This window comes from Euphorbia lathyris, chromosome 2, assembly GCF_963576675.1.
Source record: "Euphorbia lathyris chromosome 2, ddEupLath1.1, whole genome shotgun sequence".
Classification (NCBI taxonomy): Eukaryota; Viridiplantae; Streptophyta; class Magnoliopsida; order Malpighiales; family Euphorbiaceae; genus Euphorbia; species Euphorbia lathyris.
The window spans coordinates 104,806,028-104,878,116 of NC_088911.1; the positions used below are offsets into that span (position 1 = coordinate 104,806,028).

The 72,089-nt window shown below is 39.3% G+C and overlaps 1 protein-coding gene across 1 annotated transcript; it reads left to right on the plus strand.

Annotated features, from left to right (window-relative positions):
• Positions 1-50,325: 50,325 nt before the first annotated feature.
• Positions 50,326-55,411, plus strand: LOC136219282 (WEB family protein At5g55860). The gene is made up of 3 exons (XM_066006634.1): positions 50,326-50,759; positions 52,152-52,368; positions 53,372-55,411. The coding sequence occupies exons 2-3, from the start codon at positions 52,192-52,194 to the stop codon at positions 55,157-55,159; spliced, it is 1,965 nt and encodes a 654-aa protein (XP_065862706.1). The 5' UTR covers positions 50,326-50,759; positions 52,152-52,191; the 3' UTR covers positions 55,160-55,411.
• The last annotated feature ends 16,678 nt before the right edge of the window (positions 55,412-72,089 follow it).

Consider the following 72,089-nt stretch of genomic DNA (forward strand, 5'->3'; position numbering starts at 1 on the left):
GGTCAAATGTGACCAAATAATGGGTCATGGGCCAAACACATAAATTTTGAATAAATCAAGGGCCAAATTGTGTGTTTTGCCCTTTAAAGAATAAGGGAACCTCTCATTTATAGAGCTTTACTTTGAAAAAAAATTGGGAATATTTGAAATACATTTTGTATTTTAAGAACCGATTAGAGTTAAAAAAAAAAAAAAAGGTTTTTAAATACTATTATTTTGACTCAAGCAATTCCTGAATATTCTATATGATAGAAATACTGTACCATATGTGAAATTTTCTTGATAGAATTAAAATTGTCTTGGTATTTTATCAATTTTCAATGTTATTTAGGTCCAAAGATGGTTTTTAATTATTTAAAATGCTTAGAAAAAATCTTGGAAACTCCAGGATGTTTCACGTGAAAGAAATGGCCCTTGGGTAATTTTCTTGAAAAAAAAATAGAGTCCTCTTAGTATTTTTGGTATTTTAAATGATGTTTTGAGTCAAAAAATATGTTTTAATTAGCAAAACTGTTTATTTACATATGAAAAATTCCAAAGATTTTCATATGATATAGATATAAATACCCATTGGAGAAGAAATTAGAGCTTTCTTGGTATTTTTTTATTTTAAATAAGGTTTTTAACTAGTTAAATGATTTTTAATTACTAAAAATCAATATAAAATTCCCATAAATTATGGATATTTCCAATTCATGGAAAACATCTTGAAATATTTTTTTTGGGAGATATCTAAAACTTTATACTATTTTAACTTTAATTTTTTAGTTTTTATAAAGCTTTTTTATCATTTTTTTTTTTTTTGATAGTTAGCTTTTTTTATCATTGAAAATATGAATATTATTAAGTAAAGTCACGCTTACTTCTAAATTTTTTTAGGAATATTCAAATGAATATTCAACACTTGGAAAAATATTTTAGAAATATTTGAGTAGTTATTATAATTTTCTAATTTTTTCTAGTTTTATTTAACTTTTATTCAATAAAATAGAATTTTATTGATAAACGCGGTTTTATTCTCTATAATTTCAATAATACTTAAATCAATGTTATTCAATATATAATTCAATTTGAGAATATCTATAATGATTTTCTAGATTTTAATTAGTTTTATTAGTTTTTCTTTTTAATAAAATAGAATTTTATCGATAAAGGTCTTATTTCCATTCATGGGGATTCTAATAATATCAAACTCGACATTCTTTCCATTGCAATATATTTCGAGAATACTTAGGTAATTATCATAATTTTTCACTAGAATAAGCAGTAGTTTTGTCGATAATTATCCTATAGCATTCTTGAAACGAAGTAACAAATATACAAGGTTCTAGAATATTCCTCGGAACATGAGGATGATTATTACAAATACTTTACATTTTATTACATTAAAAATAGAATGTTATAGGTAAAAGTCTGATAACATTGAGATATTATCTGAGGGATCAAAGGAGATATTTACCCAAACGACCGCGTATTGAACCGGACAAAGAAGGCCATGGCGTATCAAGCAACGGCATCTGATGGGTGGATCACCGAAGCTCCGCCACGCGAGATCCGTAGTCACACCTACGTTAGATTCGCCATCACCCTTCGATTCGCCAGTTGAGCAGCTGAGCCGATTCCTCAAATAAAGGCAATTAATGAGCTATTAATGAGCTAACGGACATACTTAAAGGAAACCAGTAACCGCCATTTATGGAGCATTAATGGAGACTTTCTAGTTACTAAAGGTTACAATTTCATGACTATATATAGCTTGCATCTCAAGCTATCAAGGTACACATTCACACAATCTTAATAACCCTACTTTGTCAATTCAGTTTATTCCTCCTTATTTTATACTGACTTTGGCATCGGAGCTTCCCCCCGTCGAACCCAACGACGCCCCACAAGGACGGAAGCTAATCGGAAATTCTCCACTAGTCATCAATTGGTGCGGTGAATGTGGATCCTTAACCAAATAAAGGGTTTTCGTTCACAGTAAGACATGACGAGTGGAGGTCAGAATCCCTCATCGGGGATTGAAACACCGTTAGTAACACCATCAAGCCAACCTGTAACAAGCGCTGGTCGCGTTGACGTGAATGCTCCTACGACGCATGGTGAGAGGAGTATGTCACCGGATTCATTCATTGAAATATGTGCGGGAGCCATAGGAAGAGAGTTTGGACCTAAGATGGAGAACCGCCTAAGGTCATTCATGTTAATTCCCCCGCTTCGGCGCACGGCACCAACTCCTACAGCATCTCAATGGCCACATGCAGCTATAGGATCGAACGCCCATGATTCTTCATTTTTCCAAACTCAACCTGCGGATTCCATGGTGATTACTACTGTTAGACAAGGTGTCGAACGGCCTCGCCCGGGCGGACCGGGGGTGGACACCTCATGGCGACGTAAGCGGTGATTGGCGCCGAAAGCAACCAATCGTGGAATCAAGCTGCTCGGCAGGACCGGAGCTCGGAGTATGGAAGAGTCGCCACCCACGAATGGGAAAATGAACACCGATCCCTTGCGGAGACCGGTGAGGGTTCGGGAAACTTAGGTACGAGCCGAGAAAGCTAGCTCCTTTCCGAAGAAAGGCTACTAGGCACCCCGACATCGCCCGGTTATGAACCACCGGCCTCCTACTCAGCGTGTTAGGCGATAACGGACTAATCGTATATTTCTTTAAGTTTAAAATTCATTTGAAACCTTTTCTTCCTTGTTTTTGAAAACCGTTTTGAGCATGTTTATTAAAAGCCATTTCAGTAAAGAATCACCCATTTACATGAATTTAAAATACATAGGAGAGAGAAGGGGGAGAAGAAAGAATTGATTTGTTTACAATGTGATTTATGCTTTATATTGTACACTAACTCTAAGCTAATCTCATTCTCCAAAACGAGCTTATTTACATGGTTCGTACCTTAATCGTCGTTGGAACGATTTAGGTACGTTTCAAAACCCCGTTAATTTACATGATATTCACTCGAATCGTCGTTGGAACGACTCGAGCATTTGAAAACGTTTGAACAAGAAATTTTAACCAAAAGCGTGATTAAGCATACAAGTCCATTTATTTTTATACCAAACCATTACGAAAATGATTAAAAACTCCATTATTTACAATCTAAGAAACGATTTTAATTACAAGGTTCGCTTAATCCGTCGTTGGAACGGATTAAGGTTTTAAAACGTGATATTTTAGAAAACAATTTAAAACGGCAAAAACCTTTCATTTACATTGAGAATCAGGAAAACTCTTTAGTTTAAATAACCAAATTGAAGTCTCTTTTTTGTGATTTATTTCCCTTTTTTCACTCAAATGAATCTTTGCTTATCATAATCACAATAAATTAAATCACAATTACCAAACAAAACCCATTTAAAATATACATATCCATAAATGTCAAAAGAATAAGAAAAGGAATATATACATATATATATACATTTTAACCGAAAATGATGATATATCTATAACTAAAAAAAACGAGTAAAAGGTACCATACAATATAGCTAAGTATAGGTAGAATGATGAAAATAATACTAAGTATATTATATTGTAACCAAAACATATGAAAATAATGAACAAAGTTTATAAGTAAGGAAAATCACATTTATACCAAAATAGTTTTTACATAGTATGTACTAAACCAACATTAATAACCCAAAAATCATTTACCCAAAAAGGCAAACAAGTAGAAAAACCATACATATATATGTACAAAGGATTTACAAAGCTAGATTAAGTTTAAAAAAAAGATAAATAATTACATAATACATAATTAATAATTATATAACCCAAAAATGATTTTAATAAAATAATTACATAGTTAAATACATGTATATACAAGTATAAATACCAAAAGGTTGAGAAAAGAGGGTTAAAAGAGGAATTTTTGGATTCCAGCAGATTACCGACGGAAAATCCGTCGCCAATCTGCTGTTAGTGACAGAAAAGACAGAATTACAGAAACAGTCCAGAAGTTTCCAGATTTGTTCAAAAGCTTTAGATTAGATCAATTCTATCGTTTTGGGTCCCCGAACTACCAAAATTGGATCATAGTCTATAACGGAGATTCCTAAAACGACGTTTTATTTTTTAAAACACTATTTAGAAATATTTTCAAAAATTTATAATTACAACGTTTTTAATCCCGAACTACCTTTGAATCGGATCACGGTTCGTGTTGGGATATCAAAACGAGGTTTTTATTTCAAAACAAAACCGAACGTTTATTTAACACGTGACGAAAATTAAATAAATACGGAATAATAAATAAAACGTGATAAATAAATGACTAAATAAATAAAAAACTATAACATAAAAATAAATAAATAAAGAGAAAAAAATTTAAATAAAATAAAACGAGTCTAGTCCTCGGATAATACCTTAAGATCGGTATCTGACAGTCGCAGTCGTTTGATTCCACGAGTTATGATTTTCCGGCATTTTTTGTGTGTTTTCGATAAAATATTCAACTTTGGAAAATTTGGATTTTTTTGGGAAAAAAAATATTTTCCCCAAAAATTTAACTCTCTCTCTAAAAATGTCTAGAGTGAGAAAGCTCCAAAAATTCCTCCCCCTCTTTTGCATGGGGATCCGTGCCTTTTATAGGCACGGATCCCCGGAGTCTTTGGGCGACGCCCGATTAAGATTGGGCGGACGCCCAACCTTAGTTGGGCGGACGCCCAGCTTATGTTGGGCGAACGCCCAACTTGCGTTGGGCGCGCGCCCAACAGTCGTTGGGCGTTCGCCCAACGGGCGTCGGGCGTTCGCCCCACCTACGTTGGGCGCTCGCCCAATGGCCGTCAGGCGCGCGCGCCCAGCGGACGTCAAGCGTGCGCCCCTTGCTGCCGGGCGTGCGTCCAACTGTCGTCGGACGCGCGTCGGCTGCCGCTAGGCGTTCGCACCACGTCGCTGAGCACTCGCGAGCCGTCCACTCGACGAACGCGACTCCCATTAACTTCTTCCTTTTTTATTATATATTTTTGTTTTAAAACTTCCGGAACCAACCGTTTCGACCGTCTTGTTACAGGTTTTCGTCATAGGTCCTCCGACTCGGTGTCTACAGTTGCCCCTACTTTCCTATTTTGACAGTGATGTGTGTGTTTTGAAAACGTTTTTTTGCTAACGCAACACATGCAATGTAAATATATTAAAGTAAAAGACACGTAAAGAGTGGGAGGAAGAATACCTGATCTCTGCGCTGCGCGCTCCCGCTTCGTCTTCGATCCTTTCCGTCCTTGCCTTTGAATCGGCTGCCGGCAGACGTTTTTTTTTCTTAAGGATCCTAGCCTAAATCGACTGCGGGTAAACAGCTCTTTCTAGCGACCCTGGTCTCTAAGTCGATCGCTGGTAAAAATGGCTCAATAGCAACCTCGGTCCACGACCTCGGGTAAAATGGCCCAAAAGCAACCCCGGTCCACGATCACGGGTAAAATGGCTCAGAAGCAACCCTGGTCCACGACCGCGGGTAAAATGGCTCAAAAGCAACCCTGGTCCACGACCGCGGGTAAAATGGCTCAGAAGCAACCCTGGTCCACGACCGCGGGTAAAATGGCTCAAAAGCAACTCTGGTCCACGACCGCGGGTAAAATGGCTTAGAAGCAACCCTGGTCCACGACCGCGGGTAAAATGGCTCAAAAGCAACCCTGGTCCACGACCGCGGGTAAAATGGCTCAAAAGCAAAAAAAGTTCTTTCTAACAATTTTGAATTCTAAAACACTGTCGTTCGTATTTTTTTACTGGAGCTATCATCTCGGGTATTTGAGTTGTTTGATAGGAGCGTCCTTATCTTTTCATCTGGAATGCTTCAGACTAACAATTATTTTTCCGTTGACTATTGTCTGTATTTTGACTGGCGCTACTATTCTATAAAATTTTGGCTGTCGTCTGGGGTCATATCCTCGTGGTATTGGTCACCGTCTAGCAGAAGCGCAGGCTGAAACGGACTGCAAATCGGAGGTTTGTGCACCTGGTAATTAATTATTTACTTTTCACCTTTATGTCACATCGTACCTTTTTCACTATTTACGGAAATACCATTCCCTTTTCCTATATAAGGTGGTGGGGTTTCATTTCAACCCCACACCTTCTCTCTCTTCTTTCTCTCTCTAACTTCTAACTTTGAGCATTCTCGTGATGGATTCGGATAGATATGACGGCACGAAGGGCATGGATGCGGGTTTCGAGAACCTGACTGGAGTGGTCCCCTTTCAGGACCCTGCTTCTCATCTGAGCCGGACCAACATTAACCAGGTAAGTACCCTTCTACTCTTTTATCCTTTGACTAGACTTTTAGGCTTTAGTAGCCCGACTTTGAACATGATTTGCATGCCAACCTCTAAGTCGTTTAGAAGACTTTTAGCTAGAAAACACGAATTTCTACGCCCATAAGCAACGTTTTATTTATCTTTTGAAAGAATGTGAATTATATGCATGTGAATAGTAAAAACACGAACAATGCATGTCAACAGTAGAAACGTGAATAGCACATGAATAGTGCACGTGAATAGTAAAAACGTGAATAGTGCATGTGAATAGTAAAAACGTGAATAGTAAAAAATGTGAATAGTGCACGTGAAAAGTAAAAACATGAATAGTGCACGTGAATAGTAAAAACGTGAATAGTAAAAACGTGAATAGTGCACGTGAATAGTAAAAACATGAATAGTGCACGTGAATAGTAGAAAAAACCTAAACGACCAAATTAAATGTTAAAATTGGATCAATCTCTTTGCCAACACGCGAGAGAGTGGAATACCAAAGAATAATGAACTAGTCAAATCTAATACAAACGACCCTAAGAACAAAATTTCACCAAATGACGGTCCTAATTGACAAAGAGTCTCTAGGTTAAACTTAAGCATGACCGAAAGAACAATTAGGTTAACAAACCTTTATTAGACACAAGCCTAGGAGCGAGATTTAAACTTACCCGTTCTGTTCCTTCCAGGTCATTGGTATTTCCGGGACCACTGGGGAGATTCATGTCTGGTATGCCATACTGAGCCCGGTGGCTAAAGCTCGGGTTCGAGAGTTGGGCTTTGAGCCTTTTATCCTGGCGTTGCCTCACGCCAACAGAGTGTGTGATCGATTCGGCCTTCGCGCCTTATGTGAGAGATGGGTAGACTCGACCCACACCTTCCACCTTTCATTTGGGGAGATGATGATCTCGCCTCGTGACTTCTCCCTGCTGATCGGGTTGCGGGGGAGCGGTATCCCGGTTCCTCTCTTCTTCGACATGGTGCATCCTCGGGTCGACCGCGCCGAGCTATCTACTTTGATTGGACCCGGAGTCTACACGGGTGTCAAGGTCTCTCCGGTGAAGTTTATTGCCACATCCGGACTATTGAGTCGCAGGGACGACACGGATCGGGCCGTCCGCAGCTTTCTTCTATATGCCTTGGGCGAGACGATCTTCCGCACCAAGAGCGGGACGATACACGCAGGTCTTATCCAGGCCTTCCGTGATTTGGACGCGGTGTCGTCTTATGATTGGGCAGGAGCCGGCTTGGCTTTTCTGTACAAGTTTTTGGATTTGACTTGCCGGAAGCGCAAGGACTTCGGTGGTTACACCTTTGCTCTCCTGGTACATCGTTCATCCTTAGCTTGTTTCTTTATTCTTTTCGCGATTTCTGTTAGTAACCTTTGTTTCTATGAGTAGGTTTGGGCTTACGAGAGGCGGATTCTTCCGTGCACGCGTCGGAGCAGGACGCGGGTGGTTAGGCTCCCACTTATGGCTCGGTGGGGTGATTTTGATCTGGGCGCCGAGGAGAGGCGGACAGTGGCGCGATTCCTAGCGTGGATTGACTCGCGAACCTTGGGGCAGGTAAACCTCTTCTAACTATGCTAGATTTTTGTTTGATCAGACCTGACTTTTCTCTCTTTTTTTTAGATTCGATTCAGATGGGACGACCTCGACTTTGGTCCCGACTACGCTTACGTTACCCGCATCCAGGGGCAGTGGTGCGTACTTACAGGCCCCTGCGTGCGGGCATGGTATTTGGGCGATCAGGGCATCACCGGGGTTAGCGCCTCGCATTGGTCGCCTGGCGAGATTCCCGTGTCCATGTTTGCCGTGAGGACCATGCCCCTGTCGGACATTCGTCGCGACTTGACTCGCGAGTTTGCCCCTCGAGATGTGTGGGACCATGCAGGGGGTCGCGCTCACTATTTGTCGATGCTGTTGACTCCGGCGGATGCCCCCGAGGTTACGATGGATGTGGATCCTAGGATGGACGTGTTTTCAGCAGAGGCTGTCGCAGCGGTTTTTGGTCGAGAGGAGCTCCCGGTGAGTGTTCGACCCCTTTTTATTCTTTATTCGCGAGATGGTTAGGGATACTCATTGTGTCTTTATATGCAGGAGGGTTCCTTGAGGAGCACTCGGATGTCCGACTTTTTCGACGGTACTCAGGCTCGAACGCCTGCGGGCGAGCCCTCCTATTATGCGGGTGAGTCCTCAGGCACCGCCCGACCAGAGTGGCCTCCCTTAGGTGTACCTATCCCTGACTTTGGGAGGGACTTCTCGGTAGTTCATTATGACGAGACAGGAGTGGCCTATGCCGGCATTGAGATAGCTCCTCCCGTTTTCACATCGAAGGTGTCGTTTGATCCCCCGGATGCCCTCCGCACTTCGAGGGAGACATGCACGGATTACGTGGGGTTATCTGGTTATCTCAGACAGCGACTCAGCCTGCGTTGCACCAGCCACCTGGTAAGTATCCTTATTTTATTTTAGTGTAGTGGAATGTATGCACATATGTATGTATGACTTCTGTTGTTGTCTGTTCTTCTTCTTTTTTCTTATATCTATATTTTTTACAGAGCGATCTCCATGCAAATGAGCAGAGTCGGAACGAGTCACAGTGGGATGCCGATGCCAGGGACGGCCAGGTCTATCGGGAGAGGAATGCTCATTGGTCGGGGATGATGCGAGCGGAGACCGAGGGGCGTCTTGCTGCCGAAGAGAGGACGCGAGTGGAGACCGTGGGGCGCCTTGCCGTCGAGGAGGGTCGTCGGATCGCTGAGGAGGCCTTATCTGCGGAGCGGGCTTCTCGTCTGAGGGACTTTAAGGACTACTGGGATCTTCTCCCTTATTAGGCTTATTATTTGTAGGTTTTTCATTAGTATTACCCCGATGTATAGCTTGTATATAGGGAGAGGGATGGATAGGACGTAGGCTTTTATGTCAAAAGAGAGGTAAGAAATGTATAACTCATGATTCATATTACCATGCATTCAGTAGATTGTAATGATTCCAATCATCCTCTTCAAATATATTCATGCCTTTATTTATTTACAAACAATAGAAATACTTAGCCGCTTATACATTATTTTTATAATTACTCAAGATACAACTACTGTTACCAGGACCTGCCTTTTTTCGGTTTTCAGATCCCAGCGATTTTTCATCTCTCCTTTTACTATCCCGGAATTTTCAAATGAGTGCCCTTTCGGGTTTTCACCCGTTGGGAGGTCCCTTATTGTTGCACAGGTCGCCCTTTGCGAGTTTTCAACCTATCGGGAATTTTTCTTTTTTTTTATACGAAAAGTATTTCTTAAGCCTATCCAGATTGGTAGGTTCGGAGAACTCCATGCCATCCATAGTTGTAAGCTTCACCGCCCCTTTGCTTAGGATTTTCTTCACGAGGAATGGTCCTTCCCAGTTTGGCTTGAACTTGCCCCTAGGGTCGGTGTGCGTCACTCGGATCTGTTTCAGCACCAGGTCCCCTTCTTTGATAGGGCTGGCCTTGACCTTTTTATTGAAGGCTCGGGCCATCCTTCTCTGATATAACTGCACATGGTAAAGGGCCTCCATTCTTTTCTCGTCTACCAATGCTAACTGTTCATATCGCTTCTTTACCCATTCCGTCTCAGGAATCTCTGCTTCTACTGCGATTCTCAACGATCGCCTTTCAACCTCGATTGGGAGAACGGCTTCCGCACCATATACCAAGGAGAACGGTGTTGCCCCAGTTGACGTTCTAACTGTCGTGCGATAAGCCCATAAAGCGAGCGGAAGCTGTTCGTGCCAGTTCCGGTGTGATTCTACTGTCTTTACGAGAATCCTTTTAAGGTTCTTGTTAACCGACTCTACTGCCCCATTAGCTTGTGGGCGATACGGAGAAGACCTATGATGCTCAATACCGTACTCTTGGAAGAGACTTCTCACCTCTCCCTGAAACTGGACCCCATTATCCGTAATCATGTGATGAGGCACTCCGAACCTGGTGATTAAGTGCTTTTCAATGAACTTCCTCATCTGCTTAGACCCCAACTTGCTAAATGATTCTGCCTCTACCCACTTGGTGAAGTAATCAATGGCGACTGCAATGAATTTGTGCCCGTTTGACGCATTAGGCCTCACCTCCCCGATGATGTCAATGCCCCAAGCCGCAAACGGCCAAATGGGTGCTAACACGTGCAATTCCATAGCTGGTAAGTGAATTATAATCTCCGTGGATTTGACAATCATGGCATTTCTTCGCATACTCATTACAATCTCTTTCCATGGTGAGCCAATAAAAGCCTTGCCTTTTGATTTTCTTTGCCAATACTGCTCCTCCCATATGGGCCCCACAAATTCCCGAGTGTACTGACTCCATTGCCTCACGGGCTTCTCCCGCATCCAAGCACCTCAGTTGTAAACCATCGGTGTGCCTTTTGTAAAGCAAGTCGTTGTGGATGACGAACTGCTGAGCTAACCTTCTAATCACAGCCTGATCCCTAAGTTCTGATTCTGCCGGGTATGTTCCACTCTTCATGAAGTTTACGATATCGAAATACCAAGGCTTTTCATCTGCCCCCAACAGCATTACATCTTCGTAGCATGGTTTGTGAGACCTCTTCAATACGAAAGGCTTCGAGGCAAGGTTCCGAGGGTTATCCCATACTGATACCAAAGTGGCCAAAGCATCCGCTGCCTGGTTCTGCGCTCAAGGAATGTGATAAAAACGACACTCGCTGAATCTCTGCGCCAATCCCTCCAACTGGTCTAGGTATGGACGCAACCTTTCCTCCCTTACTTCCCAGTTTCCCTGCGCTTGTTCGATAATCAGTTTTGAGTCGCCCCAGATTTCAACATATGATGCTCCCAGTGCTGCTAACGACTCTAACCCATAGATGCACGCTTCATATTCGGCCATATTATTGGTGAGAGGGAAGGATAACTTCTTTGCCATTGGGACCCTTTCTCCTTCTGGTGAGATAAGTAGCACTCCTACTCCGGCTCCATTTGAGTTAACCGCTCCATCGAAGAACATTTTCCACGGTATCACTTCGATCGCGTTCAAGTGTTCGTCAGGGAAATCATAATTTATCTCTTCCTCTTCCGCATTTAGAGGCTGATTGGCCAGAAATTCCGCTACGGCTCTTCCCTTAATAACCTTTTTCGTTACATATTCGATGTCAAATTCGGACAAGAGCAACAACCATCGGGCTAGCTTCCCTGTTAGAGACGGAGTTCGGTACAGATACTTCACGGGATCCATCCGAGAAATAATGATCACTTTGTAAGATTGAAAATAGTGCCGTAGCTTCTTTGTTAGCCATACTACTGCCACGCACGTTTTTTCGATCATGTTATACTTAAGCTCGTATTCCATGAAATTTTTACTCAGATAATATACCGCGTGCTCCACACCGGTGTCCCCTTCTTAGGCCAGTATTGCCCCAGTAGATCGCTCCTCGATTGCTACATAGAGGAGAAGTGGTTTTCCAAGTTTAGGCGGTCTTAAAACCGGTGGATTAGACAGATAGTTCCGGACACTTTCCAATGCTTGCTGGCACTTATCATTCCAAACCGTTGGTTGATCTTTCTGTAGCAACTTAAAGATCGGCTCGCAGATTGCAGTGAATCGTGCTATGAACCGACTGATATACTGAACCTGCCCTAGAAATCCTCTCACTTCTTTCTCATTCTTGGGTGCTGGCATTTCCTGTATGGCCTTTACCTTGTCGGGATCCACCTCAATCCCCTTGTTACTGATCACATAGCCTAAGATCTTCCCCGATGAAACGCCAAAGAAGCACTTCTTCGGGTTCAACCTTAGCTTGAACTCCGCAATTCGAGCCAAAAACTTCTCAAGTGCCGCGAAATGCCCCTCTCTCGTCTCCGACTTGACCATCATGTCATCCACATAAACTTCCACCTCTTTATGTATCATATCATGGAACAGTGCCGTAGCCATCCGTTGATAGGTTGCCCCAACATTTTTCAAACCAAACGGCATTACCCTATAGCAGTACGTTCCCCACTCAGTTGTGAACGAGGTCTTTGCCTTGTGCTTTTCTGCCATCTGAACCTGCATGTAGCTCATGATGCCATCCACATTCGTATGCAAGACGCTTGATGCTGCACTGTTGATGAATACATCGATGTGAGGCAATGCGAATTCATCTTCAAGCCTTGTTGAGATCTCTATAGTCGATGCACATTCGCACCTTACCGTCCTTCTTTGCGATTGGCACTACATTTGCCACCTATGGCGGATATTCAATTACTTCGATGAAACCTGCCTCTAACTGTTTCTTCACTTCTTCCCTGATCTTATCTGCCCATTCCGGCCTCATGCATCGGAGCTTCTGTTTCACAGGCTTAGCATCGGGGTATGTTGGAATACGATGAGCTACGATGGATTTATCAATTCCTGGCATGTCTTTATACGTCCAAGCAAACACCATTTCATTGATAGTATTGGTGAGTACATCATCAGATTCAAACAAAGCGGTAATCTAGTTGTCATCAACAGGGTTCTCGAGTTTCTCATAAGTCTTAGAGGTACTGGGCTCATCCACCGCTCCCACAGTGGCCTCAATAGTGATCACCTGCTCCTCAGCATTCAGGTCAAGCATCATGATCCCCTCTATGAAGCAGTTTGCCTTTCCTTTGCCCCAGTCAGTACCATCATTGAAGATCTTAAATCCGGGCAGATTCTTTCCTTCGGTGCTAGTCCATGACTCGGGAGTCCCCGAATAAACCTTTCCGTGCCCCTCATTCACAAAATACTTCTTTAGGCCCACCTTTCCTTCACCACCTGTGTTGGACGGACCTCCCAGCTCATATCCCAAACCCCTCCGGGTTTTCTGACTCTTGAAGTCCGGAAATTCTGGCAACCCTTGATGGTGTGCTCCCAAGCCCATACCAGGGATGAAACCTCCTTTCATCATCTTCACCACATCGGTGGTCATGCTAGACTCGTAGATCCCAGAAACTTGGAATCCGGAGAAGAGCTGAGGCTCAATTCCCAATGCCGCCACTGAACTCAATTTCTCAGCTCTGATCGTCACTATCTCCTCCCCGAAGGGGAATTTGATCATTTGGTGGAGCGTGGAGGGCACACCTCCCAACTTGTGGAACCATGGACTTCCCAACTATACGACAAACGTCACCGGTATATCCAGAATAGTGAATTCAGTCTCCTCTTCATGCGGCCTTACTTTCAGCTTAGCCTTGAAGACTCCTTCGATGTGCCTACGGCTATCATCATAAGCCCTGATCACGGTTTCCGAGGCCGTCAGATCTCCTCTTTCTACTCCCAACTTGGACAAGAGTTTCAGCGGGCAAACATTAATGGCCGATCCATCATCAACCATCACACAGCTAGTCTTCTTCCCGTTAATTTCAGCTCGGATGTACAAAGGCTTGTTGTGAGCCTTACCCTCCTCCGGGAGATCTTCGTCGGTAAAAGTGATTTCAGTCTTCTTCCGGGCCATAATTGCCCCTACTAACGCTGCCGGCTCAGTGTCGGTAGAAATGACCAAATTTTGCAGCTCCTTCATTAGATTCTCACGGTGGTACTTAGAATGGCATAGGACTTCCCACACCGTAGACTTAGCTTGTGTTTTCTTCAACTGCTCGAGGACTTGGTCATCTGGCTTGGGAGCCGATCCTTCCCCTATTTCTGTCTCAACTATAGGCGCCTTCCCTTCGGCCACTCGACCTGATCTTGTCATAACGGCAATTTCCGGCTCATCGTCAGATTCATCCCAAATATTGATAGGAATTCTCCGATTAGCGTCCTCCTCGTTCGAGGAACTTTCCCAAATGTCCACAATCATTAGGTCCATCACGTGAGGGACATTTGGATTTAAATACAAGGGATCTGCTGATCCATACATAGCCCAGCCTATCAATTCATCATAGTTCTGGAGAAACACCCTGTTCATTCTCCTTGCCGCTAACGGAATAGCGCCTCTCTGTATGCACATGAGCTGCACCTTATCGCTCATCGTTTCATGATATAACTCGTAGCGGTACCTCCACCTCCTAACATAATCCACGAATGGTTCCTCGGGGAATTGCCTGATCCTGTCCAGATCCTCCAGGGATCCCGTCCATGGAACGTACATCTCATATCTCGACACAAAAGCATCCCTAAGAGGTATCCAATGACCCATTTCTTCCTCTGATAGGCCTTGGTGCCACAACAAGGCTTCTTCCATGAGAGTTTCTGGGAAATGTTCATGTAATTCACATTGAGGGAACCCAGCGTCATACATATGGTTGCGGAACAACCTTGCGTGCTCGACAGGATCCTGCTATCCACCATACCGGGGCATTGCCAACACCGCTTCGGGTGTTTAATAAGAGGGTGAGTCCGGGGTTTGCTCCGCAAGCATCCATACTGTATATTCCTTAATGAACCTCTTGGTCATCGCGGCCCAATCACACTTAATACGCATCGGGAGAGACATATACCACATCAGCGGCTCCCCCATCAGTAAATTGCAAAACAGACTAGTGATCTCTTCTTCCTTAAAACCCAAAGGCCCCATGGCCGATAAGTAGAAGTGAAGGTGTTCCATTGGATCCTTGTTGCCATTATACTTACTAACCATCGGCAACGGGCGCTTGATAGGCCCAATCTGCAACGCGAAGTGCTCTAACATCCTGTTCTTAGTGTTCTTGTACTTTTCTAGGAATAGATCGGACAATTGTTCCCAATCATTATTGCAAGAGTCGGGTAATGAGTGGAACCACCCTAAGGGCTCGCCTGTCAGCGAATGGTGGAACCACTGAGCAATCTCGTCCACCCCAAAGGATTCAACAAACATATCATGCGCATACTCGCGCAAGTGCACATCGGGATTCTCTCCTCCACTAAATAGGCTCAATTCTGGCACAATAGTTCGAGACAACCCTTCCCCAGTCTCTTCAGCACTATCTTCATCATACGGTGCTCCACCGTCTAACCCTTCATCCATCGGTTCACCCTCCTGCTCCTTGCTAAGGAAGGACACATACAAACCATTTCCCATATTGCTCTTCTCATCGGAGTCCAACAACTCCTCTTCATTTTCCTCGAAGGATTCCATAACCATGCTTTCTTTCAGCCCAAATCCGATCATGCTCACCCTATGATTAGGCAGTGGATTACGCCTAGTGGAAGGGTTCGCTGACGAAGGATCAGCTATCTTCTTCTCCTTAATCAAATCTTGGATCTCGTGCTTCAACCTCTCATAGTTCTCAATAGTGTGCCCATAATTACTGTGAAATTCGCAGTATCCCCTAGCCTGTATCTGCTGAGTGGGCGGAGCTTTGTTATAAGGGGTGAGAGCTTTCAACAATCCCTTTTTCTGCAATCGTTCGAAAACTTTTGTGTAGGTCTGATCAAATTTGGCGAATCACCTCTTTTCGACAGTATTAAGATCACGCACTTTCACTGCGGCAGATTCTGCGTTCGCACATGGCCCTCCGGCATTATATCCAGACTTCTTCCACTTGGTATAAGCTTTCTTCGGCTCTTCGTCTCCTTCAACTGTCAAGGCGCAGCTATACATCTGATTGAAATCGGTAAAAGGCATATACCGCAGCTCATTCTTAATATACGGCAATGTGTTACTCACTACCATTCGGATCTGATCCTGCTCAAGCGGCTTCTGCTTCATAACCACCGCCTTGGCCCTCCATCTCCTCACAAAATCGGAAAAAGATTCCCCAGTCTGTTGTTTAGTGCTCTCCAGCTCCTTCAGAGTAACCTCAAGCATAGTGTTGAAACTATACTGGGCGATAAATGATTTTGCCAACTCCTTCCAATCTCTCTTCGTCACCATCGGCAACTCATGAAACCATATAAGGGCAGCCCCCTCCAGATAAGTATTAAACAGCCCCAGGACTTGATCCTCAGTCAGGATCGTGTGCTTCATTACCGCAACATACTGATTCATGTGGGCCGTAGGATCCCTAGTTCCATCGAACTTCTTCATGTCAGGGAGCCGAAACTTCAAAGGCAAAGCAGTTGCCGACAAGCAATTCTTCAAATTATAAAAGTCTTGACTCCCGGAACTTCCCCCACGCAAATCATACACCTCCTGAGTGATGTGCTGCTTCCACTCCTCTTCATTAGCATTCTCTTTCTCAAGCTGTTTCTGGATATAATCCTGATAGTCATCCTCGTTCCCGAAGCGGGGACCAGTGTTTACCTCATTCTCAGCACGCTTACTACCACTCTTGTTATCCTTCAATGCCAGCTCAGCTAGCTGGGCCAAAATTGCGGCCAACTGATCGTTAATGTTGTTCACAGAGTTTTCCAATTCGGCCACCTTTTCGTCGATCGCAGACATACTGACAGAATGCTGAGTATACTCGGACGAAGATGATTCAGAAGCCACAACTGCCGATTCGGAATTGTCAATTCGTAGCTGATCAAACTGCCTGACTAGCCGGCTACTCTCGCGAAACCACAACCGCTTAATGATGAAGTCTGCGCGAACGGTATCCATTAGTATGTATGCATGATTTTATATGCATGATTCGTGGTGTGTGCGTTTATTATTTACGGATATATAAGACAAGAAGAACAAACGTTAGTCTAATTACACGTATCACAACATCTCTCTTCCACCCTTATTCCTCCACACACTCGATGGTCCAAGTCTCTTTCCTAGGATTTTGGTTTGGGGCTCACATTGCGGTCCAGGGGACGCGTGATGCCGTCGATTATTGCGGAAAAAGTAAATCATCCACCAGACAATACAGTTCGTTTTGACGTATCAACGTTTAGTGACTAAGATATCGACCAACTGGATTTTTCTTCTGAATAACTCGTCCCTCGTTATTTTGCGAGATGCATTAGTTCGGGTTTTGACTCCCTTTGAACGCTTCTCGAATTTTAGACGTGGTATGAGTTATTCTTTCAGTTCAATCGTTCGTTATTGACAATGACTCGTTCCCTTTTATCCGCGTGGGTTCGTGTCTCGATTTTTGGATTACAATGGGATCTTTTCGGATCTATCGAGAGACGTAACCACGTGTTTATTTAGTGATGAAAGCACTTTTTATTTTAAGGAACGGACTCATCGCGTAACGTGTTTGTTTTTAACGTCAAGAATCCGTTTGCTCGTTTTGGCTACATGAGAAGACAGCGAGTCTTATTTGAGCGCACGGTAATCTTTCGGCTAGCAACAATTCTTTATTTCTTCCAATTTACGGGATATATCATCCTAGCGTGGTTATAGAAAGTCAACGTTTCGTTGAATCGCATGCTTATTCGAAGCAGGGATATTACCGTTCTTTTTCATTTAGGCACGAGTCAAGCAAACACGCAGATCGGGCCATACTTCTTGTAGTTTTGGTAATGGTCGAAATGATCGAGCCATTAGTCAAACCCACAGTCTCGTCCATATGGCGCAACTATGCGGTTTTAGCTTAATTCGGCTTTATGAGTTTAAACGGCGTATATACCGGCTCGAGGCACGTATTTAACGGCATTGGTTCATTTTCTTTAACTACCCTCGGGATGGATATACATCGTAGATACAGAATGACTTTGGTCGTTTGTTTATTTTTGCTTTTCTTTTATTTTCTTAGTCACTTTCGCGGACACGTCCATTTCTCTAAAGAACAACATAAGGCATAACGTAAGAGCTCGACTTTTATTCGGAAGGGACGGGCCATGTTTGCGAAACTCTTTACGTTACAACGGGGTCATTCGAAACATAAATGTTCTTTGTTTTCATTTTGTCATAATCTCGTTTTATCTCAACCTATTTAAAGAATGTGAATAACAGCTACTGTTAATATAGTCTTTTGAATCGATATATAACTATCCTTAATACCAAACCAATTCGTATTAATACGTGCTTACATCATAACGTATTTCCTGAACATGTGCCTTCTTCGGGACACGGAAAGGGACCAGGCGGGTCGCATAAGTTCATTCATACGAGATAACTAAGTCGTCTCTAGTTCGAATCGTTTCGACGTTTTGGGGTAGTTTGTATATCGGTTTAAGAGTATATATTAACGTATCCTTTCATTTTCTTTACATATTTTAGGATTAGACACGTATCATGGCAATTTGAAAACACGAACTGATTCATTTATCACATCAAAAATAGTAACGGGTAATCCTATAGCAACTTCTAAGGCTACTATATGCTGACACGACTGATCGCGGGACCTCACAGGACCGCACAAATTTGCCCCTAACGAATGGATGGGGACCCTTTGGCGCCTTACTGTAAGGGGGAACTTACGCTAGCCTCTTTCGAGCGACGAATGGACTCTCGCTAGAGGTTTCGCGAAAATTACCCAAAAGGTTTGCAATAATGCTTATGAATGCATACGAAAAGAAATAATACGATCCGTCCCCATTAAGGGCTTAATACACGCCTTCCGGAATCAAATTTCTCGCTTCCCCAGCAGAGTCGCCACTTGTTAGACAAGGTGCCGAACGGCCTCACCCGGGCGGACCGGGGGGTGGACTCCTCATGGAGATGTAAGCGGTGATTGCCGTTGAAAGCAACCAATCGTGGAATCAAGCTGCTCGGCAGGACTGGAGCTCGGAGTATGGAAGAGTCGCCACCCACGAATGGGAAAATGAACACCGATCCCTTACGGGAGACCGGTGAGGGTTCGGGAAACTTAGGTACGAGCCGAGAAGGCTAGCTCCTTTCCAAAGAAAGGCTACTAGGCACCCCGACATCGCCCGGTTATGAACCACCGGCCTCCTACTCAGCGTGTTAGGCGATAACAGACTAATCGTATATTTCTTTAAGTTTAAAATTCATTTGAAACCTTTTCTTCCTTGTTTTTTAAAACCGTTTTGAGCATGTTTATTAAAAGCCATTTCAGTAAAGAATCACCCATTTACATGAATTTAAAATACATAGGAGAGAGAAGTGGGAGAAGAAAGAATTGATTTGTTTACAATGTGATTTATGCTTTATATTGTACACCAACTCTAAGCTAATCTCATTCCCCAAAACGAGCTTATTTACATGGTTCGTACCTTAATCGCCGTTGGAACGATTTAGGTACGTTTCAAAACCCCGTTAATTTACATGATATTCACTCGAATCGTCGTTGGAACGACTCGAGCATTTGAAAACGTTTGAACAAGAAATTTTAACCAAAAGCGTGATTAAGCATACAAGTCCATTTATTTTTGTACCAAACCATTACGAAAACGATTCAAAACTCCATTATTTACAATCTAAGAAACGATTTTAATTACAAGGTTCGCTTAATCCGTCGTTGGAACGGATTAAGGTTTTAAAACGTGATATTTTAGAAAACAATTTAAAACAGCAAAAACCTTTCATTTACATTGAGAATCAGGAAAACTCTTTAGTTTAAATAACCAAATTGAAGTCTCTTTTTTGTGATTTATTTCCCCTTTTTCACTCCAAATGAATCTTTGCTTATCATAATCACAATAAATTAAATCACAATTACCAAACAAAACCCATTTAAAATATACATATCCATAAATGTCAAAAGAATAAGAAAAGGAATATATACATATATATATACATTTTAACCGAAAACGATGATATATCTATAACTAAAAAAACGAGTAAAAGGTACCATACAATATAGCTAAGTATAGGTAGAATGATGAAAATAATACTAAGTATATTATATTGTAACCAAAACATATGAAAATAATGAACAAAGTTTATAAGTAAGGAAAATCACATTTATACCAAAATAGTTTTTACATAGTATGTACTAAACCAACATTAATAACCCAAAAATCATTTACCCAAAAAGGCAAACAAGTAGAAAAACCATACATATATATGTACAAAGGATTTACAAAGCTAGATTAAGTTTTAAAAAAAAGATAAATAATTACATAATACATAATTAATAATTATATAACCCAAAAATGATTTTAATAAAATAATTACATAGTTAAATACATGTATATACAAGTATAAATACCAAAAGATTGAGAAAAGAGGGTTAAAAGAGGAATTTTCGGATTCCAGCAGATTACCGACGGAAAATCCGTCGCCAATCTGCTGTTAGTGACAGAAAATACAGAATTACAGAAACAGTCTAGAAGTTTCCAGATTTGTTCAAAAGCTTTAGATTAGATCTATTCTATCGTTTTGGGTCCCCGAACTACCAAAATTGGATCATAGTCTATAACGGAGATTCCTAAAACGACGTTTTATTTTTTAAAACACTATTTAGAAATATTTTCAAAAATTTATAATTACAACGTTTTTAATCCCGAACTACCTTTGAATCGGATCACGGTTCGTGTTGGGATATCAAAACGAGGTTTTTATTTCAAAACAAAACTGAACGTTTATTTAACACGTGACGAAAATTAAATAAATACGGAATAATAAATAAAACGTGATAAATAAATGACTAAATAAATAAAAAAACTATAACATAAAAATAAATAAATAAAGAGAAAAAAATTTAAATAAAATAAAACGAGTCTAGTCCTCGGATAATACCTTAAGATCGGTATCTGACAGTCGAAGTCGTTTGATTCCACGAGTTATGATTTTCCGGCGTTTTTTTTGTGTTTTCGATAAAATATTCAACTTTGGAAAATTTGGATTTTTTTGGGAAAAAAAATATTTTCTCCAAAAAATTAACTTTCTCTCTCTAAAAATGTCTAGAGTGAGAAAGCTCCAAAAATTCCTCCCCCTCTTTTGCATGGGGATTCGTGCCTTTTATAGGCACGGATCCCCGGAGACTTTGGGCGACGCCCGATTAAGATTGGGCGTCGCCCAAAGCAGGTTGGGCGGACGCCCAACTCTCGTTGGGCGCGCGCCCAACAGGCGTTGGGCGTTCGCCCAACGGATGTTGGGCGTCCGCCCAACGGGCGTCGGGCGTTCGCCCCACCTACGTTGGGCGCTTGCCCCACGTCGTTGGGCGCTCGCCCAACGGCCGTCGGGCGCGCGCGCCCAGCGGACGTCAAGCGTGCGTCCCGCGCTGCCGGGCGCACGTCCAACTGTCGTCGGACGCGCGTCGGCTGCCGCTAGGCGTTCGCACCACGTCGCTGAGCACTCGCGAGCCGTCCACTCGAAGACCGCGACTCCTATTAACTTCTTCCTTTTTTATTATATATTTTTGTTTTAAAACTTCCGGAACCAACCGCTTCGACCGTCTTGTTACAGGTTTTCGTCACAGGTCCTCCGACTCGGTGTCTACAACTACCGTCGCAGCTGGTAACCCACCACTCAATCGTCAACTATTTTCTGATGGAGCGGAAGGGAGTCGAAGGAATGATCAAACTTTCCCGGAGGGACCAATAAACCCTTGGGTGAATCTGGGCGGATCAGGTGGCCCTAGTCGCCCACGGTCGAATCTCCCAAAAGGCGGATCGGAAGGCCGAAGACACAAAAAGCAAAAGAAGGGAAACGGCAGGCGATCAAAGTCACCTTCACCTCCAAGACAGAGGTCATCCCGACGGGGTAGGTCACCCCCACCCTCAGGTCGGAGACGAAGTAAGAGACCAGTCGAGACACCTCATCCGGATAGGCCACAACCAACACCGAACCAAGGGGAGGTTGGACAGGCCCCTCCTGGCAGACTTGGAGGGGGAGGTGGGCGCTCGCCATCAGATCCGTCATCCGGTTCAAGCTCTTCATCATCTCCGAGTAGATCCCCTAATAGGAGACGTCCCGGAGCGGATCAAGGCAATCTGGCAGATCTAGTTAGAGCTAAGGTGCGCCGCCAGAATGAAGAGAATATCAGGCATAACTCGTTCGCCAATCGTGATTCGCCCTTTACAACGTGGATCGAAGCTGAAGAAACAGATAGGCACTTTAAAATTCCTAATATCCCAGTTTACATGGGCGCAGACAACCCCGAGGCACATGCCAGAAAGTATCGAATGCTGCTTAGCCTTAATCGAGCCAGTGAAGCGGTATTATGCCGGATGTTTATCACCATGCTAGGAGGACCTACTTATGATTGGTTCCAATCTTTACCTCCCGGATCGATAGACAGCTGGGATCAGTTGAGTAGAGAGTTTTGTGCCAAATTCACCGGATGTATTCCTCCAATGGTCAAATCACGGAAGCTTTTTGAGTTGAAACAGAAAGCAAGTGAACCCCTCCGAGAATATGTAGACAATTTCAACAAATTGTGTATACGAATTGTCGATGTGGATGTCTCCATGGCGGTGGAAGCTCTAGTGAAAAACACCACGTGTAAAAGCTTACAGGAGGATCTGATCAGAAAGAAGCCCAGACATATGGCAGAGTTAATAAAACGGTGCAAGGACTTCATGGAAGTGGATGATATCCGCCGGGAGTCAGTTTCTCCACCTAGAAAGGACAAGGGCGAATCTCGACGACGGGATAAAGAGAAAGACAAGAATCCTGATTCGTCATCCAGAGGCAGGCGTAGAGGCTCTAAGAACAAATCGGCATACATGTCGTCGTTTAAACCATTAAACGCCTCCAAAAGCGAAGTGCTGATGTGGATAGAGAACAGCCAGCACAAGCGGAGCATTTCATACCCCGAACCAAAAGGGGGGGAGTACACCAACACCGGAAAAAATCCCAAAAATTATTGCAAATACCATAGGAGGAATGGTCATGATACGGACGCATGCTGGGAGTTGGCCAGAGAGATAGAAAGGCTTATCGAAAGGGGAAATCTAGACAGGTTCGTCCAAAATGATAACAAGAAATGAGATGGTGATAGATCAAGAGACGATTAGAAAAAGAAGGTGAAAGGCACCATCAATGTCATAGCGGGCGGACCAGGATATCAACCTGTACTGAAAAAAGCAAAAACCACTACTCTGGATAGGGCATCACTTAATCGCCCTTTTGCGGGCGTAGGCCCGGAGATTCCTCCTCATACAGATGCACTGGTCATTACCATGATGATAGAAGGATGGGAAATGAAAAGAGTGATGATTGACACCGGAAGTTCGTGCAATGTCATCACAAGAGGGGCATTCGCCAAGCTTATGGTCGATCCCATACAAGTGGAAACAACCATAGTGGACATCTTGGGGGTAACAGGGCACACCATCCAAACAAAAGGCCAGGTAACACTAGATTGTGAATTGGCAGATGAAGATCAAATCTGGAAGGGAGATCTGGAATTCTCCATCCTAGATGGCCAGTTAGCTTACAATATCATCCTTGGGCGCCCCTTCATCTCCAAAGCCGCAGCTCTCATCTCCATACGCCACTTAACAATTTACATCCCCACGGCCAAGGGAGGTGTAATGATCAGAGGAAACCAAAAAGTTGCTCAGGAGACGTATTTGGCATCCTTAATGATTCGCCCGCAGTCTAAAGATGAGGACGAGGAGGAACTTGTCACAATGGCCTTGGGTGAAACAGAGATGTACCTTATGGCGGATGAAAAATAGGTACGAATGGCTAAAGGGCTAAAGGGAGAGATTAAGGAAGCTATTACCAAGGTTCTCCATGAGTCAGAGGATGTTTTTGCGTGGAAAGATGAGATTCTTCCAGGGATTAGTCCGGATGTGATCACTCACAAACTCAACATTGACAAGGACGCGGTCCCGGTGGCGCAAAAACGGAGAAACCATGGTCCTGAGAGGCAGAAGGTGATAGAAGAGGAGATCACCAAGCTCAAATGGGCGGACGCCATTGAAGAGGTGCTTTATACACAGTGGCTGGCGAATGTGGTCCTAGTCAAAAAAGCAGGCGGATCATTGATAGGGGTATTTTACCCCTATCTTTTAGCATGATTTACGGGATGATTTTGGATAAAATAAATAAGTTTAATTGAAAAAATTAAGTATTTTGAATAAATAAAGAAATAAAAATAAATCTCGTACTTTTAGTTTAATTCCCTCGTTTTTTATTAGTTTAGGAAATAAAAACGTCAAGCTAACTCGGCTCTCAAGTGTTGTATTTCAGGTACAAGAAAGGAGCAAAAACCCACTTCATACGCGGGGCGTAGTAACCCTTACGCGGGGCGTGAAACATGATGCCATAAATAATTGCCTTATCTGCAGGCACCATGTGGAACTGACTCAGCATACGCAGGGCGTATTCGATTTTACGCGGGGCGTATGACACATGTCGGCAATAATTGGCCTAATCCTGAAAGTCAGACTGCATTGTCTCCCAGAGTCAACTATCCATACGCGGGGCGTATCATTATGTACGCGGGGCGTAAAAGGCAGTTCTTCAACGTAAAAAGATCAGAGACACATTTATGCGGGGCGTACTTCAGCTACGCACGGCGTAAATACTCCAATTCTAGCAATAAAACTTCAGAGATTCAAACACGCGGGGCGTATTTCAGCTACGCAGGGCGTGTTTGAGACAATTAAACACGGAATTGGTCCACATGCAGGAGATTTCTGACGGAATGGGCACTTACGCGGGGCGTATCATGGGTTTTCTGCACCAAATAATGTTGCTCCATGCTTGTGCTTGTGAATTTACAAACTTGCCCCTGCTTGATGTCTATAAATAGATAGCTTTTGAACTTCATTGGACACCAATTGCATACTAGAGAGCTATACTATACTCTTTTCTTTTCTTGTAATTTAGATTCAGATTTTGTAGTTAAACTCTCCCCCTCGAGAGCTTGTTCGGTTGTTCCGGCGTTCCATCAAAGTTCCGCTCCATCATTCATCACCAAGCTCGAGAGTTCCACCTCCACGACCTAGGAGACGGCTTTGAGTCCGGTTAGCTAGTTCCAAGGGCGGATTCTCCCTTTTTACTTGCTAATTAGCTTGTACTCTTCCTATGTACTAGGCTTGGTTGTATTTCATCTATACACTTTCCATATTTATAATTTATGATTCATAATCTCTATTTCCTTTTACGTGTTAATGTTTATTACTTGTTTTGATATTGATAATTGACTATTGTGTAGGAGCACGCGATTACCGCCGCCATCCGGGCTATCTTTAGGGAATTATATAGGTGTTGCCCTACCGGAAGTGACAAACCGGAAACCGTAGGAATTGACAAGCCACGGAACTTACGGGCCCTAATTTCTAGTTCCCCCGCATTAGACATGCCTTGACTAGGAATCACGTAGTCTAAGTACTTCACGGGTCGGTCTTACTACATTTGGTCGTCTTTGCAAGAATAAATCATTATCCGTATACATTTAGAGTCGTTATCTATCGTGGTTATAACTTATCATACACGCCCCGCTCCATAGAGTTTTAGTTACACGAGTCTGTGTCGCCAATAGTTAGGAATAGTGTGTAATTGTGGTTTACCTTACCCCAAAGTAATCACCGCTTAAATAACATACGAAACTGAGTCGTCTAATACTTGTAATTATAAATCCCGTGGACTCGATACCCGGTCTTAACCGGATTATTACTTGATACGACGGGGTACACTTGCCCCTAAGTAGTGACGTCTAGTGGATATAAAGCACTTAGAAAGACCATATCCATAGTCCCATAGCACACTCATATCACACTACATCCGTAAACACACCGCTAGACGAAACCAGCATCAATCATACCGCATGTGTATTGACTTCACAGATCTCAACAAAGCTTGTCCCAAAGACAACTACCCCCTGTTGTGTATTGATATCCTAGTAGATGGAACCGCAGGACACACCATGTACTCCTTCACTGATGTGAAGTCGAGTTATCACCAGATCCCGATGGAGCCTTCGGATAGAATCAAAACTTCGTTCGTGACACACCAAGCCACCTATTGCTTCAAAGTCATGCCCTTTGGGCTTAAGAACGCGGGGGTAACCTATCAACGGATGATGAACAAAATATTCGAAGGAAGCAAAGGTGATAACTTTTCTGTCTATATGGATGATATGATCATCAAAAGTACCACTGTAGAGAAGCATGCGGATGATATAAAGGAGGTACTGGGCGTACTCCGACATCACAACATTAAATTGAATCCAGAGAAATGTACCTTTGGAGCGACGTATGGCAAATTCTTGGGATTCATGATCAGCCAGAAGGGAGTGAGCCCAAACCCCGACAAGATCAAAGATGTCCTGGAAATGAAAACGCCGCAGAATATTAGAGAAGTGCAACGTCTTAACGGGCGTATCGTGGCCTTGGGCAGGTTTATCTTGTTGAAACACCTTTCCACATGATTTGATTTGACAAAATTATTTAAGTAAAATTAAATATATTCTAAACACACTAAGTTTAAATGCTTTGATTTATTATACTAATGTGTTTGTTCAATGTTGAGTTAAAATTATTTATAAGACATAAAGAATAAAAGGCCGAAGCCCAATACGGAATTCAAAGCCTAAGTCAAACAGATCAAGACAACTCGGCCCGCGTGTGCAAAACGTTGTCGTTATGATCAAAACGCAACTCAACAAGAGAAGGATCTAGAAGACCTTCATTGAACAACTTCGGAGTGAAGCCGCTGAGTTGAATCGACAAAGAGTACAAGACTGCAGCTGAGCTAGAACAACTTCCAGACAAAGTATTTCCACTTTGGGTAAAGTTCAGAAGACACAGAACGCTGTCTAGTTGACCTTACCATAAATGGAGAGACATTCTGACGAGCTGACTAAAAGCTGCTCAACACTGGCCGAAGACAGAAGATACTCAAATCTGATTGGCCGAGAGCTCTGAGCAAAACTGAGTGATAACGACAGGAAGCCGTTTCCCTCCAACAGTTATTTCGAAATTCGAAATGACCGATGTCTCAGACGTCTCTATAAATAGAGCCCTTCAGTTGCTTCATTAAAAACACAGAACTTTTATCAAGCCATTACGCTGACCAAAATTCTACGAAAAGTTATGCAAGAAAAAGTAAAGCAAATTCTTACACCAAGTTCTATATCTTTCGTGTAAAAGTCTAGAGTGATTATTCAATCATCTAAAGTGTCTTAGCAATTGTTGTTTAGGACAAATCGTGATCATTTCTAGAGATTAGAAAGGAGAGGCTGAGTACTCGGTTATAGTACTCAGCGAGAGTTTAGGAGTGAGTAGAGGTATAGAGGAAGGTACTCTTGTTATACTCAGCTTCTAAGTTGTAAAAGGTTTGATGCTCTACCGTTAAAGAGCTCAGTAGAGAATTCAAAATCTCAGAACGTGTTCCGGGGACAGGACGTAGGCTCGGAGGCCGAACCTGGATAAATCTGCTGAGTAATATCTTTCTAACCTTAAACTCCTTAATATATATATTGCTTGCTTAAACAAAACTGACCAAGTAAAGAGGTCACGCTGAGTTGTGTGCATTGAGTATCTAAGTTCAGGAATAGACTCAAATTGCTATCTCCTGACTCAACGAAAGAAGCTGACTTAGTCATCAGTTGACTAAGCTAGTGTCTTATTCACTCAGCGCGCTGTGTAATCCCTTTTTAAAGAAAAGAAGTCAGCCTTAACGTACTTAAATTTTAAATAGTTCCTATCCCCCCCTTGGAACTAACTTGTTACGTTATAAGGGACCAACAAGTGGTATCAGGGCTCTAAAAGCTCGCTGTAAAAGGTTTAACTACCTTGAGCTGATCCCCACTATGGCTGAAAACAGCACTCGGTTTCTCCCAGGAAACCAAACAACTCAGATCTTACCTGAGGGGCTGTCCATTACTCGGCCTCCCCTATTCTTCGGGTCTAACTATACCTTCTGGAAGAATAGGATGAAAAACTTTATTCAGGCAACAAACATGAGTGCATGGCTTTCAATAGTCCAAGGCCCGTTTGTTCCTGTTGAAGTTGTGGCTGGCCAAACAGTTGTCAAAGCTGAGGCCAAATGGACAGAGGATGATCTCAAGAAGCTATAAAATCACGCTTCGGCTATAAATATTCTTCACTGTGCGCTTGATGCTACAGAATATAATAAGATATTAGGTTGTGAGTCAGCGCAAGAGATATAGAAGAAGCTGGAAGTCACCTACGAAGGAACAAACAAAGTAAAGGAGTCCAAAGTGAACTAGCAGATGAGACTATACGAGCTGTTCGAAATGAACGATGATGAAGGAATATCTGACATGAATGCAAGGTTTACAAACATCATCAACGAGCTCAAGAGACTTAGGAAGATCTTCACCGAGGAAGAACAAGTCAAGAAGATTCTTAGGAGTCTTCCTAAAAACTGGCAAGCAAAGAAGACTGCTGTTGAGGAAGCTCAAGACTTAACCACCTATAAATATGATGAACTCATCGGCTCACTGCTGACCCATGAGATCTCGATGAAGAATTTCGAGGTGAAGGAAAAGTCTGAAGACAAGAAGCAAAAGTCTCTTGTCATGAAAGCTGACTCCACTGATGGGAGCTCAACAAATGATGAGGAGATGGCTATGTTCACCAGGAAGATGAAAAGGCTGTTCAAAAAGAATGACAAATATTCTAAGAAGCCCTACAGAAAGTTTGATAAGTATAAAGCTGAGTCCAGCGACAGCAAATACAAGAAGGACAACTCAAAGCCCATTACATGCTTTGAATGTCATCAAACTGGCCATATCAAGTCAAGCTGCCCCATGCCGAGGAAAGAAAGGAAGAACGGCAAAAAGGCAATGGTGGCAACATGGAGCGACAGTGATGAGTCTTCATCATCAGAAGCTGATGCCACTGAGTCAGTAAAGATCTGTTTTATGGCTGATGAACTTGCTGAGTCGTGCGTCTCTGAGCATGCTGACCCCTCCATTGCATCTGACGATGAGGATCAATCAAATGAGGTAATATCACTTCCCCAGCTCAGAAATGAAATGGTTAATGCCCTGAGTGACCTCTACACACTTGTCAAAAAGTGTAATAATAAAATTAGAGCACTCAGCAGGCGATGTGACGAGGTTGAGGAGGTCAAACTGAGTGACCTTCGATATCTTCTTCAGGACAACTCAGATTTGCATAGTAACATTGGAATTATGCAAAAGTTTGTCTCTGAGGTCCAATCAGATTCCAAGAAACTGAAAAAGGATGTCACATCCATTCAGAACCAACTAAAGGTTCCAAACAAAAGAAATATTCCTTTGAATGCTCAGTACCGGAGTACTGGTCAGCAGAGATGGAATCCCCAGCGGAATGTCCAGTGTGACTTCTGTGGGAAGAAAGGACACACCACAAAGGTGTGCTGGCACGCTCAGCACTGGGGTGCTGACCAGTCAGTGAGAAATCCTAAACGGAAGGTCAGCTGTGACTTCTGTGGAAAGAATGGCCATACTGTCCAAGTATGCCGCCATAAAATAAAATATGATGCTTTACCTATTGAACCTAACAAGCAAGGACCCAAAAAGAATTGGGTACCTAAAAGTAACTAGTTACATTGCAGGTAAGCCTGAGATGTGCTGAGAAGTCAAAGATGTGGTATATTGACAGCGCATGCTCAAGGCATATGACTGGTGATGAAACTCAGTTCATCACATTCGAGCGTAAACGAGGAGGAAGTGTAAGTTTTGGAGACAACAAAAAGGGTAAGATAGTAGGGTCAGGAACCATTGGAGGTAATCGTACTATTGAGTCAGTCTCCGTAGTCAGCGGACTCAAATATAACTTACTCAGCATAGCTCAGCTATATGACAATGGGAGAAAGTTATATTTGATGACACTGGATGTAAAATATTCGAGGGTAAAACTAATGAGTTAATTTTAACTGCCCCTCGCATTGATAATGTCTTCATGCTGAGCTTGGAGAAAAAGTTTTCAAAAACTGTATGCTTTTTCAAAGGAAGAAAATTTCTGGCTATGGCACAAGAGACTTGGTCATGTAAGCATGGACCTCCTGGCCAAATTAGCAAGAAAGCAATTGGTTGAGGGACTGCCAGAACTTAAATTTGAAAAAGATCAACTATGCCACGCTTGTTAAGCTGGAAAACAAACCAAACAATCTTTTCATAGTAAAAATGTTGTCTCAACTAAGCGTCCGTTAGAGTTACTACATTTGGATCGCTTCGGTCCAGTCTAGCCGCTGAGTCTGGGTGGAAGAAGATTTTCCTTGGTCATTGTAGATGACTTTTCTCGGTACACTTGGGTCATCTTGCTGAGTAGCAAGGATGAGACCTTTGAGACATTTTCAAATTTGGTTAGAAAACTTGAAAATGATAAAGACCTAAAATTGGCTCACATCCGAAGTGATAATGGTGGAGAATTCAAAAACCAACAGTTTGTTGAATTCTGTGAAGCCACCGGCATTGACCATAATTTCTCTGCTCCTAGGACGCCTCAACAAAATGGGGTTGTTGAAAGGAAGAACAGAACCTTGGTTGAAATAGCCAGGACAATGCTGAGTGAGCATAGGCTTCCAAAGTACTTTTGGGGAGAAGCTGTTAACACAGCGTGCTATATTCTTAATAGGGCTCTTGTTAGACCTATACTAAAGAAAACCCCCTAACATTGGATACTTTCGTGCCTTTGGATGTAAATGTTTTATTTTAAACACCAAATATAGCCTAGCTAAGTTTGACTCAAAAGCTGATGAAGCTATCTTTTTAGGCTACTCAACAAACAGCAAAGCATACAGAGTTTTCAATAAACGAACTCAAGTTTTAGAAGAGTCAGTACATGTTGAGTTCGACGAAACTAACCCTGCAGGAAGATATCTGCAGCTGACCGAGGATGATCCACACTCAGTACCCGCTGATCAAGATACAGCCGCTGAGTCATTCCCTCAAGGGCTGACCAAAGGTAAAAGTGAACCAAATATTGTTTTCACTGACCAGTCTTCACCTGCAGAGATTGTTGAAACACAGACAGCACAAGACATAAATCTACCAAAGGAGATAAGGATACCAAGAGGACACTCAGAGAGTGCTATTCTTGATGCCGCTGAGAATACCCTGATGACAAGAAACCAACTCAGGAGATACCTCAGTAATATAGCCTTCGTCTTAGTTCAGGAACCTAAGAACTTCACTGACGCTGAGGAAGATGAATTCTGGATGAGCACAATGCAAGAGGAACTTGACCAATTCAGAAGAAACGATGTATGGGAGTTAGTGCCACATCCAAGGAGTCAGAAGACCATTGGAACAAGATGGGTCTTTCGCAACAAGCTGGATGAGCAAGGAAACGTAGTCAGGAACAAAGCAAGGCTTGTAGCTCAGGGCTACAGTCAGCAAGAAGGTATTGACTACGGTGAGACCTTTGCCCCAGTGGCAAGGCTAGAGGCTATTAGAATTTTATGCGCTTATGCAAGCTATATGAACTTTAAACTGTTTCAAATGGATGTTAAGAGTGCATTCCTTAATGGAGTTATAAACGAGGAAGTTTATGTTAATCAACCTCCAGGGTTTGAGGATCCTAAATTCCCAAACCACGTTTATAAACTCAAAAAGGCTCTGTACGGCCTCAAGCAAGCACCACGTGCTTGGTATGAGAGGCTGACCAGTTTCCTGCTGACTAGAAACTATGTCAGGGGCAAAGCTGATACAACCTTATTCATTAAGAGAAAGGGTAAAGATACCCTGCTGGCTCAAATATATGTTGATGATATTATTTTCGGTGCTACTAATGAGTCAATGTGCAAGGAATTTAGCAAGCAAATGCAGACTGAGTTTGAAATGTCGATGATGGGAGAACTCAACTTCTTCCTTGGACTTCAAATCAAACAAGGGAAAAATGGCATCTTCATCAGTCAAGCTAAATATGCCAAGGAGATATTGAAGAAATATGATCTTGAAAATTTCAAGCCAATATCCACTCCTATGGGCACTGACATTGTCCTCTGCGCTGACGAGAATGGTAAGTCGGTAGACAGCAAATTGTATCGAGGTATGATAGGCTCTCTACTTTACTTAACAACAAGTAGACCGGACATTCAGTTCTCAGTATGCTACTGTGCTAGATATCAATCTAACCCTAAGGAATCTCATTACATAGCTATAAAAAGAATCCTTAGATATTTGCAAAGCTCAGTGAACACAGGTTTATGGTATCCCAAGACTCATGGCTTTACACTCGTTGGATACATAATAGCGCGACGCCTAGTGGTAGAGTTTCTCTTACGACGATTAAAATGTGTATTGCGGTGAATGTGCTATGTCTATGGATGTGGTCTTTATAAATTGCTCTTGACTCTACTTAGACGCTATGACTACTTAGGGGCAAGTGTACCCCGTCGTATCAAGTAATAATCCGGTTAAGACCGGGTATCGAATCCACGGGATTTATAACTGCAAGTATTAGACGACTCGGTTTCGTATGTTATTTAAGCGGTGATTACTTTGGGGTGGTGTGAGACACAACTACAAACTACTCCTAACCTATTGGTGAGATAGATTTATGTAACGGAAAACTCCAAGGAATGATATGGGTGACGATAAGTTATAAACATAATATGCAATAACTCCGAATATATTCGGTTGACAATTTACTCTTGCAAAGACGACTACGTGTAGTTCGACCGACCCGTGAAGTACTTAGACTACGTGGTTCCTAGTCAAGGCGTGTCTAATGCTGGGGATCAGAAACTAGGGCCCGTAAGTTCCGTGGTGTGTCAATTCCTACGGTTTTCGTTTTGTCACTTCCGGTAAGGCAACACCTATATGAATCCCTAAAGATAGCCCGAATGGCGTCGAAAATCGCGTTCCCCTACACAATAATCAATTACGAGTATCAAAGCAAGCAATAAACATCAACACGTATATAGAAACAGAAATTGCAGATCATGAATTATAAATATGGAGAATAAAAATATAGAATACAACCAAGCCTAGTACATAGGAAGAGTGCAAGCTAGTTAGCAAGTGAAGAGGGAAGAATCGGCCCTCGGGACTAGCCAACCGGACTCAAGGCCGTCTCTTAGGACTTGGAGGTGGAACTCTCGAGCTTGGTGATGAATGATGGAGCGGAACGTTGATGGAACGCCGGAATAACCAAACAAGCTCTCGAGGTGGGAGAGTTTTATTACATAAACCGAATCTAAAACCAAAACTATACAACAACTATAAGGTAGAGGTAGAAGATAGAAGGTAGAAGGTGTCTAAATGAGTGCTAGTCACTCTTATTTATACATCAAGCTAGGGGTAGAATTGTAACTTCATAAGGTACAAGTATGGAGCAACATTATTTGGTGCAGAAATCCCATGATACGCCCCGCGTAAGTGCCCATTCCGTCAGAAATCTCCTGCATGTGGACCAATTCTATGTCTAATTGTCTCAAATACGCCATGCGTAGCTGAAGTACGCCCCGCGTAAATGAGTCTCTGATCTTTTTATGTTGAAGAACTACCTTTTACGCCCCGCGTAAATGGTGATACGCCCCGCGTATGGAGAGTTGACTCCGGGAGACAATGCAGTCTGACTTTCAGGATTAGGCCAATCATTTCCGACATGTGTCATACGCCCCGCGTAAGGTGTCATACGCCCCGCGTATGCTGAGTCATTTCCACATGGTGCCTGCGGATAAGGCAATTATTTCTGACACCATGTTTTATGCCCCGCGTAAATGACGATACGCCCCACGTAAATAATGATACGCCCCGCGTATTTGAGTAGATTTTCACTCCTTCCTCGTACCTGAAATACAAATCTTGAGAGCCGAGTTAGCTTGATGTTTTATTTTCTAATATTTAATCAAAAATAAGGAAAATTAACCAAAAGTAAGGAATTTATTTTTATTTTGTTATTTTATTAAAACACTCTATTTTTGTAATTAAACTTATTTATTTCTTCTAAAATTAAACCGTAAATCACGCTAAAAGATAGGGACGAAACGCCCCTATCAATACACTGACGCTGACTATGGACGAGACAAGCTAGAACGGAAAATCACCTCTGGAGGATGTCATTTCTTAGGAAGTTGTCTTGTATCCTGGTTCAGGAAGAAGCAGGCGTCAGTAGCCCTGTCTACCACTGAAGCTGAGTACATTGCTGCTGGACACTGTGTTGCTCAAGTCCTATGGATTAAGTAACAGCTTGAAGACTATGGTGTTCAAACAAAGACAATTGAGGTCAAATGCGACAACAAAAGTGCAATTGATCTATCAAAGAACCCAATTCAACACAGCATGATGAAGCATGTCAGCATAAGACATCACTTCATTAGAGACCATGTACTCAATGGTGAGATAAAGCTGACCTACGTCCCAACGGATGAGCAGCTTGCGGATATCTTCACAAAGCCACTGGCTCGTGAACAGTTCAGCATACTGAGAGAAGCCATTGGTATGTTTAATCCTCTTCAGTAAATTCCAGCTCCTAATATAGACTCATGCTGAGTGAATTAACATGTTGAATGATCTATTGTTTGCTGAGTGAATAAATGTATGCTGAGTGTTTTAATGCTAAATGAATGAATATCACATACTGAGCAAACATTGGCACCGAGTAGTTATCTCAAACTGAGAAATCATCTGTATGCATAAAACTGACCACTCAGAATATAAAACGCTTAGTATTCTAAACGATGAGTATAAGATCCGTTGCATTTAATGCTAGAGCACGCGAATAGCCACCTAGGATGACGTATGCGCCGAATGTGTCATAAAAGCCAGGATCATTGTCGATTCACAATCCCAAGGCAAAACTGACACATGGATTCGATAAGATCCACTTTTCACCGCTATAAATAATGGGCAAATCCTCATTGTTATCTCTTTACACTTACCGAATTCTCTAGCAAAGCATTCTCTCTCTAAAATTCTCAAACTTCCCAATCTTTCTCTGAAACTATGACTAAGGTTTCCGTTAACATCTCCGGTACCGGTCAACCTAAGACCAGTTCTGATGAACCTTCCAGGCAAAATACTTCACTTGAAACTACAAAGGTCACTACGCCGAGCAAAGGCAAAGCTGGCCAAGCCACCTCCTCTAAGGGAAAGCCGACCAAGGTCAGAACCTACACCAAAGTCTTCGCAGACGTTAGAGAGTGCAAAATAGACTTCTCACGATGGTTCTCTGAGGCCTTCGTAACAACCGAGCAACCATTCTATGAATGGATATCGAAGAATGGCTGGACCGAGCTGTTCTCCATTAGAGATCCCACTTACCCTGACCTAGTAAGGGAATTTTATCACAATCTGCGGGTTGCTGATGACAACCAGGACTATCTGGTAACCGTGGTAAAGGAGAAGACAATCTTTATCAACCCTACCTATCTTGCCAATTTGCTGAAATTGAAGAATGAGGGAACAAAGCTGAGAAGGAAGGGTGATCATGAAGGAACTGGGTACGTTGCCACCTTCTGCAAGCCCGCTGGCCATTCTGGAGAAATCTCAAGTTCATCAATGGGCCAGCACCAAAAGATGGCACACTATCTACTGACCAATTACATCTACCCCAAGATTAATTGCACCAGCTCAGCGACAAATTTCGAGCAATGCTTCATATGGCATATGCTGACCTACAAGCCCATCAACATGCCAGTTTTCTTAATAGCCGGCTTCCAGAGGAGCACTAGAACTTTAAGGCTGGGCTCACTCATAACCAGAATCCTCAAAGACCATCAAATTGATCTCTTCGAGGAAACTGAGGCCCAAGGCTCTGAGATCACAACTGCTTCGCTGCGTGCCTTGAAGTATGACCAACCAATTAAGAAAGGCAAAAATGCTGATGAGGAGACAACTGTCCCAAAGAAGGGCAAAAGGACAAAGGCTCCAGCTGCCCGAAAAAGGAAAGCTGTTGGGACTCCTTCAAAGAAGGCTGAGCCTCAGACCAAGAAGCTAAAGTCAGCTTCTCAAAAAGGTCAGGAGAGACCTAAGTCAGTCGAGAAGAGAAGCAGGCAAGATGAGCCTGAAATAGAGGAAAGAACAGATGCTGATGAGCAACCTCAAAAGAAGCAGAAGTCTTTTGAGCTGACCCCTATTGATGCTATCCCTACTGACATCATTGTTCCTGGTGATTCTCACTTCACACAGTGTCTGGGAACCGAAGCTGAGCATCAAGAAGATGATGTGGAACTGGATGATCACTTCATCACTTAAATGGAAGAGGAACTAGATCACGAAGATCAGGATGCTGAGGAAGAAGAAGAAGAAGACAGTGGTCAAGATGACACTGAAACAGCGAGTGAAGAGGAAGCTGCTGACCCAACTAACACTGAGTTGGCTGCAGATAAAGTACAAGTACAAGCTAATCAGCTTAATGCTGATCAAGAAGAGACTTCTCCTTCTCACTCAGGAGAGTCTATCCAAGCTGACACTCCTCCTCGCAGAAGAAGATTAGTAAAGGCAAGTCAGAAACCTGTCATTGACCTTCCTGTTCAAAAGCCGACTAAAGATCCTTCTTCTCTTAAGTTCAAGTTTTTTATAAGCAAACACCTTCTTCTCAACAAGCTTCTCTTGAAAAGCAAGCCTCTGTTTCTTCACAAAAGGAACAAGCCGACTTAAATGCTTCCGCTAACTCAACGAGCCAAATCGAGCAAGTTCTCGTCAATACTGCTTCTCCAATCACTGTGCTGACTCAGAATATTCCTGCACCAATAATCACTGACAGCATTAGGATTACTACTTCACCGACCATCACTACAGCCGATCAATCCTCTCTTCCAGAAAACTAAGTACAGCCTGAAAACACACTTCCAGTCACTGACCCTGTCATAACTCTGACTCCTCCACAAACTGGTCATACTGAGGAAACTAGGCAACATGATGATGAATCCCTAAACTATCTGCATGCCACCGAGACTGGTAGAAAACTCATCAACTCGGTGCAGTCATTAATTAAGGACATTCATCAATCTACTGAACCTACTGCTGGGTCTAGTAACAATGCATCAACTCAGCTGTCCTAAGTCACTCAGCTCTTAAATGAGGTAAAAGGACTGAAGGATTTGCTAAGTGATATGATCTCAATCCAATCACATCAGCCCAAGCAGGACTCAATAACAAAGCTGGCTGAGCTCCAAATGACAACGGTTCAACATCTTAACACTCTTCAAGGCCAATTCCAGACCTTGTCAGCTGCGAACACTCATTATGCAACTTCTGATGAAGTTAAGATGCTCTTCGCCCAGCTTCACACTGAGCAAATCAAGACCAACAATCAGCTGGCCTCCTACTTTCAATGCTCAGTGGAGCAAATAAGCGAAGCAGTTCGTCTGCTGAACTTAAATAAACAAGAGATGGACACTGACCAAATGAAGCAAAATGAGATATTGGTCAACTCCCAAAGGATCTTCACCCATGTGCTTCACAATAATATCCAGCGTCAATATTATGACACAGCCTTGCTGAAGACCTTTCATCAAGTTTTTGCTGCATTGACAAATTCCATTACTTGGGTAGGTAAGTCACAAGCTTACATACTGAGCCTGCTCAGCGCTGCTGAAATCGGCATATCCAAAGAGGTCTTGAATGAAGGCGTTATTGTCTTTGACGGCATTAATGAAAGTGCCGACAAACTTAAGGAGTTGTCCGCCGTGCTAACCGCCGATGTCTTAACCGACTCTTTTAGAATTCCTGCTCCTCCTGATGCTAACAAAACGGGGGAGAAAGAACAAGCTAGAACTCAGCAGGAGGCTCCTAGAAGCAGTCAGTCCAAGCAAAAGAAAAAGAAGTATAAATAGGCTAGGCTTAGCTTTTGACTTAGTCTGTAGTCCTATTAATCTGTAGTCCTATATTCTTTTATGCTCATCTTTTGCTATGTATGCTGACTACTTTACTTTAATACAATACTTGCATCTTTTATCCTAACTTGAGTTATTTCATATGATGCTGAGTATTATGTTATTATGTATCTTCAATTACATCAACTGTGTTTACTGTCTATAATACTTGTTGATTGTATCCCATGCTGATCATATGTTTGACATTGTCTTGTATGTTTATAAAACACTGTCTCATAAGACCCATTGAACAAAATGATTACTCAGTGCTATCTGAATGTTACACCTTCCGCTTAATATTGAGTAAAATAGAATATGTTCCATGAGCTGACCTATATCTGAAAACTGACCTTAGACTTACTCGATTAAACCTTAAAATGTTTAGAGTTAAAACTAAGTCAGTAGCTCAACCCTGACGGGGGAGTTTGCTAAGTAATAATAGGTCAACTATCATGGGGGAGCTCAACACTGAGTTCCTCGCTGAATAGTTTTGCCAACATCAAAATGGGGGAGTTTGTTGAAACACCTTTCCACATGATTTTGATTTGACAAAATTATTTAAGTAAAATCAAATATATTCTAAACACACTAAGTTTAAATGCTTTGATTTATTATACTAATGTGTTTGTTCAATGTTGAGTTAAAATTATTTATAAGACATAAAGAATAAAAGGCCGAAGCCCAATACGGAAGTTAAAGCCTAAGTCAAACAGATCAAGACAACTCAGCCCGCGTGTGCAAAACGCTGTCGTTATGATCAAAACGCAACTCAGCAAGAGAAGGATCTAGAAGACCTTCGTTGAACAACTTCGGAGTGAATCCGCTGAGTTGAATCGACAAAGAGTACAAGACTGCAGCTGAGCTAGAACAACTTCCAGACAAAGTATTTCCACTTTGGGTAAAGTTCAGAAGACACAGAACGCTGTCTAAAAGCTGCTCAACACTGACCGAAGACAGAAGATACTCAAATCTGATTGGCCGAGAGCTCTGAGCAAAACTGAGTGATAACGACAGGAAGCCGTTTCCCTCCAACGGTTATTTTGAAATTCGAAATGACCGATGTCTCAGATGTCTCTATAAATAGAGCCCTTCAGTTGCTTCATTAAAAACACAGAACTTTTATCAAGCCATTACGCTGACCAAAATTCTACGAAAAGTTCTGCAAGAAAAAGCAAAGCAAATTCTTACACCAAGTTCTATATCTTTCGTGTAAAAGTCTAGAGTGATTATTCAATCATCTAAAGTGTCTTAGCAATTGTTGTTTAGGACAAATCGTGATCATTTCTAAAGATTAGAAAGGAGAGGCTGAGTACTCGGTTATAGTACTCAGCGAGAGTTTAGGAGTGAGTAGAGGTATAGAGGAAGGTACTCTTGTTATACTCAGCTTCTAAGTTGTAAAAGGTTTGATGCTCTACCGTTAAAGAGCTCAGTAGAGAATTCGAAATCTCGGAACGTGTTCCGGGGACAGGACGTATGCTCAGAGGCCGAACCTGGATAAATCTGCTGAGTAATATCTTTCTAACCTTAAACTCCTTAATATATATATTGCTTGCTTAAACAAAACTGACCAAGTAAAGAGGTCACGCTGAGTTGTGTGCATTGAGTATCTGAGTTCAGGAATAGACTCAAAGTGCTATCTCCTGACTCAACGAAAGAAGCTGACTTAGTCATCAGTTGACTAAGCTAGTGTCTTATTCACTCAGTGCGTTGTGTAATCCCTTTTTAAAGAAAAGAAGTCAGCCTTAACGTACTTAAATTTTAAATAGTTCCTATCCCCCCTTGGAACTAACTTGTTACGTTATAAGGGACCAACATATCTCATGTTCAGCTCGTAGATGCCAACCCTTTTATGAAGTGATCAAGAAGCAAAAGGCGTTTGAATGGAACGAAGATTGTAAAAAAGCCTTCGAAGGGATCAAACGGTTTCTCACGAAACCGCCCCTGATGAGTCGACCCTTGAAAGGTGAAAATCTCTACATGTATGTCTCAGTTACAGATAAAGCCATTTGCATGGTCATGATAAGGGAAGAGGATGGCCAGCAGTATCCAATTTATTACGTGAGCAAAGTATTAAAAGATGCCGAAACCCGCTATTCCAAGCTGGATAAAATGGCACTGGCTGTTGTCACCACTTCAATACGCCTCAGGCCCTACTTTCAGGCTCATACTGTCATAGTTCGCACAAGCATACCAATGAGGAAAGTATTGCAAAAGCCAGAAACTTCGGGGAGATTGATGGAATGGGCAATCCACCTAGGAGAATTTGATGTTCGTTATGAAAGTCGATCAGCCCTAAAAAGTCAAGTCTTGGCAGACTTTGTGAATGAATTCACTGAAGAGGGAATGAATCTCCCCAAATCTAAAGTTGAGGAATGGACGATGTATACAGATGGGGCTTCATCGGCAGAAGGCGCAGGTATTGGCATCGTGATCAAAGGTCCCCAATATATAAAACTGCATTACGCTGCAAAATTGGACTTCCTCGCAACCAACAATGCCGCGGAGTACGAAGCCTTGATATTAGGACCGCGCCTGTTAAAGGAAATCACTCCCGAACGGATCGTAATCTACAGTGATTCCAAATTAATGGTCAACCAGGTGATCAAGAATTTTGAGGTAAAAGATGACATTCTAGCCAAATATGTTGAAGAGGTTAAGAAATTGTTGAACCACCTTGAAGCCAAAGCAACCAAGTGGGAACTGATCCATGTGCCCCGAGGATCTAACATAGAGGCCGATCACCTAGCCAAAATGGCTTCAAGCAAGGAGCATTGGGCGGATCTACAGTGCCCGTTTGAGGTCAAGACAGCACTGGCATTCGCCTCAAAGATGGTATCCTTACTCGTGTCTGTGGAAAGTGATTGGAGATCACCAATCCGCCAGTATCTGATAGATGGAACTTTGCCTTTGGACAAGGAAGAAGCTTGGCGGATAGTAAGGAAGGCGGCCTATTTCTCCGTGATAAATGATTGCCTATACAGAAAGTCTTTTAGCCATCCCTAGCTGAAATGCATCGTGCCGGAAGAGGGACAACAGATCCTCAAAGAGTTGCACGAAGGCACATGTGGAGCCCATGAGGCATCTGCCTCCATTTTGAAGAAATCCAGGTTAGCAGGATTTTATTGGCCCACGGCGGAACTTGATGCTCAAAAGTTAGTGGAGTCTTGCCATAATTGTCAGATTCATGCAAATGAATCACACACAGCTAAACACCTCCAAAGGCCCATTATTGAAGGTCGACCCTTTGCAGTCTGGGGAATTGATATCGTTGGACCCTTTCCTCTTACCAAAAGACAGAGGAAGTATGTGGTAGTGGTTGTGGATCATTTTACCAAATGGGTAGAGGCTGAAGCTGTCTCCTCTATCAATGCTGAACGAATGGTGGAGTTCGTCAAGGATAACATCGTAGGAAGGTATGGAGTTCCCCACACGATTATCACTGACAATGGAACGCAATTCAACTGTGGAGAGTTCAAAACTTTATGTGAAAAATTGGGCATTCAGAACAGATTCGCCTCCGTTTATTATCCTCAATCTAACGGCATGACCGAAGTTACAAATCAGACGATCGTTAAAGGAATAAAGAAAAGGTTGGGGGAGCATGACAAAAAGTGGGTGGATCAGTTAATGAGCGTCCTATGGGCGTATCGCACTACTCCTAGAATAGCCACGGGCGAGACACCATTCGCCCTTTCTCACGGTGTGGAAGCTGTAATCCCAGTTGAAATACAGGTCCCAAGTGACAGAGTTGCATTCTATTGCGAGGACGAAAACAGCCAAAGGTTGAAAGAAAGTCTTGATCAAGTGGAGGAAAAGCGGGAAAAGGCATATGTACGCATGGCAGCCTACAAACAGCGGATCACGGCTTATTATGACAAAAATGCAAAGCTCGTCAATCTGAATGTGGGAGATCTTATGCTCCAAAAAGCAGACAAAATCCAATCTACGGAAGGGAAAGGAAAGCTGGGGATCACCTGGACAGGTCCGTACCGAATAGTCACCAAGATTGGATTCGCCACATTTAAAATCCAAGACATGGAGGGAAATACGCTGTCGCGTACATGGAACATCCAAAACCTCCGCAAATATTTCACCGGAAAATAGAATGTAATCACGGTCTTGAGTACTCTTTTTCCTTTGATAAGTTTTTATCCCATGAGGTTTTTCTTATCAAAGGTTTTAATGAGGCTCACATGTAAGACCTACTTGCTGTAATAAGGCGCATCGCCATTCAATAAAAAGCAACTTTTGTCCTATCAATTCTTTTTTAAGTATTTTCTTGTAGCAATATAAATATTCCAGATTAAAAAAGAAGGGGGGCCAACAAACGCATTCCCACACGCATAGGATAATGCTTTCTCCTCAAAGATAGGAGAACAATCTCAACGGCGGATCTATCTACCTCAAAGATAGGAAACAAATTGATCTCCGTCAGAGATAGAGTTAAAACATTTCTCAAACGTGAGATCTTTACACTCTCTTACACTCTTTCCAAAAAAGAGTCCAAAGTCCCAGTGGCGGATCGATTCACCTCAAAGATAGGAAGCCAATCGATCGCCTAAGGCAGCTTAACTTCCTCTAAAGGAATAAAAGCTCCAAGCCTTTACAAAGGCTCACACTCTGAGGTATGGCTGGCCACCTACTTCAACTCAATCCTAAAACCTATAGATTTACTTGTTGAAAAAGGTAAAGCGTAAAGTAAATGGTTATAGTAAGGATTAAAAATTGTACTTAGTTTTACAAAAAAACTAAACATCTAAAGGAGCATCCTGCTTAGCATCTTTTACACCAGATGCGCCCTCCAGTGGGGCTTCCTTCTCTACAGAAATAATACCCTCCCGAGGAATGGTACAATCAGTTATCAGCTCCTCACTCTTATCACCCGCCTTCTGAGACACTTCAGTAAGGTCCTCTGGTTCAAGGTCGACAAGGGGTTTACTCTCTTCGGCGGATCCATTCATCACTTTGCGAATGTGATCACGGATGTAATCCTTGACGTTTGGAATTTTGTGATACTTAAGGCAAACCTCCACGTCAGGAACCACGTACTCCGGATCAGTAAAATCAATCTCAGGATGAGCAAGTTGAACATACGCCATAATCCACTCGCCATAATAGTAAGCCCGTTCCCCTGCCAGGATCTCCGTGTCGAGTAAGGCAGTCTTATGCGCTTCAACATCCGCATCTATCTTCTCCTTCAATCTAAGGATCTCAGCATCCTTACTCTCATTCAGGGCAACAGCAGAAGCAGCGTTCGCATTGGCAACAACGACCTCCTTCTCCAACCTTTCTATGGTTGCCTTATCCGCTACTCCTTGAAGGAGATCCGCTTCCATAGCACGCATATGGGTGTATACCTATCAAGGCAAAAGCCAATTCAAGCAAAGGAATAACCGCAAACTCTTCCTCAAGAAGATCACTATTTCATCCAAAAATGCAAAAAGAGATAGAAGAAACTTACCGTAAGAAGCTCTATTTTTCCCATCTGGACATGGGCTGATCCCGAGATCTTATTCTGGCTCTCCCGCACCTCCCCTAGCCGACCAAGAGCTTCATCCAGATCATTTATGACAGATTCATTCCTTAGAGATCCTCTATCACCATATTTGGCGGACCAGTAACCTCCTAGGTCCGGCTTCACCAACTATGCAAACATTACAAAGCAGAAAATAAGATCCAAGTAAAAGAAGAAGCAAATAATAAAATAGACGCACCTCTTCAAGCCTCGCTATTGGTTTCTCGGCTCTTATGGCATCCGCCAATAGCTTCCCTCCACTGTTAGACACAGACTTCTTATTCTTTGGGAGAGGAGGATCAACCAAATCGACAGCAGGTCGTTTCTCAGCACTCTTACGGGGATCCGCTATCCGCCCCTTCTTTCGAGCCTCTTCCTCCTTCTGTTTCTTGCGTATCTCTACAAGGGCGCGACTGGTATTGGACAGAGGGGCCATCAATGTGAATCATCATGGCGGCGCATGAAAAAAGCTCAAAAGCCTTAAAGGACTTTAAAGGAACTTTAGGGGGGGCTTTTGATAATATTGAGATATTATCCGAGGGATCAAAGGAGATATTTACCCAAACGACCGCGTATTGAACCGGACAAAGAAGGCCATGGCGTATCAAGCAACGACATCCAATGGGCGGATCACCGAAGCTCCGCCACGCGAGATCCGTAGTCACACCTACGTTAGATTCACCATCACCCTTCGATTCGCCAGTTGAGCAGCTGAGCCGATTCCTTAAATAAAGGCAATTAATGAGCTATTAATGAGCTAATGGACATACTTAAAGGAAACCAGTAATCGCCATTTATGGAGCATTAATGGAGACTTTCTAGTTACTAAAGGTTACAATTTCATGACTATATATAGCTTGCATCTCAAGCTATCAAGGTACACATTCACACAATCTTAGTAACCCTACTTTGTCAATTCAGTTTATTCCTCCTTATTCTATACTGACTTTGGCATCGGAGCTTCCCCCCGTCGAACCCAACGACGCCCCCACAGGGACGGAAGCTAATCGGAAATTCTCCACTAGTCATCAAAGTCTCATTTACATTCTTAACAATTCTAAGAATATTTAAATCAATCTTCTTCAATTTGGAATTCAATTTGAAGATATCTAGGTAATTTTCATCATATTCTAAGTTTTCATTAGTCTTTCATTTCAATCGAAACAAAATTTTATCGATGAAAGACCTATTTATAGTCTCGAGGATCCCAAGAATATCAAATTCGATATTCTTTTCATTGAAATATACTTCGAGGGTACTTAGGTAATCGTCATAATCTTTCGAGATTTTCACCAAAATTAATGGTATTTTATCAGTAATTATCTAGTCCACTATATCATTCCCCGAATGAAGTAAGGTTCTAGAATATTCCACAGAATATGGGGGTAATTGTATAAATACTATATTTCCTACAATAGTTTTCCCAAAGCTACTTGTTCAATGCCTTTTGAACATGTTCTTACAATTGATTACAAATATCATTTTACTATTTCCTCAATGAAAGGTCTTACATCATGATAACATTGAGATATTATTCGAGGGATCAAAGGAGATATTTATCCAAACGACCGCGTATTGAACCGGACAAAGAAGGCCATGGCATATCAAGCAACGACATCCGATGGGCGGATCACCGAAGCTCCGCCACGCGAGATCCGTAGTCACACCTACGTTAGATTCGCCATCACCCTTCGATTCGCCAGTTGAGCAGCTGAGCCGATTCCTCAAATAAAGGCAATTAATGAGCTATTAATGAGCTAACGGACATACTTAAAGGAAACCAGTAACCGCCATTTATGGAGCATTAATGGAGACTTTCTAGTTACTAAAGGTTACAATTTCATGACTATATATAGCTTGCATCTCAAGCTATCAATGTACACATTCACACAATCTTAGTAACCCTACTTTGTCAATTCAGTTTATTCCTCCTTATTCTATACTGACTTTGGCATCGGAGCTTCCCCCCGTCGAACCCAACGACGCCCCCACAGGGACGAAAGCTAATCGGAAATTCTCCACTAGTCATCAAAGTCTCATTTACATTCTTAACAATTCTAAGAATATTTAAATCAATCTTCTTCAATTTGGAATTCAATTTGAAGATATCTAGGTAATTTTCATCATATTCTAAGTTTTCACTAGTCTTTCATTTCAATCGAAACAAAATTTTATCGATGAAAGACCTATTTATAGTCTCGAGGATCCCAAGAATATCAAATTCGATATTTTTTTCATTGAAATATACTTCGAGGGTACTTAGGTAATCGTCATAATCTTTCGAGATTTTCACCAAAATTAATGGTATTTTATCAGTAATTATCTAGTCCACTATATCATTCCCTGAATGAAGTAAGGTTCTAGAATATTCCACAGAATATGGGGGTAATTGTATAAATACTATATTTCCTACAATAGTTTTCCCAAAGCTACTTGTTCAATGCCTTTTGAACATGTTCTTACAATTGATTACAAATATCATTTTACTATTTCCTCAATGAAAGGTCTTACATCATGATAACATTGAGATATTATCCGAGGGATCAAAGGAGATATTTATCCAAACGATCGCGTATTGAACCGGACAAAGAAGGCCATGGCGTATCAAGCAACGACATCCGATGGGCGGATCACCGAAGCTCCGCCACGCGAGATCCGTAGTCACACCTACGTTAGATTCGCCATCACCCTTCGATTCGCCAGTTGAGCAGCTGAGCCGATTCCTCAAATAAAGGCAATTAATGAGCTATTAATGAGCTAACGGACATAATTAAAGGAAACCAGTAACCGCCATTTATGGAGCATTAATGGAGACTTTCTAGTTACTAAAGGTTACAATTTTATGACTATATATAGCTTGCATCTCAAGCTATCAAGGTACACATTCACACAATCTTAGTAACCCTACTTTGTCAATTCAGTTTATTCCTCCTTATTCTATACTGACTTTGGCATCAGAGCTTCCCCCGTCGAACCCAACGACGCCCCCACAGGGATGGAAGCTAATCGGAAATTCTCCGCTAGTCATCACATCATTTATTCGTTATTCAAAGTTATATTCTATTTCATTCATCGTATTTTCTTAGTTGGCATCATTCATTGATACATCGCCCTGTCATGATTGCAGCTTGTTTGAATGAACATGAGAATCGAAAAATCATGATTTCTTAAAATAATAACCACTATTAATCTATTGTGTTAGCATCGTAGTAATTATTTAGTGTTAAAAGTGAAGTAGAATTTCATGAAATGAACTGATTAAGAGATATTTAAGATATTCTGAATTATGATAAAATAGATATAACAGTCCACGAACTTTTTCTCTGAAGGATAGTCCCATTACAGTGTCTGTTGTACCAATTATTTCTTGGTATATAGTGGCAAAAACCGAGTGGCGACTCTCATTACTCTTTGCAAGCGGATGTTCGTCCCGTTCATAATCGAAACCCAAAATTGCACGGTATTGTAAGATCTCATCCTTAAAAAATCACGAAGATCAAAGTAGGAAATGGTGACCATGAGAACATAATGAACCCAATAACAATACATGGGGGTGGGTGGGGAGGAGGAGAGAAGGTTAGACGTCTACTAAGTATATACTCAAATACAAAAGGGTATTTATATTTAATCAAAATAAAAAATTTAGGGGAAAATTACAAAATTGGGTGAAAAGGGAGACCCATTTACATATTTAGACCACTTACCCAACCTACTACATATCTAGACTATATTATTGTGACTTTCACAAAATACCCCAGACCTTTCATCTTCCCCTTCCTATTTACGGTTTCCCATTCCCCTTCCCCTTCCGGAGACCTTTTATCTTTCTCCCTTCCTTTATATTGCGAAATCTGCTCCAATTTCTTCATCATCATGTCTCTCTCTTCTTCATCTCTTTATCTTTTGATTCTTCATCTTCCTGTTTCTAGAAAATTAAGCCATGGTTCTTCATCTTCCTGTTTCTTTTCGTCTCTTGGTTTCTTTCTTCTTGTGCGAATCGAAGGCATAGTTATTCGACGTTGTTCTGCGTATTTTTCTACGTCTATCACATGGTAATTATTGTCGATTTCAATGGTAAAAGGTGGAAATAATGTAAATATCTATTGTTTAATCTTCATCTTTTTCCAGAAAATTATTTCGCGAAATGAGTTTTGCGAAGTCTGCGAGGAAAAAATAGGCTGAAAATGATGTTTTGATTTTACAGAAAACAATTATGCGAAGTCTGCGAAGAGAAAATCATCAAGTCTATCATGATTTTTTCTCTTCGCATACTTCGCATAATCATTTTCTGCGAAGTAAAATCGTCTGTTTGGGTTAATTTTCTCTTCGCAGACTTCGCATTATCGTTTTTTACGAAGTAAAATCGTCATTCTTGTTAAATTTCTCTTCCTAAGCTTGCTAACACGGCTTAATTTTTGTGAAGGTGGTTGAATACACAACATCAAATTCAAGTACCCATTTAGCTTGAATACAAAAGCATCGATCACATTGAGGGTAATTGGGATGGTGAAGCTGCCTGATTTTTCTTGGATTCTTTCTTGAAAAGAAAAGAAAAATCACCATTATCGTCTCAAATCAAAGGCCATTGATTCTGTATGACGCCGCCGCTTTTTAGGTTCCATTTCTCATCCCAAAAGGACGTTTATTCTGCTGATTTTTCTTACTTCTAATTCCTTCTGCTTCTCGATTTAGGGTTTAGAGTTTGAATTATTATTGCAATCTTATTGTAAATTTTGATAATGTTGTTTTTGTTGCAATCTTATTGTAAATTTTGATAATTATTATGATTTTAATGTTAGAATTATTGTTGCAATCTTGTTGTTATGATTTGAATGTTATATACCACTTCGCATATTTCGAAATTTGCGAAGGCTGCGAAGATAATACTGCTTTAGAACATGACTTTTACTTCGCATATTGCGAAATCTACAAAGTCAAAGTCATTATGCGAATTAGTATTACCTTCGCAGGCTTCGCATATTGCGAAATATGCGAAGTAAATTTTATGTCCTTAAGTATTCTTACCTTCACAGACTTCGTATATTGCGAAATTTGTGAAGTTAGACGGAAGGGAGAAAGAAGAAAGACTAAGAAATTTCTAAGTGTTATATATATATATATGAAGGGTATTTTGGGAAAGTAAAAAATACAGTCTAGATAAGTAATATATTGGGTAATTGGTCTAAATATGTAAATGAGCCTCCTATTTAATCCAGTTTTGTAATTTTCCCATTTTTTAGACTTTAAAAAATAATCTTCATTAGTAGTTTTTTTTGGGCTAATTACTAATCTAGCCCAATTAAAAGGGGCCTTTTATATATCTAACTCACTTTGCTTCCATCTTACCAAATTAGACATTTTCAACCATTTTGGACAAAATTACCCTTAGTTCTATTCAATCATCGATCTACTTCTTTTTCTTCTTCTTCTTCTTCTTCTTCCGCTTCTTCACAAAAGCGACAATCTGTCGCATTTGCGACGAATGCGACAACTCTTGTCGCATTTGTGACGAAATGCGACAAATTTCGTCACAAATGCGACAACAATGGAGGAAAATTGTGGAAAATAGAGGAAATTGAAACGATACCATTACAGATGAAGAAAGGAGCAAGACCAACGAGAAAAGCAAGCGTATAAGCTAAAAACATACAATTTCTATGGGAAATTGAACATAATACGTCAATAATCTCAAAAATCGATAATGATTGGTATCAGAAATTGAAGAAGATGAACCGAAGAAGAAGTGGAAACGAAGAAGAAGAAGAAGAAGAAGAAGAAGAAGAAGAAGAAGAAGAAGTAGATCGATGATTGAATAGAACTATGGGTAATTTTGTCCAAAATGGTTGAAAGTGTCTAATTTGGTAAGATGAAAGCAAAGTGGGTTAGATATGTAAAATGCCCCTCTTAATTGGGTTAGATTTATAATTAGCCATTTTTTAACAGATTCATTATGTCGTTTGTTTGTAGTTTTTTTTAACTGATGTTGTTTGCAGTTTTCAAGGGTCTTATTGGTAATAAATTAACAATGACTTCTAACTTATTATGAGTATTGAGGAGACAGAGCTTGAGGAGAGGAGAGAGAATTTTAAGTATAAATATAGATAAAGGAGTAGTAAGGTAGTAATTGGATAGAAAAATAAATAAAAAGTAAATTAAAAAAAAATAAAAAATAAAAATAAAAATATATATGTGACCATTGTTTGGTTTTCTGGTTCGACACTTAATAAAAATATTATCATATTGATACATAATAATATTTTGACATTTTGACTTGATAAATTTAATTTAGGTATTTTTTTTAATCTAATTAATTATTTTTAAATAAGAAAAATAATGTGACAAATAAATTTTAAGACGTGCGATGTATCAAGTCAATGTGTCAAAATATCACCATATATTAGTTTTCTTAAGTCTTCATCCAAATTGCGTGAAATTACACAAATTGAGATAATTTATGGACTAAATATAACTAAATAATAGGTCTGATAAAATTTTGAATATGTTAAAGTATTTCCAACAGTCTCTTAAGTTGGCTCTTAAGTTAAAATTTGAGGAGGAAGAATGAAAAATCAACTCTAACAGCCTCTTAGTGGTTCATCAAATCACTAAGAGCCTCTAAATGCCTCTTAATTCATTTTTTATTAATAATTTATTATTGAAGAGTATCTCTCCTCACACTATTGGTAAATATAACAACAATTAATAATTTTAATAATAAAATAATAAATAAAGAGTGAATATAAAAAGTATTGTTAGAGATGATACGTTTTAGTGCAATAGAAATTTCTTTGAGATTCTCTTAAGAACTAAATAACACTTTAAACATTTTGATTTTTAACTTTAACTAACATTTTTTTTAACATCGTTAATCAATTTGATTTATGTTTAACAAAATCAATTTTAAAATATTTATTTATCAACTTTTAAACCACGTAAACTATGTTGATCAAGTCATCAAATTTATTTTTATATTTTCCTCTAATTTTAATTAAAAAAACTAATTTTAATGTTTAAATTTTTAAGTCCATTTTTTCATACTTGAAGGATCGTGGTGTATTTAAACCGATTTGCTCACTATTAAAAAAAAAACCGATTTGCTGATGTTTCGACATGTTGTAGGTAAAAGACAGAATTACCCCTTCCATTTTATAGGAAAATCCACATCATGAACAGCGATATCGAGAAAGCAACCTATCCTATTCACGCCTTCTCTCTCTCTATCTTTTTCTGTCTCCCTACTTGATATAAAATTTGTCTTTGTAAGTTTTGAATCTATTTCTCTCTCAACATTTATACTGGTATCATTTCGATCCAAAAAGCTGCATTCTTTTTGGCGTTTTGATTCACAACTTGCCGATCATTTAAGAAACAACTTTCTTTTATGAGAAAATCATTGCCGAATTTTCTTGGAGTCTCTCGTCCCTAGTTTATTTTCCTCGCTGGGTTTTGCTCTGTCTCAAAAAATTCAAAGGGTTTTTGACTTTATTCTGAGATCAAGAACAAGGTGATCAAGCCTCGTTTCTGGTTTCGAAATTGACTGATCATGTCAAGATTGTTTATTTTGGTCTTGTCGTCTCGTTTATTTCTGGAGCCTTATTAGGGTTTATTCTCGTTTTGGTAAGTCATTTTTGTTGTTCCCTCTTCATTTCGTTCTTTCTGTAATTTTCAAGCTTCGACATCTCCAGTACATTTTTTTTTTCTCATAATTTTGTAAAGAAAATCTTTTAAGGGGAAATTTCTTTCCCTTGTTTGCGGTTGCTTTTTGCTTTGTTTGTTTTTCTAATTTGACCTGTTAATTATGCTATATATTGTAAATATTAATCACTTTTGAATAAGGTTTCTTTGAAATTAAAAACTTTCGAAATAGGTTTCAACGTGAATTTGTGAACCATTTGTGATAATAAAGTATTTTTGTACTGATTATTAAGAATTTGCAGAAGTATAATGTGTTTGGCTAGTGAGAAACCGAACATTGATGAATTATAATTTGGTTAGATGTGGGTGTGGAGTTCAAACTCCCCATTGATACATGCTTTTGAGGAGCCTTGAAGCATGCCATGAGACCCCAGTGAATTATGGGGTGTTTGATGTTTATAGCTTCTTGTAAGAAATATTTTGTTTGTATGCGAAAATACACTAGAGACGGAAAATGTTAAGATTTGTATTTCAGTATAAATGAGAAGAAAGGTGTTTGGTGATCTGTGGAACATAGCATGGTTTAAGAGCTTGATAGATTTAACATTAACTATTTCTGAATTTGGACAAGTGGGGCTTCAGAATTGATGGTGCTGGTAGAGGGACGACCTAGTGTTTAGATGCCTTATATGCTTTAGAAACTAGTCACTATTCTTGTTAAATACATATTCAGTAGCTTGTTCCGACAAAAGTTCAGGTTGCTATTTTGTAAAGTTGATAAAAGCTTGTTCTGAGTTGCATACACCCAAGTAATAACTGTCATTTTCAAGTAGGTGATGACATCTGATTATAATAAAATCTTCTAAATTATACATCATTTGCATTTTGTATCATTATCATGCATCAGTTAACAGGATTTATTGGTAAGTTCAGTGGTGAACTGAAGGCTAGATTTGATTTGTGGTTCTGTTTTGCCCAAATTGGACTTTGGTGTTGAAGTTATTGAGGTTTGCCTTTTGAAGATGGTGCATTTAAGATATGGAATTTTAGCCACACGCAGCTATACTTGGTAGTCACTAGAATTTCGTTGATTTCAAGTTCATGTGGAATAATGGATTGATCACGGAGTTAGAAAGGAACATCTGTAACATTATGTTTATGAATTAAGGATCAATGAGTTCTGTCTTCTTATGAAGAGTTTCGCTGCATGGTCTGTATGTGGCTCTTTAACATATAATAAAATATCTATGAGTTGTAGTTCTTTTTTCTCCCCAAAAATGTTAGATGTATTGTAAGTTTAAGTTGTTCTTAAACCATACACTTGCCTTCTTTCTTACATATTATTAATGAGTAGTGTTTAATTGGTTTCAACAGGTGGTATTTTGAGGTCCTGAATAATAATACAGAAAGTGTTATGGGTGCAAAAGAACGCCAAAATGCTACTGATGCTCCTAAAGTGGAGGTGGGAGAAATTGACACCAGTGCACCTTTTCAATCTGTAAAAGATGCTGTTTCACGCTTTGGTGAAGGTGCTTTCTCAGGGTCAGGGGAAAAACCAGCTATCAGGAAGGCAAGACCTCATTCTGCTGAGGTATTTGATACTCTTTTATATATAAGACCGTGAGAGCTTGTTATTTCGCTAGCATAGTTATTAAAGGCGCGCCTCGGCTAAGGCTCCAGCCTTAGCGCCTTGGTCAGTAAGGCGCGCGCCTTGGCTACCTTAGGGTAATTTAGGGTATTTTAGGGTTGAGGGTATTTTAGGGTTTTGAGGGTGTTTTAGGGTTAGGGCATTTTAAGGTTTTTTAAGTTCAGAAAATAAAAGAAAAACAGAGACAGACAAAGATCGAAAGTTTTTACTACACATATAGCAGCAGACATTATGCCTTAGTAGTTAACTAGAACTTAACTCATGCATTTTATGGTTTTATTGTTGGTATTAGACTATTTGTGACTAGTATTATGAATTTATGATTTTTTTTTTTTGTGCGCCTCGAGTCGCTCGGGCGCGCGTCTTAAGTTGCGCCTTGTGCCAAGGCTCCAGGACCCCCCTTGTGCCTTAGTGCGCCTTGCGCCTTTAATAACTATGTTCGCTAGTCTTCATTGATATGTTGAATATCCACCATAAGCTTTGTGAAGCACTGAAGCTTCATTTAATCTCCGTGGTCCCAAATTTCACTGCAATTATATTACAAGTTTTACGTAAGTTACGATTGTTATGAATGAATCAAATGTTAATCAACTTCTAGTATTTCAGGTTTCTTTCAATCTTTGATTTATCAGTACTATACTCTTGAGTTATTTGTCGCAATAGTCAGTATGACCTGTAAAATTTTCACCTATTGTCTTCATATTCATCCTCAAAAAATGCAAATTCTTTGATATCAGAATTCTAATTTATCTCTACTTATTGACGGATTCATGTGAATTTTGTGAGACTAAATGCTGAGCCAAAGTATCTTTTATGATTTAGTATTGTGTATATAATACTTCTTCTCCGATTACCTCTCTATACTTTCTTTGTTTGTAACACTCATTTTCAGTATTTAGTATCTTTTCTGTTAGCATAATTAACTCCTTTTGTTTCATTATTGAAGAAAGTTTTGGCTAAAGAATCACAGCTTCACCTGGCCCAGAAGGAGCTGAACAAGCTACAGGATCAACTGAACAATGCTGAAATCACTAAGGCCCAAGCACTTGAAGAACTTGGAAAGGCTAAAAGAACGGTTGATGATCTGACCCAGAAACTTGGTACTGTAACCCAATCAAAAGATTCAGCAATTAGGGCTACAGAAGCTGCAAAAGATAAGACAAAGCAAATTGAAGAAACAAAGAGTGGTGAGACTGCTGGACCTGATGGTGCTAGAGAGAAGGATCTGGAATCTGCTAGGGAACAATATATGACTGTATTTACTGAACTTGATACTGTAAAGCAAGAACTGCGGAAGATTCGGCAGGAATCTGATGCAGCACTGGAAGCAAAGCTTGCTGCCATCAATCAAGCTGCAGAAGCTGAAAATGCAGCCAAAGCAAATGTGGAAAAAGTTGGTGAGCTTTCTAGGGAAATCTCATCTATGCAGGAATCAATTGGACAAGTGAAACTTGCATCACTTGAGGCACAGCAAGAGCAAGCCAAAATATTTGCTGAAAAGGATGTTCTGAAGCAATCCTATAAAGCTACCCTGGAAGCATCAGCAAATAGATTGCTCTCACTGAAGAAGGAGTTTGATCCTGAAGTTGCTCATAATCTTGAAAAGCAACTGGCTGAAACAATGAATGAGATAGATGCTCTGCAAAAGCAAAAGGAAAATGCAAGGGCTTCAGATTTGGATTCTGTAAGAATTGTCACTTCAGACCTAGATGGTGCTAAGGAGTCATTGCAGAAAGTAGCAGAAGAGGAAAGCTCCTTGCGAAATTTAGTGGAATCTCTCAAGTTGGAGCTTGAGAATATGAAGAAAGAGCATTCTGAATTGAGAGAAAAGGAGGCAGAAACTGAGTCTATTGCTGGGAACCTGCATGTAAAACTCCGCAAAAGCAAGGCTGAGCTTGAAGCAGCCCGTGCCGATGAATCTAAACCTAGAGGTGCTTCTGAAGAAATTATCTCTACGCTCCAACTGCTATCATCAGAAGCAGAGAATGCGAGACGAGAAGCTGAAGAAATGATGCGCAAAGCTGAGGAGTTGAAGAAGGAAGCTGAAGCCACCAGTATTGCACTTGAAGAAGCAGAACAAAAGCTGAAGGCTGCTCTGGAAGAAGCAGAAGAAGCAAAAACAGCAGAAGAAAGGGCACTTGATCAAATCAAGACATTGTCCGAGAGAACTAGTGCTGCACGTGCTTCAACTTCTGAATCTGGTGCCAACATCACAATATCAAGAGAAGAGTACGAGGCTTTGAGCCGCAAAGTCGAAGAGTCTGAGACGCTGGCAGAAATGAAAGTGGCAGCTGCAATGGCTCAGGTAGAAGCTGTAAAGGCAAGTGAGAATGAGGCTCTAAAGAGGTTTGGGACAATGCAGAAGGAGATTGAGGATATGAAGGCAGCAACTCAGGAGGCTATAAAGAGGGCAGAGATGGCTGAAGCAGCCAAGAAGGCAGTTGAGGTAGAACTTAGGAAGTGGCGCGAAAGAGAGCAAAAGAGGGCAACTGAAATTGGAACACGAGTTTTAGCAGAAAGAGAAATGTCATTTGAATCATCCCCACACCATGTGAGGGTTCAAAAGCAAAACCCAGCTCCTCAGAAAGTTACAGAGGTGAGGAAGTTGGAGAAAGAGAAGTCTTCTTCTGTTTCTAAGAAAGTTCTTTTGTCTAATCTGAGTTTGTTCCAGCGAAAGAAAAGCCAACCGGAAAGTGGCACTCCTTCGTACCTGCCTGGGGAGAAGCCTGTCTGACATTTGTGTTTGGAATACCTTTGTGTGATTGTTGAAAGAGGGAGAAGAGAGAGGGAGAGAGAGAGAGAGAGAAGCAATGGTCATGAGTTGATTATGTGTGTACATTTGAAAGCAGCAGAGTGAAATTCCTATAAATCTGGGGTCAGTTAAAGAAAAAGTGAATATTGTAGGGAAGAGTGGGATTTTGTAAATGAGACAAGCTGTTAGATTAATGATTGATTGAGGATATGGAGTAGGAATGAGTTTTCTTTATGAATGCTGTACCTTCAAGTTATATGGGGCCTGTCTGATATGTGAGATGAAACACATGATAATTATGCTCTCTGAACCTCATCATCTGTATAGAAAGTTTGATAACAGAAAGATCATTTGAAGTGTCAGATGTTAAATAAGAGTTGTTTTGTTGATTTCATTTTGTTGTTACTTACATAGGTGGATATGTAATAGCAACAAACCACTAGAGTTAGTAAAGGTCTGTTGACTTGTCAAAAAAAAAAAAAAAAAGTAAAGGTCTGTTGAGAATTCATCATCAGGGCAGTCAGGAATCAGGATGGTATAACTTTCTCCACCAACCCTACCTTCATTTCCTACCCAACAACACTTTTTGCCAGCAAAACCAACCACCAAGGTTCTTTTATTCGCATTGTTTGGTAAAGAGCGTTTTGGGATAAAAAGAGCGGTTTTGACCAATTTTAGAGGTTTGACCACTAAAACTGCTGATTGGAGTGTTTGGTGGAGAGAGGTTTGGGAGAGAGTTTTGGGACGAAAACGCTAATTTAGAAAAGGCTCTTAAAAGGAGCTTTTTCAATTAGCGTTTTGGAATATTAAAATTAATGGACTTCTTTAACCCTAATAGATAGACTCACTCTTCTCCTGCGCCAAAATTAATGCCCTTATTTGTTTTTTTACACAAACCACTATTATCAATCAGCTAATTTTTACCATACAGGTTACACAGACAGCTAGTCAAATCAGCTAATGTAATCAGCTAACAGCTAATTCCCAAACATGGCCATTGTCTAAAAAATGAAAAAAAAAGCAGTAGAAAATAATTAGGACGAATACCTTTCTATTAACTTTTCAAGGATATTTATATAGGTGTCTTCTATGCTTACTTTGTTTTTGACAAAATATCATCTAATGGTAGAAAAAATTTCTAACCCTTTATTTATAGGCACGTATAGATATTACACATGTCCAATTTGGATAATATTTTATAGAATTGACTACTTCAGGCCGCATGAGTCATTATAACTGCCATATTGTCGTGGAACAAGACCATATGTTTTCTTGGTCCATACACAAGTTCTTGTAAAAGAACCTTCAACCAAGTGAATTTGGTTGTTTCATGATGCATTGCACGATACTCTGCGTCAACACTTGATAATGCTACAACATTCTGTTTCTTGCTTTTCTAAGTTACCAAGTTTCCTCCCGCAAATGATAAGCAACCTGAAGTAGATTTTCAGTCTATTTTGTCTCCGGCAAAATCAAAATCTATATATGACACCTTTTTTTTTTTTATAGAAGATTTGAGATAGGCTAAAATCCAATTTGCTGCATTCTTGTGACACTCATTTAGATTATGCATAAACTGGCTCACAACGTTAACTGCATATGTCAAATCAGGTCTAGTGTGAGTTAAATAAATTAATTTCCCACAATTCTCCGGTACATTCTCGTGACTCGAAATCTCATTTTGTGAATCGGGACTCGTGAATCGTAAGATTCAGATCAAATTCAAAATGCTATAAAAAAATAAAATATTAACCATATTTAACTTTAAATATTAGTCCAAAAATGCAATTTTAATATCTAAATAGAAATTACATCAAGTTATAAAAAAAAATAGAAACAGACAGAACATAGAAAATAGAGAGTAGAAAAAGATAAAGTGAAGAGTCATCTAATTGAAACTAATTGTATTTCATAACTTCTGTACGTTTTGTTTTTGTTTTTGTAAAGTGAATAGTCATCTTCTTCGAAACTTCTTCTGTTGTACATTTTTGAGTTGTTAAAATTGATTTTTTTTTTCAATGGTGGTCTAAATCGACCGAATCGGGTGACTCGGTGACTCGGGTGACTCGGTGAATCGACCGAATCGGTGGTGACTCGTCTGATTCATGAAGCTTCCGAGTCGTACCATAGATACGACTCGAATTCTTCATGAATCGAATCGTACGAGTCGACTCGCGACTCGTATGATTCTAACAACTATGATTTGGATATATGGACAACCCATGATTAACTTCAATAGGAGTATCTATTGACTTGCACGCGGAATATCCGGTTTCAACTAAAAGATCCAAAACATACTTCCGTTGAGAGAGAAAAACTTCTTCCTTTAGTTTCACCGAGATACTTCTATACCTAGAAATATTTTAAAGGTCCGAGATCCTTCATATCAAACTCCTTAGCCAAGTAATTTTGAAGCTTCTCGATTTCATCATTATTACCTATAACAATCATGTCATCAATATAAACAAGAAGTATGGTGTATTTTCATGTTTCTTTGGTAAAATAAAGTATGATCGTCGAGAGCTCGTTTGAAAAGTAAATTACACTAATGATACCTGAATTATAATCAGTTCACACCATTTTAAATTCTCTCTCTCTCTCTTCCATTCTCACTCTCTCTCTCTCTCTCCTCATTCTCAGGAAAAGGAGCACCCTTTCTTCTTCTTCATTTTTCTTTTGTTTCTTTTTTTTTTCCTTTTTTTCTCTCTCCATCCCATTTCCTTTCTCTCTCTGAAACTTCAAAATTCACTGCAAAATCCCTTTCCCTTAAACCTCTGTTATAGTTTGATTAATTTCTCAGATCTACCTTAATTTCGCAGTTTAGTGTAAACAAATAAAAGAAAGCACGAAGCAATGTAGAAACACCTGCCAACTCCATTTACCGCGGTTTCACCGCGATTCTAAACAAGGTTTCAAGAATTGCGGTCATCATATTTCCGTTGTTAAGATTAAGATAATGCATCGTTACTTTGCTTTCCCATTAATTCCACGGTAGAATCAATGTCGGAATTTTCAATCCATTTTTTTGTTATTAGTTTTAGCTTTCGTCTTCAAAATTGCTTCCCTCCTGAAACTGAAGATTCTCTCACTTAAAGGCCTGTTTACATTAAAAGTGACCTTAGGACCACCAGTAGAGGGTGGAAGAACCGCCATAGATATTAGCATGGAGCTTCTCATAAAATCAGGTTGTAAGCAGGGGCGAATCTAGGATTTCTCTCCTACGGAGGCAAAAAATACAACTAAAATAATTTTTATCAAAAAATAATAATAATAACAATACAAATAAATTATGTCAATTAAAATATATTAAAATAAATTACACAACTTAATATCCTTCGTAATTGTCCTCTATGTTTCTTCATATTTTGAAAGCATTGAATAATTTTTTCATTATCAATGCTAGCAAATATATTTTTCTCAACATATGTAACTAAACAATCATTCAAAAGTTCACCCCCTAAACTGTTTCGCAGTGGTGCCTTTATCAATTTCATTGCCGAAAATACTCTTTCCACCGATGCAGTTGCAACTGGTAAAATTAGAGCTAACTACACAAGTAAATAAATCAGAGGATACAAAACACTCTTCCTTATCTCAACTAAGCTTTTTCCAAGATCCCCAATTCCTTTAAGCTTTGAAAATTGACTATCAAATCTCACATAAAAAATATTTACTTTTTAGTTTTAGGACCTATTTAGTTTTACATTTAAATATTTACTTTTTTTTGTTGTTGTTGTAAATAAAACGACGCAGCTCTAAATAAATAAAACGACGTCGTTTTGCTTTAAAATAAAATTAAAAAAATAAAAAGAAAATATTAAATTTAAAACCATTCTTCATCCTCAATTGTAGAACCAGTAAACTCTAAATCTCCATTGATGAAGGGGGACAAAGCTCTAAAACTTCAAAATTAATACATGGGTTTTAAAAAAAATACAAATGTCAGTGGGGGCAACTGCCCCTAGTGCCCCATACTGGATTCCCCCCTGGCTGTAAGAGATTTTATTAACTCCAATAGAAAGTTCAGCAAAATTATTAAAGATTCCAAAAAGAAGTTCCGTTAACCAAGTGATTACAAGAGCGGAAAATGAAAACACTGGCGAGTTCAGTCAAGTATTGGCATGTAACCAGAGAGAGAAACAGAAGAGAGAGAAACCATAGAGATAAAAAGACAGAGATAGACAAGTATTTTTGGAATCGAGTAAAGGGTGAGATGGTCTTTTTAGGTAAAAGTATTAAATTATCCGGTCACGAGTTATATCTTTAGTTTAAAATGTAATTCAAGTACCAAAATATGACATAGAGTAAAATTTAGGTACAATTGATATAATTTACCCCTTGTTTGAATTCATACTTCATGGTATAACTTAATCTCCCAAACCATGCTCTAGGTGATTGTTTTAGCCCATACAACGTCTTTCTCAACCTACACACCTTGCCTGCTTCTAAATCAAATCATGGAGGAGGATCTATATAAACTTCCTCAGTCAAGTCATTATGGAGAAATGCATTTTTTTTACGTCAAATTGCCTCAGTGACCAATCTAAGTTGGTTGCAAGTGATAGGTTAACTCGAACAATATTCATTTTTACCACTGGAGCAAAAGTCTCTTGATAATCGATGCCATAGGTTTGTGTATAACCTTTGACAACTAACTTGGCCTTGTACCTTTCTACTGTTCCATCTGACATACATTACACTGTAAATACCCACCTACATCCCACAGTTTGTTTTTCTTGAGGCAGATTCGACATCTCCCAAGTAGCATTTTTCTGAAGCGTTGTCATTTCATATTCCATCGTTGCCTTCCATTTTGGGTATGCTAATGCTTCCTGAAAATTATTAGGTATTGAATCTGAATATAACTGGAGAGTAAAAGTTAGATTTTCTTGAGATAGGCGATGATATGACACAAAGTTGGATATTAGATAGGCAATATTAGAAGAGTTAGAGAACCCAAACCTATCTGGGTTTTTTTTCTCACGAGTATGATATCTTTTAACCTGATCATTATTATGAGAAGAAATCGGAACAACATATTGATCGAAACAAGAGTTTTGGTTTTCAGGGAATTTGAGATTTACATGAGAATCAATCTTTAAAGAGTCATATAATGGCATGGTATTATCATTGAGAGGAGGATATATCCCATTTCTATGAGAATACTTCTATTGAAATAGTCTAGCTGACCTCTCTCCCTCAGATTCAGTCACCCTGTCATCACCACTTTGTTCATCATACTGCCAAAACCTCTTTTCTGCTAACCATAATTGTTCCTCTCCCTTACTATTAATCTCCCCCTAAATAGGAATAAGTGACGCATCCCTAGAAAAATATGACTCTTTTTTATAAAACTCCACATCCATGGAAACATAGTATTTGTTTGTAGGTGGATGAAAGCATTTATATCCCTTTCGAATGTTGGAATAGGCCAGGAAAACACACACTACAACAAATGGGCACTTGTGCCACGGTTAAAATCGTGGCACAAGTTTAAAATTTCTGTGGCTCACTACATAGCCACAGAAATTCTTCCGTGGCACAAGTGATCGTGGCTAACTAGTTGCCATGGAAAAATAATGGTCGTGGCATAAAAGAGTTCTTATACCACGGGAACATCTGTGGCTAATCACATCATTTTGCCACGGATAAACTCGTGGCAAGAATAAAATACATGTGGCAAGTAATAGCAACCCATGGCAATCAACCCAACATTGCCACGAGCAAAACCATGGCAAAAGTAAAATAATTATGGCTAGAAATCTTGTTTAGCCACAAGCATAACTGTGGCAAAAATAGATTCATTGTAGCTGTAAAGATTTTCTAGCCACAAGCATCATCGTGGCAAACATAATCAGTGATAATTTATTTTTAATTTATTATTATTATATGATCTTTTGAATGGATGAAGCTCATTAAAATCAATATGAAAGTGAACAAATGCTCAAATTTCAACCAATCTTCACAAAAATAATATTTATTAATTAAACATGAATCTTTCTAGCTATCATCCATCCAATAAAAATCCCAACAGGAAAAGAAATCTATCAAAAGTATCCAATATAAATTTTGCCCCATCAACACCATACAAATAATAATAGAAGAAATCATAAGAAAAAATGAGATTCGCAGCAAGCTTCCAAAGATTGGAGTGACCCCCACTCGTAGTTGAAGAAACCAAATGGTTTAATTCACCAACTGTTACAAAATCAACAATCAAAGTTAAGACAATATTTATATATATTAATATTACCAACACAATTCAATAACTGCAGATGCCACCAAATCACTTACAGGCTGACTAGTTAAATTTAACCACAGATATTACACTAGATTAGAGTATATTTTAATTCCAAATAAATTAAAAGGTTAGCAACCTCAACAAAAATGACTCATATAAAATCCTACAAGTCAGCTACCTCAACTAACAAAATCCTACGTGCACTCTGTAATTTTAAAGTAAAAAACAGCATGAACATGAACGACAACGATAACATAGAAATGCAAGGATAAACTTTGATCCAAACGCTCGAAAGCAGTCCTAAAGAGTAAGATGTAAACCTTGTCAATTGAGAAATACAAGAAGCCTCCTATTTAATGAGTAACATAAAAACCAAAGCTTGTTTCATCTATGCAAAGCCATGCTGGACAATATGTGGAGTCAAATTCCTGCAACATTACATGCACAAAAAAATGTATAAATCAAACTATGTATTCCGACATCTGGAACTAGTTCTGTAAACAGAATTGGGTTACTAGTTCCATTACAGAACTGGTTTCCATTTCTGTAAACATCACTGGTTCTAATTCTGTATCCAGTTAGAATGGAAACAGAACTACCAGTAGAACTAGAATCAGTTCTGTATAGAGAACTGGGTTACCAATGTTATATCTATTCAATTTGCTCGATGGAATGTCTCGAGACCAACCAATTATTTTATTGTGATATTTTTGTTTGTGTACGGATAAGCGTAAGCATAAATTTGTTCTAAAAATTACATATAGAAGGATAATTGCATCAGATAAATGGTTAAATGTCTTTATAATTAGCTAATATGAGATATTTAGCCTATTTATTTATGTTTAGTGCTTGCTAGCTATAGTAATAAAGCCATTACATACCAATAACACAAATTGATGAATGATGCCATTACATACCAATAACACAAATTGATGAATGATAAGGCTTTACATTCCATTGGTCAACTTAGTATATAACAACATATATGCAAACAACTTTTTATCTAGAGATAGGAAGGTTGTATGCTGTATGTGCTATTTGACATGATTAGATTGCATTGAGAAGTACTAACCTTTAATTCCTTCTCAAGTTTCCGTGCAAGAGCTAAAAGTAATGTTGATTTGCAAGAGCCTAGTGGTCCTAAGATCAAAGTCATCCTGTAAAAGTCCAAACCAAATTTAATAAAGCATAATTGATTTTAAAACTAGTAAATTATCATGGAGCAACAAATAAAGCAATAATGGGCGAGTTTAAATGACAAATTTAAAATGCATAATTGAAATTTTACATGTTTAAAGAAACAACCATAGTAATTGAACTCCACTATGTATCCAATCACTTTATTAAGGTAACAAAAGTTACAACAACAACAATTAAATAATTGAAATTTCAATAGTCATATTTAATGGTTGAATCAGACTTGTACTTGTCTTAACATCCAAACTTGAAAATCTATAAATGACAGATTACACATGTAAGATCATAGTGAAGGGGCTTTCATAAGACAGTTTTGTATAAAAAATTCTACATACTCTGTTATGAGAAGGTCTAGTTGCAGTCGATCAATTTGAGCTGATCCAAGATGTCTATCTGTGCTCATATTATAGTCTCATCTGTACACCATAGAAGAGTCCCCCACTTTTGCATAAAACAATGCAGCTCCAAGAAACTAGAAAACAAAATGAAAGTGCAAAAAGGTTCAAATATAAACATAAGAAAAGACCATTGAGAAACATGATTTAAATTGTCTAAAAGGTTATGATTTAAGTTACAACGACGAACTTGAAACCAAACCTCTTTCAGAACTGGAAACATATTCTGTAATAGAAGTGGTAACCCAGTTTCGTTTACAGAACTGGTAAGAACCGAGGATTGGTGCAAGTGTTCCAGGTAATTTGTCTCAAAGGGATCAACATGCACTATGACAGCAACACAATAATAAGCAAAGTCATAACAACAATGTCACATTCATGGATTGAACAAGACTATATTGTTCTGTTAAAAAAAAACGAGTATACTGTTATTTCATGAATTAAACAAGAGTACACTATTCTGTTCAAAAAAACAAAAACCAGAGTATATTGTTATCTTCGAAGTTTAGCATTTTTTTTTTTGTAAATTATAGTGATTAATCTTTCATCTCAACAATAAGCAAGATATGACACTCATTTTCAATTTATTCCCACCTTGATCCTAGTCAACATGAACTATGACAGCAACACAACAATAAGAAAAGTCACAACCACACTGTTTTCACGAATTGAGTCTTTTAAAATCTTGACTAATGTAACAAATGACAGAGGAGGCAAATTTTAAAAATATTTTCAGTAAAAGAGCCCATGAGTCCGAAGACTCAAGGCACTATTCCTTGGTTTATACACATATTTGCAGTTCTCTGTTATTCAATCATTAATGGCATATGATATTATTGATTTTAACAGAAACAACATATTCCTTCTTACCTCAGTAGTACACCATATTGCACAAATTAACCAAGATAAAATTGTTAACTCCAAGGGGAAACTCATATAATATTTAGCTAAAAATGTTAATAGATGAATATGATACAGAAAAATAATATGTAGGACAATAAGCCAGCAAGGGAAAACCAGATGATTGATAAGAAGAACATGGAGATCAACCAAATAACTATAACATCTCCAACAAATGAACACCAAGAAATTTCTACTCTAATCAATAGGAATTGTTAATGCTAATACCATCAAGAAACAATTGATTACAATACTGTCAAGGCATAAGCCCAATAACATATAAAACAACCATAAATAGAAAAGTTCTATAATGATTTAGATCCATTGCATCGATTATCTTATTTCTTAATATCAATTATCTTTTCATGTAAATGTATGTTCTTTTTTTCCCTTTTCTTTGGCTTTTGGATTAAATGGTTACTTGACATTATACCAGATCCACAATAGACATTAGTTAGAGAAATAAAAGGTGAAACTAAAAAAAGGACCAAGCACATATGAATCCTTTAGGAACTTGTGTTCCATAGAAATTAAGAAGCAAAGTCATTGTAATAGGAATCTCAATAGTAATGCACAGAAACTACCTTAATCATACTGCAAAGGCAAATAACATCTTCCATATCCATAAAACCAAACATGCCACTGCAGCAAAGGTTCTTCGGAGGAAAACCTGTTTGAATATTCCACAAATCATCCAATAAAAAGAATAAAAGGAAGAGACGAAAGATGCACCAAATCACCCATTTGCCGTTCTTCACCGCGAAAGCGATAACAACCCGAATAGAATGGAAAACAAAGAAAAAGCCCCGAAGAACGGGCATTCATCCCTTCCTATGTTTATGTTGAAAAAATTTGAAGCTACCTATTCGAATCGGCGTTGGTCGTGGAAGACCATTTCTAAAGAGTTGTTCTTTCGAAAAGTCTCTTAATCTGCTTAGCCTTAATGCAGTTAGCAGCTTCCTGTTCTATAGGATAACATGGGACTAGAGCTTTTCAAATCCTTTTTCAAAGCGGCTCACCCTATTGATTGCACGGGATCTTCCTTTTCTTTATGAATTCCTAAAGGAATGAACTAATTGTTAGAATATTAAGCAGCTTATGTTCTTTATTGCAGTTATCCTCCTGCAGTTAGTTTGTTTAATGCAGTTCTTGTCTTTCTTGTAGTTAGCTTCCTTAATGTCTTAGTACGACGTTAGGGCGTAGCAAACAACAAAAAAAAACGAGTAAAGTTTCTACACAAAATATCACGGAACTGGTACCTGAGAGTTACGGAGACGCCGAGACGCGGATCCGCTCGTCTCCGGCTACCCCTGTCGTCGGCGGAGCTGCCGCCGCGGTGGACCGAGGTGAATGGTGAAGGGGCGAGCGGGGAATGACGAAGCGGACTTGGCGGAGGGACATCGACGCAGGCGCGGTGAAGAACGGCGGCCGGTCGGATGACTGCTGCTCTTCTTCTTGTTAACGGCAGAAATTTGAGAGAGAAGAGAAAGGAGGCGGTGTGAATGGGGGTTAGAATTCAACCCTAATCCGTAATGTGAGAGCTTATCTCACTGTTTCTTTATTATTCCGAATTGAACCCCCTAATTATTCAATCCTATGCACATTGACCCAACCTTTTAAAGTTAAATTCAATTATGCCCTTTTCCTATCACAATTGCCACCCTTCTACTTATCTAAGCTTCAATTTAACCCATTCCCTTTAATAATTGATAAATAATTTAGTTAGTTAATTTATAATGGGATAACGTACCAAAATAGGCCTAAGGTTTACGTTCAAAATAGCACCAATATAGGCTTAACGTTTACGACATAATATCAATTTAGGCTTAACATTTACAATATAGCATCAATTTAGGCTTAACGTACAAAATTGCACCAATATAGCCTTAACGTTTACAAAATAATATGAATTTAAGTTTAACGTTTTACAAAATATATACAATTTAAGCTAAACGTTATAATTAAATTAATCATATTATTATTTTATAAACGTTAAGCATATATTGATGCTATTTTGTACGTTAGGCCTAAATTGATGCTATATTGTAAACGTTAAGCCTAAATTGATATTATATTGTAAACGTTAAGCCTATATTGGTACTATTTTGAACGTTAAGCCTAAATTGGTACTTCTCCAAAAACCTTAGGCCTATTTTGGTACCTTATCCCATTTATAATTCATATCAGATTATTTTAGTTCAATTAAGGTATTTAGGTTATTTTAGTTCAAATTTGCGAAAATTCTCACTGAAATTAGAGTCGCAAGACATATCATCATTACGCATCATTAAAAGCATACATTCATAAGCATAAACATTACATGTGTCTAATTTTTGTGAAATTGGCTTGAGCTTTTTGGAATAAGGGTTTTGTCTAAGCTTTTGAAATTTGATTTTCAAATTGGGAATGAAAATTGGGAAAACTTTTTGGAGGGATTATTTGGTGAAGAGGGCGGTAACTTAACAATTGGGGGAAGGACAACTTGGCGGTACTCCAAATTTTTTAGGGTAATTATTTAAAGTTAATAGTGAGAATTAAATGTATTATTAATATTATTGTTAAATAAAATAGTGAGAATAGTAAGTGAAAATTTTGCTACATAATAAATTATTGTTTGCCACCAAATAAATTACCCGTGGCATTAGTAAGTTTATGCCACGCTTAAACTTTTTCCGTGGCATAAACAAGTTCAGCCACACAAAAAAAAAATACCGTGGCAAGATTCGTGGCACAAGTATATGTTTGCCACGGAATAAACTTAACTGTGGCATAAATACATCAAGTGATCAAAAGTTTATGGTGGAATCCATTTTTCCCGTGGTTAACTAAAAATATGCCACGAATTTTACATTCTCGTGGCATGATTCGTGGCACAAGTGCTCATTTGTTGTAGTGACATTTGAGTGTCTATGGATCAAGTTTATCACAATGTGTGGAGTGGACATGAACATAACAGACATAACCAAAGATTTTGGGGCAAATATTTAAACAAGCAGGAATATAGTGAAATCTAGAGAGCGTTTTAAAAGGAGTTTGGAAGTCAAGACGATGAGAAGGCATGCAATTAAGAAGAAAAACATCAGTCATGAAAACATCAACCTAAAAGGTTTTTTGAACCATGCATAGTGAAACATAAGGCTCTCGTCATTTCAAGAATGTGTATATTTTTATGTTATACTATACCATTATGTTGTGGTGTGTAAGCATATGTGGTTTGGTGAAGTATGCCATGTTGTGTCATGAAAATAAGACGAGATTGATTCACAAACTCATGGCCATTATCAGAATGAAAACTTTGATTGGGACACCAAATTGAGTAAGAATCATTCTATAAAATTAAGGAATAAGCTGTATAACATCATTCTTAGAATTTCATCAAATATACCCACGTTACTCTAGTGCAATCATTAATAAAAGAGACAAAATATTTGTAATCCAAAGCAGAGGTAGTAGAAAAGGCCCCTAAACATCTGTATGAACATATGAAAAAGGAATGATGCTTTTAATAGAGCTGACTTTGAAAGAAACACAATGATTTTTGGCATAAATGCATTGTTCATATCACGAACTTGCAATTGAAACATTCTTAAGAAAATGAGGTAACAATTGTTCTAAATATGAAAAAGATGAATGACCCAAAAATAATGATAGAGTACAATTTTGTCTCTATTAGAATTCCCACTCTCCACATGAAGACTATATGTACCAATAGACATCTCCATTTTATTACCCTTCAGGTAGTAGATTCTTCCTCTCTCCTTACCAATTCCAATTGTCATCTTTGTAAGATTGTCCTGAAATATACAATGCATAGAGGTAAAAATTACAGAACAATTAAGAGCCTCTATAATCTTACTAATAGAAAGAAGGTTATTTGAGAGATTTAGAGCAAATAGTATGGTTGATATAGAAAAATTTGGAGAAAGAGAATTTGTTCCAACATTTGTAATGGGCATGGAACTTCCATTAGCAACTTGGATAGACTTAATAAGTGGAGACGTTAGAGAGCTAAGGATACACGAGTTATTAGCCATGTGATTAGAGGCCCCTGAATCAATAACTCAATCATTTGAGGTGGCTAAAACACAAGAGAGATAAGAATTACCTTATTGAGGTGACATCCTAGAAACATGAGAGGAAGAAGGCAGTGAAACGGAAGACAACAGGTTGCTTCTAACATCATTTTGAGCAGTCTTTCTATTCTTTCTCTTAACTTGTTTGAGTTTGTACCATTTTGGATAACCATGCTTCTTCCAACAAATGTCTTCAATGTGGTTGCTCGTGTGACAGTAAATGCAAAAACGTCCTTGAGCATTTGAGGATTCTGGCTTAGGTGTATATTCATAAACAACTAATGCAGAACCTTCAGAATGGATTTCTGCCCCCATAGTAAGTTGTCGTTGTACTTCACAACGAACCATAGAATAAGCTTCTTCAACACTCGGCAAAGCAGAAGTAGCAAATATTCTGCTGCTGACCTGGTCTAGGTTGTGATCTAGTCCTGTAAGGAAGATGTTGACTCTATTTTTCGATATCAACATTGTAGTCCATCATAATTGGCCTTTGTTAATCAAGTTCCATGAAGATCGAGTTCAGCTTGTTGTAGTATTCAGTAAGAGATTTGCCATTTTGGTTCAATTGAAATGATTTTCATAGGTTTGAGAAGAATTAATGAGCCATGACTAGACAAAGTGTGACATCAGATTGTCGCTCATTGAATTAATGAGCCATGACTTGACTCATGCGTTTTTTTGCCTCCCATTCATCATGTTCAAGACTATCGGTGGCTAGTACATCGACTTTCCCGTTGATGTATCCTATTTTTTTCTTCCTACGATGTGCATCTCCATTTTTTTTTACCAAACCTGATAAATAGCAATGTTGTGAAAACCGGATCGGTCGATTCGACCGATTCGACCACGAACCGATCAGGTGTCCAGTCCGATTGAGACTGGTTATTAGGAGGCTGAATAAACCGGACTGAACCGTGTGAATCGATCGGGTTAACCGGTTCGACCGCGAACCGGTCCGATGGAGCGGTTTGGTCCGGTTAACCATTCATCCATATTTAGTTAAAAAAAATAAATGTGTAGAAGGAGGGATTCAAACCTAGTCCATTAGCTATGACAATAAACACCTTACCACTAAGCTAGCTTTCAACCTATGTTTAATAACAACAGTATATAGTTATATATTATACTAATACTAAAAATTTAAAAACTAAAATATTATTTAGTATTTATTTTTTTATATATTTTAATAAATATTATTTGAAAATTTAATTGATCTTTACAATATAAACAAAATTTACTTGGTATTTAAATTTTAAATATACATAAAATAAAATTTAAAGCTCTTAATAAATTTAATAATTTAAATTAAATTAAAAAATATTTATTTATTTATTACGTCATCCGGTCCGACTAATCCGAGCCATCCGATCCGATCAAGTGACCCGTGACCCAGTTACAAATCTGGTTTGATGTCCGGTTCGGTTATGATAACATTGATAATTAGAGCCATCTAATTTTACATGAATGGATGAAGGAGTATCTTGAATGGTGACAAAGGAGATTTTCTTGTTGGTAGAATTTTCATCATCAGTTTTAGGAGACATACCGGATGGTGCGGCTAGGGTATTAAAAAGGAAATAGAAAAATAATTAGGTTAAACCTTGCCTTGATATGCAGCTAGGTTATGCCAGAATAGGTTATGCGGCTAGAGTTTTGAAAGTAAAAAGAAATAGGTTATAGGTTGAACCTTTCTTTGATACCAAGTAGAAAATAAATAGACGAAACACATTTCTATTAGCCTTTAAAGGATATTTATACAGATTACAAAATCTTATATGTGGTAGAATAGTCATACAGAACAGACTCCTATATGTGGTAGGACAACTGTACAAAAAGGCTAAATAAGAAAATGAACTAACAAGAATTTTAACATCAACTAACAACTCATACGTCAACAAGAGCCTTTGCCACTTGCTCACCTGTTTCTGATATCACTAACAACATATTTAAGTAGATTTTAGCTCGGTCAATTACAAAGATTTTTTGGGTTATATATGCTCGGATAGAGTTCACAAAAGAAAAGAAAAATAATTGTTTCATTTATAGAAAAAAACATCACATTTTGATATAAATAATTAAAAAAATTACAAATTTCAGAGTTTTTTTTCTTTCTCTAGGAATGACTTTATAATCTTTTAATGAGTTAGATCTATGTGATGGTAGATAAAATTCTTATGTTTTTCCATGGAGAAAAACATGATAACCCTAAACACAACCACCCATATAGGGAGAAATAAAAGAAAGAACAAAAAACTTAAAATAAAAGAGAAACCATTAAACCTACTATAGTAGTTAAAAAAATTTAAAACAAAGTAAAAAAGAGACTTATTTTTCAGATAAAAGCCGGAAGAAAACCTCAAAACATAAATAGAAAACTTGAGAGTTTTCTTGAGGGTTAAAGATTTACTAATATGTTTTTTTATTAATTTTTTTAACCGAGCATTCCTACGAAAGGAAAGTCTTTGATTCTTAACAGATTAGGCTTCCAATTTGAAATTTATAACTCTTCGCTGCTCAAACTAATTTTAAATTTAATTGGTATAAATATGACTTACCATTCTAAACACTTCAATTGGGATGGTCAAAATTTGGTAGATTTCCAACTCTTCATGTTTTCTTATAAACCTTTAACCCTATAATATTTTCCTTTCAAATAAGTGGACACTTCATGTGGGATGGTCAAAATTTGATAGATTTCTAATTATTCATATTTCCTTATAAACATATAACCCTTTAGTGTTTTCTTCAAATAAGTGGTTACTTTGAATCTTTTCCTTCCCAACACTTCCAACTCTTCAATCAAGTAGAGACTTAACCTTTATTTGGATGACATATTATTAATGCTAATATGGAAAAATTTTATTATAAAAATTCCAGAGGTCTGTTTACTGAGATTTAGATTTATGTAACTGAAGTACTTATGGAGCTACCCGATGTATGGATTTTGAGACATTCTTTGTTTAACTTGTAAAATAGAGCCGACTGGACTCCAGCAAGGGACACTCCATTGCTTAAGTCAGTTTTGGTCTACAAGATAGAAAAAAAAAATGTAACAAAGTATGTCAACGTGAGAGTTATATTATGTTGTACCATTATATAACGGAGTTTGTACCCATTATATAAGAGGTTTTGCCTTGCTCTTTATTTCTATAACGATACTTAAATCTCTTCTTTTTCTTACAAACGTATATTCTCTCAATTCAAAACCTAGTTGAATAGTATTTGTATCCTCTGTAACTTCTGGGATTATCAATGATACCCAATTCAAAATTCTCAAGATTGAAGACTAATATTTCTAGTAATCCTCATCACTAGATTTTAGTTTAATGTGGTTTTAGAATCTTACTTTAAATGCTTTAAAAAAAACTAATACCAACATTACAAGTTGTTGTAGCAACAACAAAATACCTTTCATAACTCCGTTGCAGAAAATTACAGAACCCGTTATAAATACAAAACCGTTACCAAAATAAATGACTAATTATAAAATTTATATTTAATTTAAATGCAAAATCGTTACCATTTATTCTGGTCGGTTATCAAAATTAATATACATTTTAATAAAAAAAATCCTATCAACACCTTACAACAAGCCACAATTCTAACCGATAATGCCTTAAAGAAAGTGAGTCTAATAAGATTTTAAGATTTTAAATCTTTGTGTGTAATATAGAATATATATAATGATTATGATGTTACTTCAATTACTCTAAACTAATAATAGTAAATAAAGAAATCATCAATAAATTAATCAATTCTGAAGTGTCGAAAGATAAGGGATCGTAACTGGGAGATTAAATTCAAGCATGTGTTTCGAGAAGGAAATCAGTCATCTAACTAGTTGGTAAATTTCGTAAGAGTCATTATGAGTATGGAGCGTCTCGTACAAGCCTCCAAAATATTCTGCTTGAAGATCCATAAGGTCGAACTTCAAGACGAATAGTTACTATTTAATTGTTTGACTGTTACAGTTCTATTTTTTTTGCTGGGCTACTAGTCTTCCCATACTCTCCCCAAAAAAACATTAAATTAATCAAAATTATAAGATAAGATAACATAGAAGTGTGTTCCTTGGAAATTCTGATACATATTCAGCTATCCTCTTT

What these genes read in the sequence shown, in the direction of transcription:
- LOC136219282 (XM_066006634.1), top strand. Translation starts at nt 52,192, where the DNA reads ATGGGTGCAAAAGAACGCCAAAATGCTACTGATGCTCCTAAAGTGGAG. An exon ending in CAAGACCTCATTCTGCTGAG is followed by an intron (nt 52,369 to 53,371) that starts GTATTTGATACT and finishes TCATTATTGAAG; the next exon opens with AAAGTTTTGGCTAAAGAATC.